This window comes from Melospiza georgiana, chromosome 6 (assembly GCF_028018845.1).
Source record: "Melospiza georgiana isolate bMelGeo1 chromosome 6, bMelGeo1.pri, whole genome shotgun sequence".
NCBI classification, from domain to species: Eukaryota; Metazoa; Chordata; class Aves; order Passeriformes; family Passerellidae; genus Melospiza; species Melospiza georgiana.
In genome coordinates, this window is record NC_080435.1 from 24,306,617 (window position 1) to 24,367,564 (window position 60,948).

Below are 60,948 nucleotides of genomic sequence, written 5' to 3' on the forward strand. Positions count from 1 at the left end.
CTATAATCAACTTTCCTGGCTAAATGGAAAAAAACCAAAAAACTTTCTCCAAACCATCTCCAAGCTGCAGGAAGAAAAGATATCTAATGTTTCACCTCTCACTTTTTTCCTGAGCACTTCAGCAGAGATGCGACTGCAAAGAGAGCAGGCCTCAGTGTGCTTTGAATTTTAAAAATCAAGGCAGTTCCCAACTTTCCTGTTCTTTTCCCCCATCAACAAATGAGGAGGAGATTAATCAAAATTTTGGGGTTAGATGATAACACTTGATATACTGAAAACAATAAACCTCACACACCTCAAATTAATTTCGGAGTGCTGAACCTTGTGTGGGAAATAACTCATGTGTGAAAAGAGACACAAAATGCATACAGCTTCAAAAAGGATTGGGAGATCTCAGAATCCAGAGGTGTTGCTATGCTCCATGGAACACAGAAAACCCGAAGAGGCTTTATAACCTTTGCATATAATGTTGCTAAATATTCAAACAGGCATTCTTCCTGAGAAACCACCACAAGCGAAGCTCATGCAGATGTCTGCTCTTGAGTACACATAAATGTATGTGTAAAACACCCTATGCTTCTCAACAGGAAGGAAACAGTTCCTGAGTCAGGGCTCATACAGAGGCTCTGACTCATCCCTTTGCACAGTTTAGAGTCATGTTTCTCCCTTTCTGTCTTAGTCTTTTACCTCAGCTTCCTTCCAACATCCCTTACCTCCTGTGAAGGCTCAGGCAGCTCCTTTCCTCCACCAATCCTCTTAGATTCCCCCAGAACATACCTTGCCTCAACAGGAAAACAAAACACTGGAATTAATGTTATTTTGTTATATCTTTACTTCTCTCTATGCCCCTCTCCTTATGCTGCCTTTTAGGTTGAAGGTTTTTTTATGACAGGGATTAGTTACTATTCTGTGTACTCACATACCATAGGCTGGATCTTAACCAGCCTCAAGGCACTACCATAAGAAATTGAGAATAGAAGGAGACTGCCTTTGCCCTAGGTAAATGCTTTCCAGAGTGATATCAATCATATTTTTCCCTCTTTGCAACAGGAATCCCAGAAAGCGCTGCCAAACATTATAGAACCTAAATCACCAGTTCTTTTGAAACATATGTATTTTAAACAATTTCTATAGCATGAAATGGAATTACATTTATTCTATGCATCTCTGAAATATTAAACCAAGGTGGAAATTTTATTTTTGAGTGTTGTTCATGTATCTTTTCAGGGTACTTAGGAGAAAATTTTACGTGTTCACAATTACCCTTTTCGTTGAGCTACCTGAATACAATTAGAAGAACATTCAAATTGCAAAAATTTTCCTATGAAAGACCATAATTGGATATAGAAATATTTCAAAATACTCAGGAAAACACCCACAAAAACAATTGGTTCTGAACATGTTTAGCATCTAAATACTTTTTTACTGATAATTTTACAGCAACCATGTACTTCATTTTCTCAGTGGCAAAGCTCTAGGAAAATCCAAGAGGTATGTTGCCAATCTGTGTTTATCACAGAATCCTACAATAGTTTGGGTTGGAAGGCACCTTAAAAATCATCTCATTCCAAGCTCCCTGCTGTGAGCAGGGACACCTTTCACTGTCCCAGGTTGCTCAGAGCCCCAGCCAACTTGGCCTTGAGCAATTCCAGGGATGGGGCAGCAGCGCTTCTCCGGACAGTCTGTGCCAGGGCCTCACCACCCTACAATAAATAATTTCTTTTTAATATCTAATCTAAATCTACTCTCAGTTTGAATCCATTCCCCCTTGTCCTGTCACTCCATGCTCTTAGGAAAAGCCTCTCTCCATTTTTCTTGCAGGCTCTGTTCAGGTACTGGAAGCCACAGTTAGGTTACCCCAAAGCCTCCTCTTTTCCAGACTGGCCAAACCCAATTCTCTCAGCTTTTCCTCACAGGAGAGGTGCTGCTTTACCTTGGTGGTCTCCTCTGGACTCACTCCAACAGCTCCATCTCTTTCCTGTGCTGAGACCCAAAAACTGGATGCAGCACTGCAGGTGGGGAGGTGCAGAATCCCTCCCTCCATCCCCACAGTGCCTCAGTGCAGCCCAGCACACAGGTGGCTTTCTGGGCTGCTATTACACATTCCTAGCTCCTGTCCAGCCTCTCACCCACCAGCACTCCCAGATCCTTCTCTCAGGGATGTTCTGGATCTGTTCATCCCCAGCCTGGGCTAACCTGGCCCAGAGAGGTGCAGCACTGCACTTAGTCTTGTTAAACCTCATGAGATTGCCATGGGCCCACTGCTTGAGTTTATCCAGTTTCCTCTGGATAGCACCCATCCCTCAGGTGTGTCATCACCCTGAGCTTGGTGTCACCTGAAAATTTGCTTTAGGGTCAATAAAAGCCACATGGACAGTCCCTGTTGTTTACAGAACACATGCCAGACCTTACCAAAGGCCACTGAAACCAGAAGAAATCTTTCAGACCTTTAAGTGGAGTTAGAATGAAGAAATAATTCACTCTTCTCCAGAACAGCACAAAGGCAAATTAACCACAAATGCTGCAGAGTAGGAGCTGAATTTCTACCATTCCTAACGAAGTGGGAACTCACAATCTCAGTCTTTCCATTAGGGAGAAAGCATGGGGTTATTGCAAGAACTAACCCATTCTGACATGCCAAAAGGATATATTTTCTTTCCCATTAAGCTCAGGTTTCCACCTTTGGCTATGTTCTCAGAATACAAAGTTCTGTTTTAACCCAACTCAGCAGGGCATGCAACAAGGAGAGTGGGAGAACTTTCCTGAATGTGTACTGAGCAGTTAGCCCAGGCTTCTGTCTCTGATGGAGACATCAGTTTCAGATCGAGATGGGCATTACAGCCACCTTATCTAATCATCATCCCTCACACAGACAGGAAACCTCAGGCAGATCTAAAAAGCTCAAAACTACACATTCCAGAAAGGCATCCACTTGGCAGCTCTGCAGTAAAACAGTAATGCTTCAAAATGCCACACTTCCTTGAGAATCTGACAACTTTGCTGTGAGCATTACTCAGCTCTGGAGAGGATGCACCTCCAAGCTCAGCAAAGTTTGCAGCCCCAAACATGCATTCAGATAGCACAGAGTGACAAACTCTGGTTTGTGGCAAGAACAGCCTAGTTTGAGTACTTTAGCTGTGAATTCAAGCTAAATTAGGTAGGTGATCAATCCTTCAGCCCTCTGCTGGTGAATTGAGGGAAATAGTGAAAATGATTGAAACACTATTTTATGAACAATATATCATTATTTCTTTTTATATGGGGCCACATGAAATTCCAGAGGTCTGTGGTAAGTTGGAAAAGAGGGTAAACCCCTAATTTGTAACAAAGTGTCCCAAAAATGCATTGAAGGTTCTGATGATTTCAGGTGCCCTCCTTCACAATGGCAGTACCTTCTCTCCTCCTTGTTTGCTGAAGAATTTGTGTAGGGTCTTCCCTAATTGCACATTCTGAAGCTTTCTAGCTAAAACAAACTCTTTAAAATGGGCAAGTCATTGAGCCCAAAATTCAACCTTTTAAACATGTGAGGTTTGGATGCCCTTTTGCCAAATCCACGGCAGATCCAAAGATACCTTCTGAAATTCCTGCCAGTGTTACTAATAGGAATGGCTTTTGGTTGCAGTCACTGAGGCTGTAAGGGCTCTACAGTCAGTGCTGACCTTACAGATCCTTGTGTTAATTTGTTAACACGATAGTTTATGCCTCTTGGAGGTTTGCACTAAGATACATTGGAGATTTGCCCTAAGATACATCGTTTGAAACAAGTACATGTGGAATTATCAGCCTGCAACTGCCCTTCTCCACCCACTGGAAACCATCAAGTATCTTTGACGTGGGGAAGCTGAACTGGAAGGAAATGGTGGCTATTCTCTTGAAGTAACCTCTAGAGAAGATGAGGAAGCCATTGCAAACTTGCGGGAAAAAACAAGTTTTTCCATTGTCAGCATGCAAAATAGGCACAGGACAACATGTAATATTTTTCTGCAGTCAGGTTGGCAAATCCTTGAATGGGAAGAAAATGAAAGCTAGAGGCAATGTGTTCCAAAGAACTATTAATTAACTAAGGGTCATAAAGCTGAGATTTAGAGAGCTGACTCCTCAAAGAGACAGAAGCAGCACTGAGCCTGGAACAGAACATGAAACTTCAGTATTAGAACAGGTAAAATGGATTTCTCTAATAAAATAAGTTTTTCCAGTATCAGCCTCTTTTCTCAAGCAGTGTCTTTGTCCTAAAGAAAATAAGACAATTCTGCTACATGTACTGCGCATGAAAAAATGAGAACATTCCTATTAGTCACCAACATTTTCCTCCACCATAATCCCAAAGTGGCTTCTAATCAATTCCCTACAGATAAAAAGCTCAGATGGTTATCTCTACCATCACATTATCACTGATGACTGCATTCCTAGGTTAGACATTAGAGACAAAGTGGGGTATCCTAAGAGTTTGTACATTTTCCTTCAGTACCACAATTCCTGTCATTTCCTGTCTACCACCTTAAAGTTTCTGAAAAAGGTACAGAAAGCATGGAAGCAGATAATGGAACACTGCATAAGGGGACATTTCAACCATGTATAGGCAAATAAAGACAATACCAGAGCTGTGTGGGTGCAACAACTAACAAGGGTATAACTAATAAGAGAAAAATTCAGGAATGAAGTCAATTCACTGTCGCTAAATCACTGCAGATAGAACCAAGATGACCTAATGAAACAATCTCATGACATCTGGTTCAAATACAAGGAACCTTCCTATGACAGAACAGGTTTCTTTTCTCACATTGATTCTTGCCTCATTTTCCAAGCTTTTCAAGACAAGGGGCATCTGATGTCTTAGTCACTAGAAGTTGAGACATCAGTTGGGAACCTCTTGCAGTAATTGGAACAATCAAAATAGCAATACAATTTTAGAGATACCTTTCTTCAGAGAGCTCCCAACAGTACTCACTGCAGGATAAAAATAAGCTTTATTAAGCTCTGCAGGATCCAAAAGCCTTTATTCCTTGAAGAGGCCACATGCCACCAGCAAACAGAGTCAACTGATCACCAGAGCACCTATTATGTTCCCAGGGATCCAGAAAATGCTGCCTTTTATTCAGGCAAGATCATAACTTTTGGAGATACAGAAGCAAGCACTGAATCCTGAGCTCAGTGAGAGCTTCAAAACAGGGCAGCTCTTGTTCAGATCTTGTTCGTGTTTCTGTGGATTTTGGGCCTTGGGATTGAACCAACAGGAATCAGTGTAGTTCAGAAAACCTCAGCATTACTAAGCATACAAGATCTTCAGGCCAGCCTGTAAGGATTGGCACCTGACATCCAGTGCTCAGTAGGAGCAGTGAACCACAGAGGTCCCTCCCCTATTTCAGGGATAAACAATTCCCAAAGCCAACCTGTTCCTGATGCCTGAAGGAAGTCCATGGGGACAGTTTTAACTTTCTTATTCCCAGGAGAAGTAGCAAAAGAAAGATATTGAATTCTTTCCAGTCACTGAGTTTCCACATTTGCAGTGGCATTGCCCATAAAGTAGGAGATTGATGGCATTTCCACAGTGGTGATAGCAGAATGGGCAGTTGGAATATAAGAGATTTACTTACAATAGCAGCAACTCACAATCATTTTTTAAAAGTTAGCAAACAAAGATGTAAGTCCATAAAGGAAACAGGCATGTTTGTATGTATGCCTGCTGCAGACTGTGTTCTCCTTAAGGCCATGACACAACCCTTTGTGAGAGCTACATAGTGAGGTGTTAAAGGAAAACACAAAACAAAGAAAACCAAATGCTCTATCTCTTCACCAAAATGAACACACCCAAAACACGCTTAGCTGCTAGATCCAAATATAGAACGGATTTTTGAAGCCTTTCAAGCACTATCTACATTATCCAAAAGGGCAAATACACACACTGAAGAATAATTAGGGAGAGGTTAGCTTCTTCCTAAAAGGATAACAAATACTGTCCTGTTTGTAATATTTTTATGACAGAAAACCAGAAATTACTAATAAAACCAAAAATTACTAATAAAAACTATCACTTTTTCTGGTAACATTCACAGACCCACTTGATTCTTTCCAGTAGAAAAATTACTTAAGAACTTTTACATGCTTTTATTCACACCAGCTCCAAGATGTATCTCTTGGGGACAAGCCTGGTCTGCTGGGAATATAGGATCTAATCTGGGAGGTGGTAGTTGCAGTCATCACATCAAAGCTCCTCACTCACTATCACAGAGCAAACCTCACCTGCAGACACATAGCTTCTATGTTTATATGCATATGCATGTTTATACATAAATATCTATTTTTACATATATACACAGACACATGAAAACACACTTTTGGAAAGAAATCTTGTGTCTGAAACACAAAAAGCTATCTCACCATAAAGACCATTCTGAGATCTCATCTGCAGTTATCTCTATCACAAACATGCAGAACTGCAGTTCTTTCTGGCTTTATTTTGGTGGGATGCCATGGCAAGTGGTAAGTGCTCTGCTGCCACCCAATGACGTTTTTTGGGATTGTTCCTTTCTCAAGACCCTTTTCTCCTACGCTACAACCAGCTTTAAAAAAAAATCAGGTTAAATTAAAGCAGCACTTAGAGCAGGAGCACTTTGCATACCTGTGGTGCCTTGGCCTCTGGGGAACACAGGACATCACCACCTCACCTGTATGCAAATGGCCCCAGTCCTTTTCATCATTCCGCCAACAGCGGCAAAACTTTACCTGAATTCCCAGCCACAAAACCATCATTGTGCTGTGGCAGTTAATTTTTACTGGTTTACAATGTGCTTTCCTGTGCACAAGAGATAATTCCAGCTAAGCACAGCAGACCTTTCACACAGCTGTTATTAGGCTTTATAGGCCATCAAAGTGTTGATTTCGCAGCGCTGTGTCAATGCCAGACACGCTGACTCCCTGCACTGCTTTCATTGCTCAGTTCCTTTCTTCACCCTCTTGACAAAGCACAATTTGTTTTAGTCCTTACTACTACATCTAAATTTAGTTTGCAATGCTGTATAAACACAAGTGGTAGCCTGTCAGGTTTAAGTGAAAAAGGGGAAATGCTGTAACGTGGGTCTTTAGGTTCACCCCACCTATAATTAAGTCCTCAAAAGTTGGAATGCTTCAGCTTTCCTTGGAGTAAAAATAGACATTTGTACAGTGCCAGTTAAAGTAAATCTAAGAAACTAGACAAGTCATTTTTGTCAATATGTATTTGCACACAAGAAAAAGCTGCTCAGTTCTGAAGAACCTGTCCAGAATTCTAGGGTAACAACATGTGCATCTGCTCAAATTAGTGTAATTAACATTTGTCAGCCCAGAGTATACAATGACTTACTTTAAAATGTAGTTTACATTTTCAGTTATCAGCTTGAGCTGACATAAAAGACCCCAACTGCTCAGGGATGAATGCTCAGTTGAGAATTTGTCACAGAGGAACCACCATTACAGGTTTAAAGGAAGGAATAAACCCAGCACTGCTTGGTTTATTTTCACCTATTTCATTACTAGTCTTGTTTTGGCACACAACATGTAGTAGGATGTTCCTCTCACCAGAATGTACAGGTTGTAGAATAATACACTAAAAATCAAAAGGAAGGAAGAACTAGCTTCTTTTCCAATAAGCATCTACACGAATATTTGATCACTGCATTAAAAGACAGAAGTTGTTTCCAAAACACTGTCCACTGTTGCTCTCTGGGATTCTCAAAGATCAGAGATTCTTTTGAGACTCATTAACAGTTAATGGTACTTAACTATGAGACAAAAAAACCCTGGATTTGGCACTTTATAAGAAGTGCCACTTTCTTACCCTTACATTTTCAGACTCTTAGCACAGCGCAGAAGTGTTAAAGCTACAAACATCTTGGTACAAACAGATGCGTATTACTGATAATTCACTGTCTCAAAACATACCTTTTTATGTTTTGCCATTAAAAAACAAAACTTGATTGTATTCCAACCCCCTGATTCAGGCCCCAGCACTTAACTATGCTGAGAATGTTCCATTAAGTACATCCAGAAGTGCTGATCACACAGCCCAGCCTGCACCGTCGTCAGTGTAAAATGGGGGCTTGAACGCCCTCTGCTGGCTAAAACCACAGCTAAAGAGTTAAAATAACCTCTCACGTCCAAAAAAAAATAAAAGTACATTTAAAAACTTTTTAAAAATAAATAAATATAATCTTTATCTCTTCTTCAGAGATTTTCCTCTTTTTAGTTGTTGGCATCTCAAAGCAATCTTGCAGTACCTGAAAGGAAAACTCCTGACCTCCACTGTTTGTTGCTCCCATGAAACACTGGTCTGTGACTGGGAAGCTCTGCAGATGAGTCCTGCACAATTTCCTTCTTAAGCACTGCCAACAGATCACCAAGTGGACAGCAACTGTGATGAAACACCAACCAATCTGTACAAAAAAGTTGGAGAACTGTTGGAAAAAATACACCATCATAGTAGCAAATTAAGATGTATTTTGGAAGGACCAAAATTATAACTTTAGGTTAAATTTACTGAAAAGTCTACTAGAGGTAACAGTGGCAAATGGGGTTCAGTCCCCAGTCCTAGGAGAATTTTTTGTGCTCCAAGTCATTTTGGCTCAGTTTTTTTCCTTGAAAAGTGTTCCTATTGTTTATCTATCTCAATTTTCAGAGAGATGATTTCTACCCCAAGGAACCTACAGAGCAGATTCTGTGCCTTCTGTGACAGATAATCCATTTTTTTTTTAATTCTTCCAAAATTATTTTGAGAGCATTGTGTCTGACCTACCACCACCTTGCATGGGAGTATTCATCCCTACATCACAATTAAGCAGCCAAGAAGATATTGCACAGTCAGAAGGACTGTAACAGCAACCCTATAAAATGACCTGAAGCAAAAATGCCAAAGCAGCCTTTGCTGGTCAGAGGGCTCCATTAACCCCACTGGTAAGCCCAGCTCAAATAGCAATATTTAACACATATTCTAATATTTAACACATATTCTACTTAAGCCTGAACACCACCACAAGTGGGATTCAGACATGCATTGATGGGTCACAAATCTTTCAATCCAAACCTTCATCTCGTGGTATTTGCTGGGTCCCCAGGACAAAGGAGGAATTGAGACTGTGACTCCATGTTGTTAGAAGGCTATTATATTATATTATGCTATACTAAAACTATACTAAAGAATAGAGAAAGGATACAGATAGAAGGTTACAACGAATGATAATGAAAACTCGTGACTGCTTCCAGAGTCCTGACACAGCTGGCTGTGATTGGTCATTAAGTTAAAACAATTCACGTGAAACCAATCAAACAACCACCTGTTGGATAAACAATCTCCAACCACATTCCAAAGCAGCAAAACACAGGAGAAGCAATCAGATAATTGTTTTCATTCTTCTCTGAGGCTTCTCAGCTTCCCAGGAGAAGAAATCCTGGCAAAGAGATTTTTCAGAAGATACGACAGTTATCCGTATGAGATTGGGATTTAACTCAGCTTTTCCTCATTTAATGAACTAGATGTGGTGCTCCTCCAAACACCTGGTCATGAGTGTCTGGTGAAAAGCCAGGTAGCACCTCTCTGTGCAGATTAGAAACAACACACATGAAAATTCAGTGCAGAACTGCAGGTGAGGTGCCTCAGACCTACATTTCACAAGCGCACCTACACAATGCACATGTGCTGTGGCCTGAGTAGCAGCTGGTAAAGTCCAGGGTAAAGAAGCAAAAAGGGCCTTTGCATGGTACCCACAGCTGTTTTATTCTGCTGTCTGGTAAGATACTCAGGTCCAAGGCACACACATATGGAGGGGCCAGGGGCTGAACCTCGTCCTGGGGCAGTACCAAGATGAGATCCAATCAGGGAATAGGGAGGGATGGCTCAAGGACATAGGAACAGGAAGATGAACCAATGGGGTCAAACAGCTTTGAGGGGAGCTTCTTGTGTCTCTCTAACTTAAGGGATGCTCCCCAGGCTCCCCACACATGTGAGCCTTAGAATATTTAAGCCTGAACCCAAACCTTCCTCATACCTCACTTTTCCACATCTACACAATTAGGAAGTAGAGGATCCTGCTTTACACATCTCCAGAGGACTGCATCAGGGTCACTCAGGAGATGAGAAGAGAACCAAAGGCTTTGGAAAACATCAGAGGCAAAAGTTAATAGTCACTGTGGAGGGTCTCAACTAAGCAGATGTTTCAAACATGTGCCTAATTTTAAAGTGCTGAGTTTGATGGCAGTAGATATTACAGTGGGCAACAACCCAAGACAGAGCTAAGGAAAAAAGGCTAGTGGACAAAACAGGAAGAAAAGCAGAGCATGAAAAACATTATTTCACATGCTCTCTTAGTCTGTGTAATTTACCCTAGGGAGGTCTCAGCAAGCAAGCTAACTTCAGACCTCAATTACAGCACGTGGGCAACTTTATTGCCCAACAAAAAGTCCATTAGACATTTATAATCTCATTTTATTAAATTTTCCTACTCATGATATTTACTATAGGGTGTGTATGTGTGTGAGGTTAATACAAAAATCTATATTGTATTTGTATATTAACAAGATTAAAAGCTCACCTGTGTGGCAGGTGTTGCTGTGGGCACATACTTGGATTATGGATTAACCAATTGCTATAAAAAACTGGAGTCTATCAAACCTAAAGCAAGGAAGGCAGATGCTTTTCCTGCTGATCATCTAGCTCTGACTGAATTACATCAGGAAAGAACAGCTTTGTTTCCTTCATGAAATCTGATTACAGAAAGAGAGGGGTGACATCTCACACAAGGCAGTGAAGCTTAAAGGACAGTCTGTTCCTCTATGGTCCCTTCTGCTGGCTACTTTGATCTAAGTTTTATTGTCTGGGCTTAACAACTTCACCTTTGATTTCACAGGGAACTTCTTTGGAGGCATTTTCCTACTGCAATTGTCCAAGTCTTTTCAGAGAAACCACCAATTATCCAGGATGCTGGGAATTGAACACTTGTAGTTTTGGTGAAATACAAGATTACTCTCACTGGTATTAAATATGTATGGGAAGACACATTAAAGACTCAAGTTTTGCTTTCTAAGAGCGGTACTTATTAAAAAAAAAAAAAAAAAAAAAGCACTGTCAGCAGGTCAGCACATCATGTGAGGAACCAATTCACTCCTAAAGGCAAGGAGACCTAACACAATAACACAGTAGGGGCCAGACTGGCTTCCCAGCTCACTCTAGAAGGATGCTCCTTGTACAAGGCCATTGTTACACCACCGCCCAGTTCAATACTACAGTGTTACAGTTTTACACCAGACACAAACCAGCAGTTCTTTCCTGGGAACTAACAAATCCAGTCTGCTTTTACCAAGAAACCTACACAATAACCCGAATTTTAAGCATAAAAGTCCCTTCTGGTCTTACCTAATGTGACAGGCTGCGTAACACAGTCCTTACAATTAAATTGTAATTTCTGCATCCAGCCCAGCAACCTGTGGTTGTATTAGAGGTAGTATTTCACCTTACACACACACCTGCTACACAGAAGAACATGGTCTAAAAAATGCACTCAGCTTTCTATTTTGATGTGAATCTCCACCCTCTTAAATGCTGATGATCCTTTGCCAATGAGATTGTGCAGGGCAACTGGCCTCTTGGGCAGTTTTCCAAATTCAGTATGATGATGTAAGCACTCACCAGATCTGAAAAAGACTGTTTACTCACCTCCAAGAACAAAATACAAGAAGTACAAAGGAAGATGAGGCTAAAAGCATTTCTGAAGTGTGTTTCAGGTCCAACAGAAGGCTGGAGCCGTTGCTTAGGATGGTCATCCTGTAGTTTCCCTCTAGTTTGTACAGCTGAATAATGACTTAATAACTAGAATCTATCAGTTTACTTACACTTACCAAACTTCCAGCACATGTGCTAGCCTCAGCTCATCCCCACTAAATATTTATAAATAAGATGGCAAACCAGTTATAGTCCTCCCTCCTCCTTGGGTAAGATAGGAAACAAGTAGATATAGAAATCTAGGGGTTCCAGGATTTTTTTTAAACTTTTAAACAAAATAAAGTTATATACAAGAATAGGCAGCAACAAAATTATAAATCAACTGATGTGGAAAAGTCAACATCATCTCCTAAACATGCAACTGAAGCTCACAGCTGGTGCGAAAAAAAAGAAGGCAGCATTGTGTGTTAGCAAAGGCAATGAGCAGGGACTGCAGGTTTTATTCTTAACTCTCCCACGGATTTCAAGCTCGGCTGCGGGCAGATCACCAAATATCTCAGCTGATCATCTACAAAATAAGGACAGCAATATTTTCCTAGCCCAACAGGATGTTTTCAGAAGAGTGCTTGGGAGGCACTCACTGCAGTGATGGGGTCCATGAAAGCCTCTGCACAGAACAAAGACAACACCTGCTCCACTGGTTAATGGGAAAAAGATGGCTGAGACTGTTAGAAGGAATTTCTAGCATTAAAGGGCAAGCTACAATTGCCTCTGGCTTACAGTTAAGAAACTCAGCATCAGTGCGCCATTCTTTTATACAACTACTGTGGAAAAATTTAAGTATAGGACTAGACAAGAAAATGCAAATAAACTACATCAATGGCTGAAATTCCAGATCAGAGGCAACATTTAGGTTTTCTCTTATAGTGGGTAACATACATTGTTCATTACAAAAATATCCTTTTGCAAACAAGTTCATGGATGATGGAGGTAAATGGACATCACAGTTTTTCCCCAAGGATTGCAACAACTTTAGTTAACTAAGACACTTTTGAAAAGCATTTCTTATGCCTTGTGATTCCATTTTATACATATTCCTCTCATATTCTCTGTGGGACATAATGATAGGTGGCTCTTCCAGTGGCTTGCTGGACTTATCCCCATGTACTTAGTATTTGAAAAATGCCAGCTCAGCCTTGAGGTTTGGGGTTTTTTTCTGACCATCTTCTTGTACTTTATGCTGGGAAAATTGTAGCTCTACAAATATAGAAGAGGCTTTGAGTTCATAATGAAATATGAACTTTAAGGAAGTCTGATGATCTGGTGTTTATTCCTGAATTAGCAATAGATTTCCTGTGACCTTAACTTCATCACTTAGATACTTCATGATCTATTTCATCTTTTAAAAAAGATAGCATATGTCTGCAGAAAAGAAATCCAGAAAGGCTTCGGATCCTTCGGATCCAGAAAGGCTTCGGATTCCCTTGGATCCAGGGAAACATCAGACCTATTTCAATTAACAAAATTAATTTTTAATCATCATTACCTTTGGTAAGGCAAGGTTCTGTAATATTAGGGTTAGTTACTACATCTTTGCTTTTTGTAAGGTTTTCTAGTTGTTCCTAGGATTTATGCTGCATCAGTCCCCTGGTATTATGCAGTCCTGGTATTAACTTTTGAATTCATTCACCAAACCAAGTTTGAAAGGAGAGCTGAAGTGTGAGAGGTATGAAAGTCATTTTGTGACATCGGTAGCAGGCAGAGCAGAGTGCCTGAACTAAGTGTCCTCATCAAGGGAAAAATCAAGTTATCCAACCTACTTGGTTTGTCAGTGAGCCAACACAAACTGGGAGAAGGGCAACACATGCCTTCTTCTTGTCCAAAAAGCTAAAGGCTTTAGAAATGAGATTAAAGGGAACCCAGCAGAGTGAACTGCATGGAGAACTACAGGGAGCTAATGCAAGGTCAAGTATCAGCAACACAGCACACACAGCTCAAGCTCATCTTCCTGGGTATAATGGGAAGCTGAAGGAGTATAATGTTGTTTTTGCTATCCCTACTTGTATAACACTTGCACACTGTAAATATTTGTAAGCCATCAGACCCAGCAGCACATGCTGTAACTACAAAAGCTAGGTTTGTTACAGCCACGGGAATTCTTCCCGGGGAAGCACAGAGAGGTGGGCGGAACAGGATCTCGGGAGCAGCTGAGCAACCACCACGCTGGGGCAGCTTCACAAACATCCAGACAAAGCAGGTGACTCTCAAATCCCTCCTGAAACAGCTCTCCAGCAAAGAGGAGCCTGCTCCCTCCCAGATACAGTGCTCAGAGCTAGAGAGCAGCCCCAAGTCCAAACTACAGCTTCTCCTACAAGTAGCACACAGCAATTACACAGCATCAACACTTCGCTCCTCTCAGCCATTCACATATTTGAGTATTGGTTTTAAAAGTATTTGTCCGTCTCTTGTTGATCTGAACAAATTGCTTACTCTAAAGTTCTTCTAAACTCACAAATTTCATGTCTTAAGACCCCTGTTCTTGTCCTGTAATGAACACCTTCCCCCAACTATTTATTTTAAAATGTCCAAAACAGACAGAGAGAGATACAAAGGGAAGTACTATTACAAGTTACAGCAAAGCAATTATCTTTTGATCTCTTTCAGATGCTGTTAGCTCATTCAATTCTCAGTACACTACCAGCCCCATAATATTTGTCACCTAATATTACTTTTTCCCTGCCATATATTGGTGAATTTTAACAGTGCATATTTATCTCAAATTGTACTTTACTAATTTTGGTGATTTGCCCCAGTTTATCAAGGTCATTTTGAAACAGCATCAAATAGAGTGTATTGCTTAGAGACAGACTACAAAGCCAATTTTACTCCTCCACCCTTGAACCCCAAATTATTCCTACCTGGAATTCAGAAAACAAGTGGTTCTGCATATTTGTAACAACTTCAGATTAAGTCAAAACCAGCTGATTCCTGGAAAGCTCACAAGAGTTATATACATTTTTAATTAGACAAAAAATCTAGTGGAAGAAAAAAATCATTAACAACTACATGGACAATATAGGCAAACAGCTATTTTTATTTTGTTTTCCATAAAAACCCCAAGACAGAGCGCTGGAATGATTGGATCTGATGAAAGCACCATGTTAAACTACAGAAGCTGGGGTAACACCCTATATTATTCCTGTTATACAGGCAGGTGAAAAGATAAACTATCTAGCAAGATAAGAAACAGCTCTGAAATGCAAGGTAAAGGTAACTAATCTATACCCTGCACCATTTTCCTACAGACTCTTTTTTTCTTTTATATGTCCATTTAAACTTTTTTTCTGCACTTTAAGAAGTGCTGGAGGGACGCAAACCAATATTCCCCAAAATGTGTCACGTTCATAGCTGAGTGTGCCTGTGAGGTTCATCACTGTATTTCTGTATTTTTACCAAAAGAATCAAAAACACTTCAGTTGAATCCTTCCTCTCCCTCCACTCCTAAATCTTTAAGCAATAAAAATTAATGGCAAACCAGGAAGGAAAAAAAATACATGAGGAATCTCAAATTAGCCTTAATTAGGTGATTAAGGTCTTCCTTCAGAAGCAAGAAAAATCTGATCCTGATTTAATAACACAAGGTGATCTTCTCTATGCTCTGGCTTTCACATGCTCCACCTAAGCATCTACAACAACCACTGCCAGAGGCACCTGTTCCAGAACTGATTTTGTTCTACCCTTAGTAAAACCCCACCTTCCAAACCACTATATGCTACCAGAGAATACCATGGACTCTGCTAAATTATGTGTACAATCTGCCCCAGCTGAAATGCTCTGAGAATGCTTTTCCACCAGTCTCTTGCGGAAAAGAGAGATGAAGGAATACCTGGTTTGTAGAGATGGAAATGCAAATGAAAATCCACCTTCTCAAAACCATCAATGCTCAGTTCCAATGAGGTTTCACCTTAAAACTGGGTGTGCCTGGTTTCACCTTAAAACTTGGCACAGAGGATGCTATGTGCCTCCAGAACTGGAAAATAACAAAGCAGTGATCTTTAGCTCTGCATTTTGAAACCAAGCACTTATATCTCACTTGCACGCAACCTCCTCCATGGGCTCAGCCTTTAACTGGCAAAAACAATGGGAACAGAAATGCCTGGCACTGCAGAAATCAGTAACAAGGGAAAGGCAAAAACAAACCACAGGAATCATTTCAACACCCCAATTATTTTCATGGTTCAAGAAGAAAAAAAATTTTTTAATAACTCAAACCTCAAATTTTACCTAATGACGTACATTCATTTCCATGATTTATACAATTATTGCATAAGATTTGTGGTTATTTACATCTTCCAGTTCAAGTGACATTAGGTAGCACAATTTTGTATTAAATTATAGTTACACTTTCAGTTGATTACACAAGTGTGAAACAAGAACAAGACAGACTATTCCCTTTAGAACACCTTCTCCACATTTATCCAGATGTAAAGATGGCATAATGGAAACAGTTGTGATGTTTATGGTAATCCCACAGCAATTTGTCTTGCTTTGGTAGATTGTAGTGTAATGTTGTTAAGTAATGGCAAAAAAGAAAAAAAAAAAATCAACCACAAAACCCCAAAGAACCTTAAGAGGCCAGAAAAAATAATCAAACTGGTAAGCTGATAAGAACCGGACACTTCATTTTGGCAAGGCAAAGCTATTTCAAGTATTCAGAAAAGTAGAAAACAAAACTTTTTTTTTTTTTTCAGTAGAAAAGTAAAATATGCGTGCTTAACCACTGTGTAATAAGTCCCAATACATTGGTGGCAGTAATTATATATCCCACTAGAAGGAACAGAAACCATCCTGACATGAAGCCATACTGAACAGAACAAACTCAAAACTCAGAAAACTGTGTGCTGATGCCTTGATCAGCTTGCCATGATGAGTGCTTTAAGTGCATGACTGAAAATAAGCATGATGATGCCACTGAAACCAGTGCAAGTGAGTTACTGGGGGGCTTAGTCTGGAACAGAGACAAGAGACTGCATGCAGACAAGGGCATGGCTTAAGAGGCAGGATTACAGAAGCAAGAAAAACTGCAGGAGTAGCTCAGAACTCAGCTCACATTTGTCCTACACATATAAAATCTACAACATATTTTGCTCTGCAGCACAAAGAAAATACAAGCAGAAAGGTAAAGAAACAGAAAAGGATCATTAAGTAATTTCTGAGCAGTAAGACAACAAGGCAAAAATATGGTTTTGACCTCAAAAAAAACATCAGCACCATCATCCTGGATATTTTGCTCTCTTTCATGCAAAGAGAAATGGCAAATGATGAAAAAAGATGAGGAAAGGTACAGAGGATGACTGCTTGGTACTTCTGATAAAACCTTTTTTAACTAGAAAAAGAATCAAGGGACTTATATATAGAAGCCAATTACCTCCCCCCAAGTCAATACAGAGATAACCACAATAATGTCTATTTTGGTGACAAGTGTCTCGAGGAGAAGGCAGTGCCCCAAAGGGCAATTCCATTTGTACATATAAAACCAGTATTTGTGGTTGATTCTATTCTTCATAGCAGTTTACTAGTAACGTGGCAAGAGATTCAAGCAAAAACCCCTTTACAGAGGAACACTAGGGGATAACAAAAAGCATGTGGACACAGCTTACGGCGAATCTTCCACTTTGGATTTGTTGAGAAACTTAATGGTGCACAGCATGTGGTTATTAAGCCATTAAGGAATGTGATCCTGAAATACTGGTTGAGCACCTTCAATTCCCACAGGCTCAAATTAAAATTTCAACAGTTAAGCACTTTGATTATCCCATTCAACCTTTTTTTTTTCCTCTTCCCCCTTTGAGTGGGCGACTCCAGTGATCATGGTACAACATTCCAGCCAAAGCTGATTCCCCTTAGGTTTTTCATGAAATACAACACAGTGTGGAACAGGACTTGGAAGAAAGTGAAAGGAAGAGGTTCAGTAAAGAGTAACATGAGAATACTGACTCTGAAAGAGAGCTTAGTTTTACCACACTGAAAACCACGAACGCAACTGCTCCAGTCCAGGCTCTAACAGCTCTCAGTGACCTAAATGGCACAACCAGCATGAACCCCCCATGGAAAGCAAAGAAAAACAGAGGATGTGCAAAGCAGGCAGTCCCTGTTACCAAGCTGGAATTGATTGTGCTCTGACGCGATTAACTCCCAAAAATTTGGTAAGATATGCTGGTGTCACATTACAATAAAAATAGTGTCTCAGCTCTCACTAGAAGAAGATTAAGGATTTTGTTCTGGTCCTGCCTAATCTGTTCATGAATTGCAGAGTGCAGCCCTTGCCACACTCGGCAGCAAAAAAAGGCAGTAAATTTTCCATTTTCTTGTGCTAAAAAAAGTAGCAGGCTTAGTGGTTATAAAGTTCATGTTTTAAAGTGCACTGTCATTTTAAAGAGACTTTCCCTATTAAAAAAGTAAATAAAACCTTCTGATATCAATACCCTATAAAAATAACAGCTGCAATACTCCTTCTGAAATTGCAACTCAAAATCAAGTTAGCAGGATTCAAATCTCTTTCAAAAAAAGATATGAATCCAAAATAAAAACCTTTCTGCAGAGAATTCCCAAGCAGAATCTCACATAGTGTCCTACAAGCCCCTCTCCTAACAGCATTTCACAGAAAATCCATTCAGTTTCTTCCAGCTGACAACCTCAAGAAAACAGAGGTCTAAATAAATCAGTCCTTCCCACCAGTCACCTACATAAGTGCAGGTGTGGGTGCTGGTGCAGCTTTTCCATCAACTCCTCCTCTGTAGGTTCTTCCAAAACATCTCTACAAAGAAAAAGCATGAGTTGTTAGGGGCAGCAAAGGGAGCTTCCCAGCAATTGTTTTTGCAATGCTTATACTGAGATGTAACATGTACTTGTTTCAGGAATGAAACAAGGAATTAAAATTACAATAAGCTGATTCTCCCTAAAGATACATCTAGTTGCAAGTGATCCATCCTCTACAGATGTGTCATGGAAACCAGCAGCTGTTTTCCCACAAGAAGCAGGGAAGCAATTTCCTGCACACAGTACAATACAACTGAAGGTCAGTGGATTTGTTTTCCTGAAAAAAACTCCCAAATGAGAACATGCTCCCAACGCTACTATTGAGTATCCAACATGCACCACAAGTTCCACTAATGCACGATCATCAAGTATTAACTCACCACCCACAATTTCATAATAAGCCAAGAACATGCATCCCTTGTTTTTTCCTCCCTCTGCAGTTGCTCCCCTCACCCCCAGCACCTCTTCTCCCATCCTACAATGAGCACAAAGCATATAAAGGTTACGCTACCAAGTCAGTTTAAAGCAGGCCTAACTACAGCACTTGCTGGATTTCTCCAAACAAACAGATTAAACAGTTTGCTTCAGAGGGAGGAAACAGAAGACATCTTGCAGCCAGCACACATTTCTTAAAACAGACAAAGAAAAAAAAGCGACATTGATTATCAAATCCAGCCCAACTCACCTGAACATGAGTTCAACTGTCCTCTGGTATTCAATATCTGAAAGAGACTCTCGCTGGCAGCGACGGTCCCACTTGTGAATAAAGTTCTGAAATGTAAAACAGCAAAAGATAGAAAAGCTTTTTCTGATGGCACCAGAAAAGAGGTTATATCTGGTCACTATGTTTGCAGATAAGATTTGGGAGGCAGGTGAGGTTTGATTTTATATGGTGAACACTGATTTATTTAGGCATCAGCTTATTTACTTGGTGCAGGTCATTACTGTGACCAACTCAGGCCTTTGTTCAGCAATGAAATAACTTTCTCATCACAAACTGAAAGAAGAGCAGAGCAGAAGACAGCCTTGCTGCCTTCAGCTCCTAGCAAGGACTGCCTCCCCAAGACAACTGTGTGAACTACCCTGATATGAATTCACCTGATATGAATTTCTTCCTCTTTAAAAACCCAACAACATATAAATATACTGCTCGTCCAGGTTTTGCCATGTTCCCTTACCCATTTTGAATAACTCTGACAGATGAATACCTAGGGAGTATACACACAGCTCAGGCAAAAAAAAACCCAACAAAAAAAACCCCAAACAAACAAAAAACAAAACACCCCAAAAAACAACAATCAAAAAAACAAACAAACAAAAACAACCAAAAAAAAACACAAACACCAACAACACAAAAATAGTGACATCCTGCTCTCCTGCAATGGAATGCTGCATCTTGGCTCTGACAACAACATTGGGCCACAGCCCTGCAGAAACAAGTAGGCAGAAGATGTCCTAGAAAGTTTGCCCTTCTTCTTATTGTAGTAAATTTTTATCCTCAGTACACTCAGCAATTTCAAGAACATCTCCAACAAACTTTCATAGGGTTTGAGATCGGGTGAAGTGCCCTCTACAGGCTCTCAGGTCCTTCCACTACCTATAAGAGAAGTCTACAATGGTGACCTTGGAGGAAACTGTTATGATTAGCATTCCCTTCTCCATCAGAAATTTGGATTTGCAGGAAAGTATGCCATGAGGAACTAGCAGAACTACACATTCTTCATGGCATTGCTAAGGCAACTGCACTCCCACAGTTTCTCTGAAAAATTCTAGAATATGATCTCTTGAAAATAACTGATCAGTTCCACTTCTCTAGAGTAGCACTGAGCAATGGTAGTAATTCAAACTGGGGTGGGAAGAAACACAGGAGAACCAATTAAAATAAAAATTTTAAATTTAAATTGCTCACTTCATTTGCTGATAAATTAAAATGCAAAAAAGCCATCAGCTTGAATAATTAATGCTGAATTTAAATGGCAACATATAAGAGACGAGTAACTTTATAATACTTTAAATACTTCTCATTTTTCTAATAAGGACAGTGTTACAATGAAATTGTACATACCCAATAAGACAACCAGTTTTGTGACAAAATTGCAAATAAAACATACAATTCCCCAGGAAAAAGAAAACAATTCCTCAGCTCCTCAGGCACAGGGCAGCAAGAAAAGTAAAGTAAGCACACACACAAACCCAACACAAAGTTGTCTGGCTTCTTTTCATTTCCTACACAAATTAGAAGCCATTTTCAGGTTCTCACACCAAATAAACACACTTCCTTACCTCCAGAAGTAAAGCCACAAAGAGATTAACCCAGATGACAGAGGAGATCAACCACCAGGCCACAAAATAGATCTTGGCCCACCTGCAGATCAGATGAACAGACAATATATAAAGGAGGCAGTAAATAAGCTCAGCATGAGCAGAGCACCATGAAATCGTATTTTTTTCCTTGAACTATAATACTACTACTTTTTTAATGGAAAAGGGGGTCTGAATCAAAAAATTAAAAATAAAAAATGTTTGCTTTTCATTAAGTTAGCTAAACAGACTCACTCTCCTAAGTTAACCAGCCAAGGGTCACTGGAACAGCTCAACCCAGGCACTATCCCGTTCATTCAAATATTCCCCATGAAGTCAGTAAATACAAATGAAAGTTATGTCCAAGGTTTCAAGTCTAGAAAAAATTGTTCACCCACATAGACAACACAGAAGCATTAGACTTATTTCCTATATATCAAAACTGGTTCAAAAAAGGTAAGCAGCACCCCTCTGAGCAGATGGTAGGAGCTGTGCTATGTGTACACTTCTTGTACAGGCACATTATAAGCTGGATTTATATGGGACTTCAGTATTACTACAGCTACTTACGGACTTGAATATCTTGAAAATGCATCCAAAAAGACTTGCCAGTTGTTCACCACCATCACATCCCAGAGGGTCACCACTGCTGCCTAAAGAACAGGAGCAGAACAGTGTTTAAGGGGCTGTATCACAGATCTAAGCCTCAGAAAATGAGGAGGAAAGACAAGCAGAGAGTAGAAGAACAAGGGATTTCATCCATGATTACACTCACAGCAAAGTCATCAAAGTTGTTGGGCCAATATTCCAGCTGTTCATAGGTCCCACACTGCAGAGTGCCATTATCATGTGTGGTGTTGGCAGCACTGCAAGAGATTACAGGCTGATGTGAACACAGCTCCCTGTGAACTCTGCTTTAGAATTCTTCTGTGCCCCTTGGAGAAAGTTAGATTATCTCATACAGGCAGAAAACAAGGGAAACAGTTCAAAAAATGTATTTCAGATAAAGTAGGGTTAAACTACAGATAAGCGTTTCAATGCAGCAAAAAGAAACAGAAGGAGTAACAGATAGTGAAGCTGTGTGATTTAACATTAAAAGTAGGGTGGCTGTGAGAATGAGAGCAAAAAAACCTGAACAATACCAACCACAAACAGCTCAGAGGTAAAAAGATGCAGATGCTTTGGAAAAACAGATTCATTCTGAGCAGTGATGTTTAGAATCTTACCTGGTATTTCCCAAGGGAACAACAGCACCTTTAAACAGCATTATTCCAGTTATAGCAAATGCATAGAAAACCACCTGGAAGGAACACAACCAACTATTAGCTTTGAATATTTCTGTCACAAAGTAAGAAAGCAAAATGCAATTAACACAGAATTTATATTAGTACCACAGTTGAGGTAATTGCATCAAGAACAGTGCCTGTAGCTTTTAAACTGAAAATACTTCTCAACTACTTGTTCTTACTTTTTAATATTCTACCTAATTTTGAGTTATGAAAATGCATAGAATAATTTTATCATCTATTTTACTTCTCTGTGTCTCAGAATGCTGATATTTAACTACAAACATTGCAGAATAGCAACTTAAAATCAAAGCTCAGTATCAGTATTTACAAAGAACAACCTAAATATCTGAGTTTTCTGCTAGAGTCAATGAAAATAAACTTCTAGTGAGTTTAGCTGAAAGACAAAATGATGTCATTATTTTATATTCCATCAGCACTTCCCTAAAAAATGCTAATTAGTCTAAAAATAAGGTTTTGAATAAGACAAAGGATTTGGGAACTCATGTCTTCTAATTGTTAGAAATGCAAGTTTCTTTTTAAAGAGACACCTTTCAGTCTATAGCAGTTGCCTAGGTGATATTGCAATTTTTATCCTAAAAAGATTGTTCTAGAAATAACCTACAGTTTTGCTTTGCTTCTCTGAGAAGGAACCATTTATTCCAGGAAAGCTTGAAGCAAGCTGAGTCTTCAAACAAAAATCTGGTGTGGGGCTTTTTTGTTTGGTTTGTTTTGGGTTTTTTTTGGTATTTTGTTACAAAACAAACCCAAGAATGGGAAGTCTGGAATAAACAGAAGAGAGATGACCTGGCCTACAAACTTTGAACGCCACTGGAATAAGCTGAAGCTGACATTTCATAGCCTGCCATTAGATGGGGTAACAGACCTGGCACTAAAATTAATTTATTTTATTCTTTGAAAAAATAAGTATTTAAATCACTCACTGCCTGAGAAATTAGCTAATCAGTTACATTATTTTATCTGCATGTGTGTTCCATGCTAACATTAGGAAAGATATTTTGCATCAGCTGGCAATGGAGTCAGATTTGACTACAGCAGAAGCTCAGTGAGAACTTCCATGTAGCCTCAAGTAAAAGCAAATTAATTGATGGAAGAGGCAAACACTATGGCAGACTTGTCTCAGAAGTGTGAGTTGTACAGCACAACAAGGTTTTTACCACCTTAGATTTGCCCCTACCAATATCTTTAATTCAAAGTGCAACATAAACCAATTTAAGCTCTATCCTCTACATATAAAAGGAGAAATTATTAGTGACAAAAATAGATATTCTGGTATTGTCATCTTATTGCAGGGGTTCCATACTGTTGTCTCCTTAGCACAAAAGTTTCATACCTTCTTCGTGTTTCTCATGGGCATCTCTCAGAGCACTGACTCCTCCTTCTTCACAAAGCAGACAAGAGACTCCAGTTCCCCTCTCACCCAGCCACCCCACTCTTTTATAGCATCTTCTTCTCACTGGTTACAGCCATGGCCTGGTAAAGTCAGGCCTGCTCCTAATCTTTGATAATTGGCCCCAGCTGCAACTGCTTAGGGGTGAGATTACTTTCTACACTATATTTATTTTCTTATATTCTATCCCCCTACATTCTGGTTAAATTGCATGCTAGGTATATAGACTAGAACAACAAATCATTATCTTTAACCATTCAAATTAAGGTACCCTAGAAAAACCCAAGAACAATAGCAGAACCAAACCTAGCCAGGCACTTCTTTGCCCTACCAGGAAGACACGGTTGCAAAACCAGAAACTCAAGAGTTGGGAAAATTTATGTAATGGACATCACACATTGTGATCCACCCTTTAATCATATTTGTTGAGTCTATGTTCTACACAGACACACCTAAAACAGGATGGCAGAGGCTCTTAAAAAATCATGTCCAAACATGCCATCTCAAGACCCTCTCAGCCAAAAACAATTTTAAAGTTGTTTTGCTATTTAATTTAACATATGCAAACCATGTAAGGAAAACTGATCTACTTTTAGCATGGATTAATTTTTACTTTGAATCCACACTACCCAAGCTAAGGCAAACACTCAAAGGAAGCTTTAATTAATCTTTTAAAGATACTCCTCCTAAAGGAGGCACTGCCACTGTGTGCTGGCTATCACAAACTAGTTTATTGTGGCTTTCCAAGACATGCCCTGGAGAAGAACTGGCTGGTTACTGCTCATGGTGATTGTACAAGAACCTTGTTAACTATGTTGGTGTCATATCCTTATTAAACTATAACAAAGGAAATTACAATATTGCATCATGACTTACCACAAGGATTCCTGCAAAGGCTCTTAAGTTTTTCACCAGATCCAGCAGTGTAGTAACAACCAAAGCCATGAACTAAAACAGAGCAGAATTTTGAACCTATGACATTCATCACACTTCCAATCCATATAAAATTTTTACTACAAGGACAAAAAATCATGTCAAAAGAACTTGAGCTGGTTTTCTTTGGTGAGGAAACAGGCAAGAGTCAGTGATTTTGTGAAGGACTGTGCAAAAGTCAGGACAGCTAGAGCTGAGCTATTCCACTTACGTGTTAGAACCTGAAAGACTCTAACAAAATTTATAGCTTGACCACCAAGGAGACCCAGGTTGTAGAGGGAAGAGCAATCACCTTCATGTTGGGGATAATCCGCAGGAACCTGAAGACAATTAACATGTTCACCAGACGCACCATATCCCACAGGGACAATAAGCCCATGAACTCAGGCCTCCTAGGAAGGGCAGAAAAAGGAACAAATCAGAGGAACAGCCCATGACAGAACAACACAGTTAAATCTACTGGGCTACAGGTAAATACATTGATTTACTTAGCAGGAATCTCAGCTACACTAAACTAATAACTGATAAAGGAAGGTACCCCATTTAGCCTGGGCTCTTAAATATGTACAGAGAGCTCTCTGAAGAGCATGTTTGTGCCTTGTGCTGGGGAGGAGGCACTAAAGAGGGTCCTTTCAGAAAACAAAGTGTATCAAAAAGACTGCTAGAGTGAGATACTTCAGGAACTTGCACAAAGAAGGGCATTAATCCTTCAGGGCATGCCTGGCCGAAGAAGGGCTTTGAAAGCAGCACTAGGTCAAAGGACTGTCTTGTCAACCTTCTTCCTTATGTGTTAACATTCCATAGGAGATGGGCATACACTTTAAAACCCTGAATTTTGGCTTTTACATGAGCATGCTGAATGCTTCTTGGCTGGAAAGGAGGGCAGGTGGTGGGGATCTAAAGCTGCCAATGGCTTGGTAACACATACTAAGTCATGATTTGTACCTCCAATATATTCAACCCAAATAATGAATGAAATAATTTAAGATAACACTGCATAGAAGGCATAGTCTAGATAGCAGCAATATCACTGTCCTGCCCTGAAGGTGGCAATGGCTTGGTCTGTGGATGTGACAGCAGCACACATCAGGATTCAGAGGGAATCATCTGGATTGTAACCTGCTTGCAGTGACTGACACAAAGACCTAACAAGAATTTCTGGTGCTCCAAGACGACAGAGCAAGCAATTGCTTACATTTAAGAATCAAAGGGCAGAATCAAACACAAATATAATGATAACATCAATAATTAACATAATTAGTTAATAGTCTGTAGCAATTATTCTTCTGGCAACTATCACTTCTAGGTGATAGGAATACAAGTAGTATTCAAATATAAACCCTTCTAAAACCATAAGGTCTGACTTGTCTAACCCTGTTCAGAGAATCTAGTGAAATTAAGAGAACTTCTTGATTGTTGGAATGTTGGGGGACACAAGACAGATGATAGACTTTGTACCTGGTTAACATAAGAGATTTGATAATAGGATACCTTGGCAAAAGCAAATGGAACTTTGAAAATTAGACCTGGATTGCAAGAAGATTAAATCAAAGTGGTTTACCAGAAAAAGAAAATCCCATTAAACTCTGCAAACAAGAGATGCTGTTATATGCAGAAATTTGTGTATGTGATTTTAACCTAATCACTGCAGTACACATTACTAGTCTCCCTGAAATAGTATATAAGTGTTTGTATCCCAGAATAAAATCAGATTCTGATCACCAAATCAGTCTCTCTGTCTCTCTCCATCCCTGACACTTGATGGCAACATAACAAATATTCTGAAAAATCAGGGATACAACAAAAATCCTGAAAAATCAGGGAGTGTCAGTGTCTTAAGTGTGAGCTTGCATGAAGACACAAAGTAACAGAATGTGTTATGAATCACTTGTGAAGATTCAGGAAACCTTCCAGAATTCCTTTGCCTTCCTCTCTTCTTGTGGAGACGGTTTTCAAATGTTAAGATGAAGCAATGATATTTATGTTTTTTACAACAAAAAAGAAATCAGGATAGTTATCCAAAAGCTGTTTGAACTTAAGAAAATAAAAAAACAACTGTTTGCTATTACAATATCAACAAATAGTGTTTAGTCCATGGGATTTTCTTACTACACTTTCTTACTGCATTTTACCTTCAGTCTACACACAGGGTTGAAGAGCTCTCATCAGCTGTTTGGGAGTTCATCTAACTGGATTAATGGACAAGCTGATACTGAAACATATTTGGTACCACATACACAACCTTATTCCCACTCCTGCACCCCTGGTAAGCACAGACCTGCCAAGATATTATTTTAAATCACATTACAATTAAAACAAATGCATCCTTCTCAGAAAAGCGATACACAACTCTAAAGCACTAGGAAAAAAGAAAGATTTTTTCACTTATCAATATTGCATGGCATCTAGTGACTACAAGGGTGCAAAATTCTACCAAATTTGGTAAATTGAAGACTGGGCTGATGATCATAGATAGCATCATGACATGTATATATGACGTGTGTGCTTCCCTGACCAACCACAGCCACTGAGCAAAGGGCAGCAGGTCACAGATGTTACTCACCAGCCAGGGTGAGGAAATCCATACACAGCAAAAGTTGCAATCTCCAAAATCTTCAGTTAGGAAAGAAAAACCAAAACAAAACAAAAGTCAAAACTTTATTTTATAAATCTGAGTTGCAGAAATTATGTAAGCTTCTTGACAAGAAACATTTTCAAGACCTTTAAGCAACTAACTGGAATCACTTTAAAGCTCTGAATTGTTGTATTTGCCTAGTTATTCTCCAAACAAACCAAATGTACATAGAGCATCCAACAGTGACTCACAAAAGGATATACAGTGAATACCATTAACCATTAACTTGACTTCATCTGCCACAGGGGTGTCAGGCTTTGACCAAATAATTGTTACAATAGTCTGACAATTGTTTTTAAATTTAAAGAGAAAAGTGGTTTTAAACTATGGAACAGAATGCCTCATGCAATTATTCCAGGAGCTGAATTTTTCCAAATAAAATTTAAAAGTCTTCTTATCAGGAAAAGCACCTTTTCCATGGATTTAAATAAGCCTATCTTCAGAACACAGACATTAAGAGAACCATGTATTACCATGCAAACTTTCCAGCCACAGAAATCCTCAACACTGGCTTATGTTGTTCAGCTCAGCAGATCAGTGCTAAAAAAAAAAGCAATCCCACCAACTCTTGTAGTTCCCTAAACGTCCCGAGCCAACAAATCCAAGAATGTGTAAGCAAACACAACACTCACCAGCAAAATTACAGTCAGAAGTCCATCAAATCTATTGCTTGGGTAAGACAAGTATCTTTTCAAGCCCATTGCTAAGATTTTTAGCAGCATTTCCAGCAGATAGTACAGGATGAAGAAGCAGTTGATAGCCTTCACCCCCCAAAAGAAAAACAACCATTACAATTCCTGACATCTCAGGGAACAGCAATAACTGCATGGAATATTGTTGCATCTTACCCCCAGGAAGAAGTCATCTCTTTCAGATGGCTGCTTATCTGCATCCATCACCAAAACCACCTTAAACAAAAAATATTTTATTAATCTGCTGCTTTACTGCTACATTAAACAGATTTTTAAGCACAAGAACAGTCTTTCATGTTTTGCATAAACCTTTTCAAGCAGCTTAAATTACATTTTTAACTGCAAGTATTCCCTCTTAACACTTTGCATGACTAAAGCATGCCAAAAACCCAACTGCTAGAAAAAGCAGTTATTTAATGAAAATTAAAGAACAAAAGCAGAAATTAAATTTTTAGCAGAGAAAAACCAAAAAACAATGACAAAAAGAAAAAGAAAGAAAACCACTGCCCCACAAGAAAAAAAACCCTTTACTTACACAAATAGAAATAATGTTTGCCAGGGCTACCACATTCCCCAAGTAGCCAAAGTAGGGATGGCCAAAGGCAAACTGCACTTTCTGCATAAAATGGGATTGGTACTCTGGACTGGGAGGGTGCTGAAAAGAACATAAAGGATTTGCTGAGTCACAAAGCATAAGCATTTTAAAAATAATACAATAATTTTAAAAACACACCCCCTCTCAGATTTAAAAACCCCAGACAGTTTCAAAGCAAATCTTCAGGGCCACAGACTAATTTTGACATTTCATCAGGAAAATGCTACTAACAGCAAGAGACCATTTTGATTATGGCACAGCACAAGGTAATGGCAAGGGAAGATAATCCAACCTCTCTCCAATGCCCCAAGCAGATAAACTAAACACCAAGCTACTATTTGTATACATCCCTTCCCCATTTCCCAACATTTTATTCAGAAGTCTTAGATACATGCAAACATAGAAGAGAACATTTCTTAACCCTGAAATAATTTAGTGTTTTGTTTTTTTCTTCCTCTCTCTCTCTCCAAGTGGAGAAAACTGCTTACTGCCCATCTTCATCTGAACACTGAGAGAATCCACATTTTGTTCTTCATTCAGGGACTGGGGGAAAAGACTGAACCATTTTGCCTGAACAACTCACTTTCAAATGCTGACAGAATAAACAAAGATGTATTTTGTACATTTAGCACCACCTAACAATCCCAAACTAACGCTATAAAAGCCCACAGAGCAATTTTGTCTGTGGCTATAAAAGCTGCTCACAAAAAGCTTAAAAATCAATGTGACCACACCTTATGTTCACATGTTGCAAACTTTGTTTATACACTTTATACTAGAGTACTCTCACTTATTTTTGCACAAGGTCAGACTACTTCTGATGCTTTATAAATGATGATCGCATCCATACTTGCTTAATGGCATCTTTGTCTAGTTCTTCAAAGAGTTTCTGGAACTGGGCAGCTGACAGCTGGTCACAGGAGCACATTTTGAGTGACTTCACATGAAAGAGAAACATTCAGATCAACATCTGCAATAGGAACATCTGCAAAGTTTGCCAAAACCCCTCAGACTACCTTGGAAATCTAGGAATAAAGATGTAATTCAAGCTGTTTGAGTAAGGTTCAGTATTGCTCTGCTTTAACACAACACTCCAAGTGACTGGAGGACATGTCTGGCCTTTTCTGTTTTCCCTCTCTGGGATCACATGCTCTTTTGACTCACTAAAATTTTAGTACCATGTAGTAGTGCCACTATTCTGTTATGATCCAAGGAATGCTGCAACAGAGAGGAGATCTTTGGATTTGCTAGTCAGGATTGATAGTCACCAACGTAAAGGCTACGAAAATATTTTTAAATTTATTTAAATAATATTTTAAAATATTTAAAAATAAAGTTCTTACTCTCATGATGGCTTGCTTGCAGCGAGAATCCATCTCAGCTTTCTGCAGCACCTGTAGTAAGGACCCAACACTGACACAGGACCTATTTAAAAGAAAACAGAATGGGCCCTGCTACAGATAAGTTCATACATGGCAAAATTACCTGTTCTAAATGTATTTCTACCTCTTTGTTTTGAAAAGCAAACGAAACTAGAAGTAGTAAAAAAGGAAACAGACCCCATAGAAGTCACGAACAGCGTGGTATGAACGTCCAGTTGCAGAAAAAATAAATAAATTAGATGAGCAACAAACTGCCATTTTCGAGACTACACCCTCAAGTAAATATATTAAAACAAAACAAAATTACCAAAAAATCTACTTTTTTTTTTCTTTTTTTCTCTAGATAATCTACTATTCCAAGGTCCTTCACTTACTGTTGTGCGCTAGCAGGAGTCTCTTTCAGGGAAGACAGCACCTCAAACGCAGCCCGGATTCCCAGCCGCCTCCTGAAGAGTGAGGACTGAACTGATTTCTGAGCAGTAAAAACATCACAGAGGAAACAATTTACTCACACTTCAGGCACTACTGTGTCCTATGGCCAAATAATACACTGATCCTCGGGCACACATCCCAGATTTGTGATTAGAGATCAGAACAGGAGACTGCCCTAGGCCACACTCCTTGCAAGAACTCCGTGTACAAGGAGGAAGGAAGCAAGTAAGCAAACAAGTCCCTGGAATTCAAGTAAGCATGCAGGTTATGGTTTATTTTCTATTCTGAAGTGCATAGGCATACTCCTCTTCCAGAGGCACTGGCAACAGCAAAGCTCAAGCATTCACAGAAATTCACACTAGCATGCAGAGAGAAGAGTTAGAGAGCTTGTGCCACTCCAGCTTCTTGCCTAAAAGCACAAATCCAGAGCTATGTTTTTTCAAGGGTTTTTTTAATTACAGGAATCACTTTCAAACTTAGTTACTTTATTAATAGTCAGATTATGTCATGCTGTCATGTAAGAAAGAAGAAAATTGAGAAAAATGGGATGAAACAGAAGAGGAGGAAAGGATTACCAAAAATCCTTTCTGCACATATTCTGTTTACTCACTCCTCTGCCACAAGAGGGTGGGGGCCATTCATTCTGACTAATATTGCCTTGGGCTTATTATCCAACAAACTTCACCTTCTCTCTGAAACTCTACTAGAAAAGCTACTGGGCCAGTCTGGGTAAGGCCTGGTCTAGTGGGAGGTGCCCCTGCCCATGAATGATCTCTAAGGTACCTTCCAATCCCTTAATATTCTATGATCTGCAACAGCAGTTATATAAACACCACAGCAGATTTCCTTCACACAGTTTAAGTTACCCAGCCACTTGTCCTTGGTCAGTCATACAACAGTTCCTTTCCCCCCCTCCGCCCCCCACAAACAGTCAAAATTGCAGATCCACAGCATATTTGGAAATATGCAAGCAGGTTTTGCCACCAGAGGGGATCAAGCTGTAACAGCACATAAAGGGAAAAATATCTGCATCAAAGAGCATTTAGTACCTTAAAACTGTATCTGCAACCAGAATGGGAAGGCTCCTTTAATACCTTAATTCTTCAAAGGTCCAAAGTTATGGCAGAACATAGAAATTAGGAATGCTTTACTCACCAGAAGGTACCCTCGAAACTGGTTGTATATTATTGCTGTAAGCAAGTTCATCAAAAACAAGTTGCCTGTTGGAGAAAAAGAGGCAGTAAAATTTACTGAAAAATATCTGTTTCTCAAAGAAGTTTCAGCATATGCAGTAAATCAAAAGTAAAACTTAAAGAAGGTTATTTTTCTTGCGTTTGATTTCCCAAAGGTTTTTAATGTTTGAATACACTGTAATGTATATTCATGTTACCAAGAAACTCCAAACCATAAGCACCTTCCATGAAAATGATCTCACAGACACTTTGCAATAACTGGAAGAATCACAAAAGTGAGAAATTCATGATTAAACTTTCCTAGAAAAATAAAACAGTGTAGATGGTATGCACAAGTTGAAAGTGCATTAAAGACAAGAGGTAACTTACCTAACACAGTGAAGAGGATGAAGAAGATGGAATATGCTCGATTCTTAGAATACGCAGGTATCATCACTGAATCAAATTTAACAAAAATAGGAAATAATATTTTAATGCTTGAGATGCACAATAGAGACCTCTAAGAACTTTTGGTAATTGGTAAAAGCTCTCATAGGCTGGATTTTAGAGTGGCATATATAATTGCAGCACAGAAAGGCAAAAATCAAGTTACTAAAGGCATGAAAAACCTTTACACAACCTTCCTGTGGCTGTACTAAGAACCAGCAGCTGAAAGAATGGTTACAGTATTCTGAACAGAGCAATCTTACTCTGTCGTTCTTCAAAAGGAGAGACAAGTGTTATTTCTGAAAGACTGCTCACCATCAGGATTATTTGCAGTAGTCAGCAGGACCAGCAGTGACGTCAGGGAATCCGGCAAATTCCGGAAATACACCACCCACTCCTTATCCTGCTGGTTATCCTGGGCAAAGATGTGTTCATTGTTAAGAAAAATACCAAGGAACCACTGTCTTAGCAAGGAAGGGGGAAAAAAGTTTACATTTTTTTAAACAATTAATATCAGTCAACAATCAATTTCTTAAACACCTGATCAAATCTACCCTGTGGAAAAAGCAAAAGCCAGAAAGTTAATAATTACACATTCTCTTAATAAAAATTAAGAGAATGTGTAAGAATACAGAGCAATCACATCACTTACTAATACTAATAAAAAAGCACAAGTAAGAGCAGGAAGGCCCACATGAAATTATGTATAGCTAGCATCTCAGACCCAGGAAGAACAATCACGCCACAAACGGACAGTATGGGACTCAGAACCTTCATCAAAAACACACTGGGAGGCTGATCTCAGATCCGTGGATCCTCCACATGTATTTTTTTTTCTGAAGGTCAAAAGAGACAGATAAAAAAAAAAAAAAAGCGGAGTGCGAACAACACAAACATGAGTCAGGCACCACAGGACAAACAGCTCTGAATCTGCTGCAAAGACTGGAATACGTAACTCTAAAGGACATACACAAGAAAATGCAGAGTCATGAATTTCATTAATAAACCTACTTTTAGAATTTGCCTGCAGAATTTTGCCATGTTAGATAAAATTTGTTTGTATGGATGTCAGAGCAGCACACCAAAATAGGAAAGTCCACTCTCTAATTTGTTATTTTTTACCTCAATGTATACACAAGTGATTGGTTTAGGTATAAAGTTATAAATATACATCTGCTGGGGAAGCTTATAGCTGAAATTAGATGTGACAAACAGAGGTAATACAAAGGTCCAGAAGGCAACTAACAGTGGGAAAACAGACCTCTGCTTCTAATTCCAAAGATTCTGTAACATGGGAATTCAGGGAATTTGCTGATTGTGAGGAAGACTAGAAGCTGGTTTAAGAGCAAATTACAGCAGAAATGAAGGTGCAAAATTGAGATTAAGGATGGGACAAAATTAATGGGAGAAGTAGGCAAGAAATTGTTGTGTTTACAGTAACATATTTATGGAAGGCCTTAAAAAATAAGAATAAAAAAAAACCCTATATAATCTGAGTGTGATACACTAAGATACAGGAAGTCTAGAACAGAAGGAACATATCAAGATTACCGGAACACAAAAATAATTTTAACCACAAAATTTCAATTTTGCTTTTCAGAAGCAGGAAGAGAGAAACAAGAGGAAAACCCAAACGGATCAGAAACCCAAACTAGTACAGGCAAAAACCTACCAGGGCATGGCCTGGTAGAAATACCAGTACTGAAGAGTGAGAAAACACAGAAGAAACTAAGGTTAGCAAAAAGCTAGATAGGGAAGAGAAAAAAATAAATGAGTGATAATATAAATGAAAGAGTGACAAGAGCTTTGGAGACAGAACAGCACAGAGGGTTTCAACAAAAGCAGAGAAAGTAACTCAAGGGATCAAACTGGGTAAATGTATAAGGAAATCTCCTGCATACACAATACCATGCACATGTTAAAGCTCTCCAAGTGGACTTCAAACTCATCTCAGTTCATCTGACAACGTGACCATTCTCAGGGAAAACGAGTTTCACTTGTTTGACTATAAAACTAGACAAGAAGCTGCTGTGCAAGTACAGGAAAAAGGCACCCGGATCTACCAGAGCAGGCAGAGAATTAATTACCTTTGTTCGAGCAAAAAGCAACATGGCAAACATGGTGAAGAGAGACAGGTGAACAGCCAGTAGTAGAAGAACACTGTTGGAAAGCAAATATATCAAAGTATTAACAGTATCTTTGTCTTATTCTTAATATCCTCTTCTAAAAATGCAAAATTATGCCATATAAAGAAAACCAGGCATGTTTTTAAGAAGTTATATGGAGATAACAGGAGGGGATGTGAGTTTTGATACAAAATAAAAATCACACTTATGTGCCTCAGTTCTTCCCTTACAAAAGGGTTTAGAAAAGCAGAATCAAAACCTCCCACTTGACTAGCATTAAAAAACCTATGTCAAACACACAGTCAGGTCAAAATCTAGAGATCCTGTAGAGACTAACGGGAATCAAAAAGTTACCACAACCTTCATCCTCTGCAACCTGATCTCACTGAGCACTTAGCTACCCAATCCAGAAGGAAGCTGCTCAGATGCCCCAAACCGGAACTCCAGGGCTAACAACCCTCTACTCCCAGCCATCCTGTGAAAGGATGTTTTCTGTGCTATAACCCACCTGGCCATTTCAGGCAATGTGCTGTTGATACTTTTTAATGTTTTCTTCATCATAGAGGAATTCTGGAGGAGAAAGAAGGGGCGAAGGATTCTCCTTATTCTCACACTCTGCAAAAAACAAAGGATCAGACACTGAGTTCCTGCAAGACTGGCAGCTCAAATATTTTGAATGCAAGTTCGTCAGTAAGCACTGGACACACACATTGACTAAGCAAACAGCAGAACAGAAAAAAGAACTGAACTCTGCTCTTCTGAGCTCACAAAAGAAGAAAAAAGATTCCACACCTCATTAAAGTGAGGAGAGATTGCTTTAAAAACACACATTGACATTTCAATAGTTTCATCAGGCCACTAATTGGAAACAATCTAACTTCACTGCTCAGTAGACATAACAATCTGGCAAGAGATGGCATTTTTGTATTTTTTGCCAAGGTCCATCTCAAGAAAGGGATTAATAGAGAGCAACTTTCCATAAAAACAAATATATATTCTAAAAAGAAGTCCTTAACTTCAATTTTCAGACTGTTTTATAACTAAAGGGCCTGGTAATTACTTAGCAATTTCTGTCTCTGACAAGACTCAAGCTGTCAGGGCTTTTTTCCCCCACAACACTGCAGCAAATTATCTTTTTGATTCTTGCAGTCAAGACATTTGCAAGCCTTCAAGTTATTCCTGTCACTTATTTGCTACGTCAAGCGTTTCAGCATCTTGCACTTTATGATCAGTCTTCTGTGGGCCACACTTAGCAGCAAAAAAAACCCACAGAAATTACTTTATTTCTATTCTCTTGTTCATCCACCCCAGCAGTTCAACTGCTCCTTCTGCCACCGCTTTGTGTTGGGAGACTCCTGTTCAAACTCCCTGTCCACTATCTCACCTCAAGATTCCACATTTTAAGATCATGTCTCTCTCATTCATTTCCCAGCATTTTTACCACATTAGTGTTCTCTTAACAAGGATTGCAAGTGCACAACAACTCATTTAATGTAAATCTGTGGCAGGCAAAACCAACTGGGAGAGTGCAGTATTGCATCAAGGAGGGCACTTCTAGAACCATTTCCAAATTTGATGTTGCTCTCAAAACACAACTGTTTTGAACACAGCACAGCTTCAGGTTAGAAAGCTGATGGTAAACTACCTAATTACCTTTTTAATTACCTTTTTCTTACACTTCACTACAGAGGCTTTGCCATTCACTCAAGTTAAGCACATAATTCTCCAATTGCATTTCAAAATCGGTGCCAGGCAATGAGTCTTCCCTGCACCCTTCAACTGCTGATAGACTAAAGCAATGAGTGCTATTTAATTTTATCAACAGACACAAAACTTACATTAAGAATAAAATAGAATTCTTTACTAAGCTAAATTACACCAAACTTTTTCTATGCTTCAGTGAATTATCCAGCTATGAAAGATCAAAGTAAAGCTGTTCTTACCTCTTTGCAGAAAAAACTCAGTGACACAATCCAATCAGCAAGGGAAACAATTAATGTCAGTATATAAGCCATTAGCCATTTATTTTTCCAAAATTCTTTCCATCCAATTAAGTAACTCTGGACAAGGGAAATAGAAGGAACAACCATAACTTACTTCAATAATAAAATCCAATACCCTAATAAGTTAGCACCAATTTTTTTCCAAGTGTCTGCAATTTTACATTAGTGCTCTTAAAAAGCTCTCCAAGATCCAAACAAAAATACATTGTTGAGGTATTTTTCTCCTACAAGAACTAAATAAAGGTCAGCAAAAGTTGCACAAAGGTCATGAGAAAGAAATTCTCTGAATGCAAGAAAATTCCCCACTTAATAAACATAAAAAAGGGATTTTCCAGAAATAACTATCCTAAGAAAGGTGAGTTTCTGACAACTTATATTTTGTGTAAATGAACCGACATATATTTATTATATTCCCTGATTTTGTAGCCTAATACAAGCAGCTAAGCCAAAACACTTGCACTCTGAGCAAAATTTATTTCATTTAATTAAATTAGGAAAATCAGGTTAAAAAGAAAGGGAATAAATGTCTTAATTAAGTAAATATTCACTTGCTAATTTCTCCTGAAATGATGGTCTAATAAAGCAAGGCAATTTTATCCTGCAAACTCAACATTTAAAAAACAATTCTACCACACACCTACTGCTTCATTCAGTACCAGATGAAGGAGATGCTCACCTTGACAGACACATCAACCACGAACACCAGGAAGCAGAGCAGCTCCATGCTCTCCGTGAGGCCGCAGGGAGGATTCCAGGCAGGAAGGCGGTAGCGCACATCGGATGTGATGGTGAGTGAGGAAGGCTCTTCAATGAAAGCCAAAGCCAAGATTACAGTAATGGTTAAGCTCAAAATCCTGTTTGGACAGAGATTAAATCAAAAATAAAACCAACAAAACCATAAAAAAAGTATCAAAAAACACCACCCCAAAACAAACCACATAATCCAGCCACAAAATGAGTCAAAAAAATAACAAAATACTTAAGAGTAAAGCAATTTTCTTTGAAGAAAACCAAGCTTTATGATACCATATTTCAATCAAATGGGTTAGACGACAAGGCAGCACTTGACTAGCATGTTGTTGCCTGCACTGGAGATGTAACAGCTGACCACCAAATAACATGAGGTGGTGTCCTTTTGAAACTGACAGCAGCAAACAATCTTGCTGGTAATCCAACATGTTTAGAAACATACACTTCGAAAACTCTTAAGGCACAGTGCTTTAAATCGTGCTAATTACTCCACTCATGCAACAATGCTGTGGCTGTTTCCAAAGAGCTATCTCTGTCATCAAACTTCCATAAAATTTTCTGTTTTCCACTTCTATCATGCTCACATGTGGTCATAAGAACTTACTTGCTTCCCAGAGTAAGTTCTTATAAAGATAAAAACACAATTAACTAATTATCTAACAAATTAGAAAGAGGAAGAGTAGTTTTTCAGGAAGACTAACTCCTAAACAAAAAAGCAAAGAGAATAACCAAGTTCTTACCACTGGCAAGTCCTGGAATAGTACCATCGATAAAGCCACAGGGATTTGGAGTCCACACGGTGATTTATAGATCGGTACTGAAGGCAGGAAGCAAAAAGGATCATTCAAACATTACATTCAGTCTGGCTCAAAAACAAACATCAAGTGACCAAAGCAAACCAAATTAGTACATGTTATTAATTATTAAAGTATCAGGTCACCCATGATCACAAAGGTGCTCTACATGTGCGAAAAGGGGAAGATTGTAAAGAATTTCTGCTATCTAAAGACCACAGAGCTGCTCAAATAAACTGTGTGCCGGTAATCTCAAGCAAGCACTGTCATCATTCCAAATAACAGCATTTGTATTACAAATTCAGTGACTGTCACAGACATCTTTTGTGAAAAATCCTCTCTTGGGATTTTTCTCCCTTCTGAGAAGCTGTGGCCTCAGCAACAAGATGTAAACAATGGTTATCTGCTGCTGTGGAACACAACACGTGGATCCGTGATTGGTCTCCTGTGGATGTTTGGATTTACTGACCACTCACGGCAGAGCTGGGTCTTGCTCTTTGCCGGGAGACAGATCTTTGTTATTCATTCTTTTCTATTCTTAGCTTAGCTAGCCTTCTGAGAACTTTTCCTTCTATTTCTTTTTAGTATAGTCATAATGTAATATATATCATAAAATAATAAATCAAGCCTTCTGAACATGGAATCAACATTCTCGCCTCTCTCTTCACCTGCAACCCTTGTGACCACCGTCACAACTGACTATTCTATGTACTCGCCAAAATGGTCCACCCACTTAATTCCCCTCTCCAACATTCATTCCACTCATGGCTATTCTTTTGTCTTTCTCCTCCAACAGGCCATTAAATGCAAACAAATTAATTCTGAACAGAAGAGACCTCAACCAATGTCTTTGAATAAAATATGCTTCCAGATCAGGAAGTGCCTGTGATTCTTAAGGAATCCACAAAATTCGTCCCTCCTCTGTGACAGATCCTGGGCTGTTCTTACTCTGCCCCTGTTGAGCAGATGCTTCCAGAAAGGTGGCCATACCTTAAATACATCTGAGCCCCAGAAATCTCCCAACCAAGCAGCAAGAGAGCTCAAGAAATGCCCTTCAGCATTCCCACTGCCTAGAAGAAAACAGGATCTAGGAACCTGCAGTAGTGGTCAGTAAAGGAGCAACAAAGCAGGAATCAAGACTTCAAAAGGCATCAAGTTCAGCTTCACACTTGAAGCCAGTCTTAAACTCTTGAGCTTTTACCAGCTCTTAAGATGTGCAAGTAGTCAGATGGAGAGGCAAATTACAGGGTCTGCTAAAATCGTTTCTCTTAGCAGTAGGTTAGTCACTAGCAAAACATCCACAATCAAACCAACCCAAACAAATAAACAAACAAAAAATAACACCATGAAAATCACTCCACAAACCAGCATGTCTTCTGAAACCCTAAAAGAGATTACTTCATTGTGGGGAAAAATATATTTCTCCTAGGCAGAAGTTCACTGAGACTTGCATACCACAGGAATTTGGAATTCTGATTTTGCTTTGTGAATTGAGATGGTGGTTTACAAACATTGCCTGAACACAGAAGAACTGGCAAGAGTGTGTGACAAACACCCAGCACAGGAAGCATAAAAGCTAACAAAAAAATTGTTACTTACTTGTATTGCATCTTCAATAAATACTATGGCTTGGTTTATATAAAGGTCATTATCAGCTCCAGCACCTATGAAGTAAAAAAGAAATAAGAATCACTTGCTGTATTTTGGATAAAACTGCTTATCAGTTAAGAGAAGGTGCACAATCACAGTTCTCATGACCAAGGGCACTGTACACACACAAAAAAAAAGAGAGTTCCTGCCACATCTGCTCTGTCAGCAGCACTGTGCATTACATTAAATATGTAATAATAATATCAAACACATCATGCACCTTTCTGTGTTTTGTTAAAAGGTTCTCTTTTAGGTTTAAGTAGCCAGATTACACTGGTGGTTAAGTACCACAAAACTACACAGAGACAAGTCCTAACAGACAAAATAATGGAAATTCAAATTGTTCTTTGACAGAGTATACAGTCAAGCAAAGACAGGAAAATCAGGCACTATTACTATGGCAATTTTTATTTTTGTTTAATAAAGATACTGTGGTATTTGTTCTTCCAAAACCAGCAGGAATCTCCAGTCATATGAGAACTAAATTAAGTGCTTTTTAAATTTGTTCTGAGAGTTACTATTACCATACGAAACAGATCAGAGCTCAAGACACAGCAAGGGGTGAAAGAACACAATTTGAAATAAAATACCACTAAATTAGTTACTATGACACTTTTAAAAACCCATAATTAAGAAGTCTATGTGAAAATAGACACATAAAAAATAAAGGGCAGCCATTTGTGTTTACTTGAAGTAAGACCTTTCGGGAACTTAGCTGGCCATTAAGCAAAAAAGAGAAATAAAGGTTGTTAAGGTCAAAATAAGGAAGGGAAAAAAAAGAGATATATAAAAAGAGATAAGAAATTGAGGGGGATTCCAGATATGAAAAACATATGCTAGTGTAATTTTCCCACAGAGGGGAAGAGTCCCAAGGAGCACTTCGCACCATCTCCACCCAGGAGACAGCAATGACAACGCGGGATACACGAAGGAGTCGATCCCAGCAGAAACACAATTCCCTCCCACACACACCAAGCAATGCCAGAAACACCATTCATGAGAGCCACAGACAGTTTTATGTTCCACATGATTCAGCAGCATCAATTTCCTACAAAGACTGCAAAGGGTTTTCAAATGTCATCCTTTATCTGAGCATCAGCAACAACAGTTTTGTACTGATCCTGATATGAACCATGGCACGAGAAAGATTTGAGCATAAACAGGAGACAAGCAGTAAAGACATTATTTTTTTTTATGACATCTCACACTAGTGAGATAAAACCAAAAGTTGCTTAAAGGAACCATTAGCTAAAAGGATTGCAAGGACAGAAAAAGCTTTAGGTACTTGAAGCACACCGCAAGCCACTAGTGTTGATGCCAAGGATTTTGGAAGGGCAGAATCTAAGTGGCTGCTTACAGTATAAAAATAAAACAGGGAAATTAGCCAAAAATGTTTACTATAGCAATTTCTCCACACATTCTACCATGGATATCCAACTTATTCTGCAACTCTTAGTCACAGCAAGTGACACTTAGTCACAAGTGATGATTAAAGCGTTAGTGGCTCGCTTTGGGCACACAGAATCCATCCCAGACCCTGAACTCGGCGCTAGCGTCTCGGTTTGGGCACGCAGAATCCATCCCAGATCGCGCTGCACTTCTGGAACTGCACAAAAGAGCAATCAAGTGTGAAGGTTCCCTTAGGTGATGCAACATCCTGAAAAAAGGGAACCTGAGGTCTCCAAATGATTCCATCCTGGGAGAATTGAGATGTCACACATAGGACAGCCACTGGGTTCGAGAAAACCTTGTCAGCAACTTAGAGGAAAACCCTAAAATCACATAAGCAACTAAAGAAGCCTGGGGCTGCAGCAGCAGCGCACGTCTCGCACCTGAACCCAGCGCTGACGGCTCCCTCAGAGCCGTCCCCGCCGGAGCTGCCGGGAGCAGCCCGGGCAGGGCGGCCGAGCCCCGCAGTACCGTGGGAGGCTTCCTGGGCTTCCTGGCGCTCCCAGGAGCGCCCCAGCTCTGCGGGAAAGACAAGAGCTCCGCCTGCTCCAGCGCCCCGGGCACTCACCGTCCTCGGCGGCCGAGCGGGCACCGCCGCGCTCCCGCCACAGCCCGCGGCCCGCCCGCCAGCGCCGCGGAGGCAGCAGCGGCTCCGCCTCAGCACCGACCTCCATCCGCACCACCGACCGCGCCGCCGCCACCGCACCAGAGCCGGCTTGCGATGGGGCAGGACGGGGCGGGAGGGGAGGGAAGCGGGGCTCGGCCCGCCCCGGGCGGCTCCGCCCGCCGCATGTGACCGGCTGCGAGGGAGAGCGGGAGCCGCGGCCCGCAGGGCTCCTCCCGCCGGGCCCGGCGCTGCCCCGGCGTTCGCCCCCTGCGCGCCATTTCCCGCCCGTCCCTGGGGTACTGGAGCAGGCGGGGTGTGGGGGGGGAAAGTGTCGCGTTTTCACATCCCGCACGTCAATTATGGGCTTAAAAAAATTCATCCCCGATAAGGTGTTGCACATTTTTGCCTCAGGCTGGTTGCAGGCTCCTGGCTGGGTGCCTCAGGGCAGCTGAGGGGCCGCTTCCCGCATAAATCACAGTCCTAAAAAACCGTCCACATCCCTGGTTGCAGAAAGTACTTAATTTGTATTTAATCACCTTGGCATTCCGTGAGCAGCCGTGAATGTCACTCATGTTGCTTTCACTGTTAAAGATGCTTCACTTTTGCTACTCGCCCGCTTTTCTCACGCTCCCATTCACACGCCCTTCCCCTGGTCAATTTCATAAAGCTGCAATTTCAAAAGAAGCGTCAGGCCAATTTGCCAGCGCTTTTCTGCCGCATACTGGGATCTGTGGCAGCATAATGGTGAACACGAGAGCATATCAATCCCTCATTTTAGTATTCTAGCCTGGCAAGTAAAAGTAGACCCATCCTTTGCTCTTTAATTGAAAGGTACATTTAGTTTATCGAACGGAGTGCTCTTTACTTCAGTGAATATTTCACACATTTACTAGTCAAGACTGTTTTAAGGTGACTCTTAGTTGTAAGAACTAGTTGAATTGCAAATAAAGTCATGGACCAGGGAGCAATGTTCACTGTGGACAATGGTGTGTGATAGGCCAGCTCTCTTTCTGGTGGTAGCTGGTGGTATGTAGGGAAATCAACAAACTCATAGTCAAATTCAGCCAAATGACAAAAAATTGATTGGTCTCTAAGGGCCACCTTTATTTAACTCTGAGAGGAACATGTATAATTTGATATATGTTTGATAAAGAGCAATGGGGTAGCCTTTGCTTTCATCTGCACCACTGTTTAGTCAAAAAATAAGTTTAACACTGACTTCCAAATAAGTCAGGGTAAGACCCAGCTGAAAATAAAAACAAAAAGTCTTTGATGTTATCTTTATATTGTTGTGCAATGGATTGACCTGGGCTGCTCCATCACTCCCTCCGTTGGACATGGAGAGAAAATATGAATTAAGGGCAGGGAAACAGAATTTTCATAACAAAAGTATTTTAATTTATTACCAATCATAGTGAAACAAGATAATGAGAAATAAAGCTAACCCTAAAGACAACCCAGCTCTCCCTCCTTCCTGGGCTTAAACTTATTCCTGATTTTCTACCCCTCTCCCTCACTGGTGTAGCGAGGTAGAGTATGGGGTTACGGTCAGTTCTCATTGCTTCTGCCACTGCTTCCTCCTCAGGGCAATGAGTCCTTCCCCTCCTTCAGCCTGGGGGTTTCCCTCCCACAGAGAACAGTCCTCCACAAACTTTTCCAATGCGAGTCCTTCCCACAAGCTGCAGTTCTTCAGGAACAGCCTGTTGTGGGTTTGCTGCAGTGCCACAAGTCCTGCCAGGACCCTGCTCCAGCATGGGCATCCCACAGGTTGGGCATCCCCCTGCTCTGGTGTGGGCTCCTCCATTGCCTGCAGGTGGGTCTGTGCATCCCTGTGCCCTCCCTGGGCTGCAGGTGGGTCTGTGCATCCCTGTGCCCTCCCTGGGCTGCAGGTGGGTCTGTGCATCCCTGTGCCCTCCCTCCCTGGGCTGCAGGTGGGTCTGTGCATCCCTGTGCCCTCCCTCCCTGGGCTGCAGGTGGGTCTGTGCATCCCTGTGCCCTCCCTGCATGGGCTGCAGGTGGGTCTGTGCATCCCTGTGCCCTCCCTGCATGGGCTGCAGGTGGGTCTGTGCATCCCTGTGCCCTCCCTGCATGGGCTGCAGGTGGGTCTGTGCATCCCTGTGCCCTCCCTGCATGGGCTGCAGGTGGGTCTGTGCATCCCTGTGCCCTCCCTGCATGGCTGCAGGTGGGTCTGTGCATCCCTGTGCCCTCCCTGCATGGGCTGCAGGTGGGTCTGTGCATCCCTGTGCCCTCCCTCCCTGGGCTGCAGGTGGGTCTGTACATCCCTGTGCCCTCCCTGCATGGGCTGCAGGTGGGTCTGTGCATCCCTGTGCCCTCCCTGCATGGGCTGCAGGTGGGTCTGTGCATCCCTGTGCCCTCCCTGCATGGCTGCAGGTGGGTCTGTGCATCCCTGTGCCCTCCCTGCATGGGCTGCAGGTGGGTCTGTGCATCCCTGTGCCCTCCCTGCATGGGCTGCAGGTGGGTCTGTGCATCCCTGTGCCCTCCCTGCATGGGCTGCAGGTGGGTCTGTACATCCCTGTGCCCTCCCTGCATGGGCTGCAGGTGGGTCTGTGCATCCCTGTGCCCTCCCTGCATGGGCTGCAGGTGGGTCTGTGCATCCCTGTGCCCTCCCTGCATGGCTGCAGGATCACAGCTGCCTCACCAGGGGCTGCAGGGGAATCTCAGCTCCAGCTCCTCCTTCTGCCCTGACCTGGGTGTCTGCAGCGCTGTTCCCCTCACATCTTCTCCCCCTGCTCTTCCCTGGCTGCAATTACTTCTGCACAACACCTTTTTTCCTTCTTAAATTCTGTTATCAGAGGCATTACTCCCATCACTGGTTGGCTTGGCCTTGGTCCATCCTGGAGCCAGCTGGGATTAGCTCTGCCTCTGCTGCAGGAAGCTTCCAGGAGCTTCTCAAAGAAGCCACTTCTGTAACCCCCCCTGCCACTAAAACCTGGCCACACAAACCAAATACAAGTAGTCTCTAGTAAAAAGTGAACATCATCAGCTAGATGTTAGAATTATTTCCCATTCTCAGTAGGCAACAACGCACTGATAACATTGGATCTAAGTGTTGACAACAGTCAAACTAGAGGCAGCAGTGAAAATTTCTGGATAGTAAAAGGCAAATAGGAGTGACCTGGTACAGCATTAGCAGGTAAGAAATAAAATGCAATTTGTACATGTGCTGTAAATGCAATTGCTAAAAAAGAAAAGTGTCTGAAATAGATTGGGTAACAATGCTAACTGTAACAACACAGAAGACTTATGTAAATATTGTGGTTTTGTGCTCTTATTTTTTATTTGAATGAAAGCAAATGTTTCCTCTTCTGTGATTGTCCAGAAAGAGAAACCAGTAACTTCCAAAGGAAACAAAGAAATAAGAAGTCTTCAAATACACAACAAATTTTTGAACTTCTCTTCAGAATTCATCCACTCCCTATAGCTGGAATTGGAAGTGTCCAACTAACTGTGAAGGAAGGCAAATCACAGCTGGGGGTTTTCCATTCTTCCTGCAGCATCTTTAACTCCAAGTGAATCAACTCCTGAGTTGTGGAAAACAAATGTGGAGAATGTGCCCTTTTTAGCAGACATTTTATGCTAGCACAATATAAGACTATTTTAACAGAAGTCTCACTGGGCCTGAGCTCTCCTGTTGCTGCAGTTAAGAATATTGTTTGCCCAGAACTGCAGAAATGCATTTCTTGTTTTCCCTGTGAGAAGTGCACCTTTCAAATCAAAGTTTAAAAAAGAAATGGGAACAGCTAAACATTAAATTAAAAGGCAGAAAAGGGCCTCAGACAAAGGAACAAACCCATCCTTTTTTATTGCTCCACAGCACTGAACAAATTTAAAAGATCAGTTTGAAGACATGAAATTAAAAATGGATGTGGGTAACACTCTAATTGAGCTCAGAGGACGCTGGTTTTATACTTCACTCTGCAATATTCAAAGGAAACAAGAAGTTAAACTCTAAATTCGACCTCACTAACATGAAGATTATCCATCTGCTTCAAGACAGACATGCCTCCAACAACTTACAGAGTTTGACTTTGTGGCCACTCAAAACACTGGACCAGTCTACAAAGCCAGTGCCAGGTAAATAACAAAACATGTAGAATAAGAACTGAGTCAATTAGCATGACAAAATGACAAGTTTATTGCAAAGTAAGGTGAGTTCTTAAATTAAAGGCAATTAACTCAAAAAGTTGAAGGAGATCCTTAATGATCCCTTGGCCAAACTACAGTTTAAGTATATTGGGATTAAAACAGGGAGTCAATTAAAAGAATTGATTACAACAGTCAGCTCAAGAACTGTTAAGCAGGTTATCCCTGCTCATTATCACAATATAATCCAGTTTTGAACATTCTGTTTGGCAAATTAATTACCACGGTTAAACAAGACAGGAAGTCAGTCCACATCTTCAACTACAGAAATTCCTTCCTTTTTTTCTAGCTTGGATACCTGCATGTAAAAAAGAAACCAAAAAATAAGCTGCTTCTTCCATCAACATCTCCTACTGGTTGTAAAAGAGATACACACAGATCAGGTTTTTATGAAGCGAATAAATCTTTTGGTTTGACCAAATGCAGCTAATCTTGTGGTGTAACACTGGAAAAAGCAGAGGATGGCCTGCAGATATCTCATCCTTGCAGGCAGATTTGCCAGCTTTCTTCTGGCAAATCTGAAGGAGCTGCATCACAGTTCCTTCAAATTGTGGCAGCTATTAAAATCCCAGTGAATATTTTGGCACCTGGAAGTGCATCATTTTTGCTCTGACCACAAATCCTTTAGCTCAGACACAGCTCCAAGGCAGAAGCTACAGAGTTCCTAGGGTTGTTCTAAACCCCCTCAGCCAGGTAGAGCAGAATGACACGAAGATTCCAAGAGCAAATCTCGTAATTCCCAGCAAATGATCTTAAATTATGATCTTAAATTCCTTTTACCCCTGTTCCTTCTACAGCAAATGCAAAGGGCATTTTGCACTAAAAATGAGTGGATAACTAAACTGGCTTGACTACATCCAAAGCAGAAAAGTACTTTCTACAAATCCAACAGATTTCTCTATCATTAGCACTCCAACTTGTTTCCATTCACAAATGAGCTTGAGCTGTAACATGACTCTCCTACAGGAAAACCTGGCAGTACCTAACTAAAGGTGGGTTTTATGTCAAGTTTATGCCATATTTTCACTGTCCTGTTACTATGCTAGAAAAATTTTAAGTGCAGATTGAGTCCCAGAAGCAGAATCATCAGTGGCACACTGTCCCAGAGAGTGATTCTCTTCAGAATTACAATTGTGCTGAACGCCTTCAGTAAGAAGAAACTCTTCCTATATTCCTTTTCTTGAATAGGGCAGATTTGACTCAAACCACTGCAAGTTATCATTTTCCAATCTTGCAAAGAGCTGCAGGAGCTATCAGTTCAGGTTACTCTAATCTACACAATAAAATCCTCCCTAAACTTGACTCCTGGTTCCCAGGAATAAGTTGCAATGACCACTACCCTTACAGAGCACAACTGCTATTACATACAAATCTAGTTAGAGAATGTAAGAATATCTGCACCATTAAAAGATCTTAATTACTATAAGCATAAAATAATTACATTTTGGTCCAGACCCTACAAAAACATTTTCCCAGACTCCCACTGAGACCAAAATAACTTTTGTCCTGGACTTCAGTGGGAAAAAGTCCAATGTGATGTAAAAATCCCCCACTATACTACTTTACAATTAAGTACTGCACATGGTAGCATTTATCCCAGGTTTCAAGGTAGTAAAATACTATTACAACATGTCTGGCATTTCACAGATGAAGGAATTAGTATTTTATTACATGTATAAACATATTCTTAAAAGCAACTGGGGCATAAAATCTCTGCCAGAAAAACTTCAAGGTGCTAAAATTCTTCACCCCAGCATTTGTGCCACAAAAGAGACATTAAAAATAAGTTTGAAGGGGTGGCTAAAAACTATAAAAAGTAAAGCATGGTTTCAATAATTGCCTGGGCCCCTCCACATCTCAGTGCTCAAACTGAGCATGGTACCATTACTACTGCTGTGTTTGAGCAAACATGAATTTGTGAGTCAGCTAACTTGAGATTCAAAAAAGGAATTGTTGCAGAAGCAGCTGGGAGAAGCACTCACAGTGAATTGCTGCCTCTTACACTTGCTCTCCTCACACTGACGTGGGTCAAGTCTTAATTCTGCAATTAAGCAGATCCCTTCAGATAGGTCCTGAACTGAAATCAAAACCCAAAACTTGTTTATCCCATTAGCACAGGACCTCACGAGTCTGGGTACATCTATTACTTTCAGTCCTCAGTACACGTATTCTTTTATTTTTTTCTTGTTCTTGTTTTCATAGCAGTATGACAAAAAAGAACCTAAACAGCCTACACTGAAATCAGGGGATTTCACCTCACAGTTATGTGAAAAGAACAATCACAGTTATTTCTGTAATAACTGCTACCCTATGTGCTAGTTGCCTTTTCCTGAGATTCACTGGAACTGGGCTTGACCCACTTTGAATAATTTAAATGCAAAATCATTCCAGAAGCAGAAGGCATTTACCTGCTTGTCAGAAGGCATTTACCTGTTTGTCTATACACCTGAACTGCCAGGACCACGAGATGTTGTAGAGGAAAGGCCTCAGGTCGAAGCGGTTGTCCTCTGGACTGTAGCTTTCAGCGTGGTAGGAAGGAGTGAGGGTGGTCATTTTGTGCCTGTTGACTGAATACATCCTGAAGAAATGCTTAACCTTGGATGCCACCTGGTGTACAAAGAATGTAGCTTTTAACCAGATGAAGTTTCTTAGTATTTTAATTTAAAAACTGAGAGGAGCACAGTGTTTTGGAGACTGTTTTCTACTTTTACACGGTCTAGATATTCTTCCAAAACAAGAGACGTTTTTTGTCTCAGAACGCATAACCAAAGGCTTCAAGAGTAGTTGGTCATCTGTATTTTAGAGAACAATTTTCCCCAAGGTATAATTCTGAAGTAATTGTTTTCAAATTACTCAATTAACAAATGTTTTAGCAATTTGCAGCATGAGACAACAAGCTCCATTTAAGAGATGCAGGCCACCTTTTCCAGCATACTCTGCTGCACCTGCAGAATAATCTCTAAACACAAAATAATGAAACTATTACTTTCAGTTAAAAGGAACCTGACCTTTCTCCAAACATGCTCTATTTTGGCAAAAGCATTAAACTACTTGATTTTTTTTCTCTTTGGTTTTGTTATTACCTCTCTTGGAGTAAAAATTTCCTTCCATATATCAATCAGCTTACAGAACATACTGTATGGTCCAGCCTTTCCAATTTTCCTTAATTTCCCATAGATTGAGAGCTCTGCATATGTCATCCCCATATCTGCCTGAAAATGCACACAGAAAGTCAAAGAAAATCTTAACTATGCAAATTTTAATGAATACTTTCATGGAGCAATTAAAATAATCCACTTAAATAAAAGAAACACCAAAATGATATTGTCAATATCAAAAAGACATAGTAATACTATGAGCAGAAATAAAAAAAAACACTGGTATTTCTCTGAATTGGGAGATTGGAGGCCACAGAGGCCATTTTATCAGTCCTCTCCTTTTCAAAGTGATAGCAAAGAAAAGGATGTGGGGAAAAGAGTGCTTTGCCACCAGTCATTTTCATAGCAGTAAGGCCCTCACTTTCTAGTAATATTAAAAAAAAAACATAAAATAAATTGCATTTTACAACACCCATTCTTTTAAGTGCCAAGAAACCTAAAATAATTCAAAAAAGTTAATTTGCTGTTTTGGAAATTATTGTCAACACAGATAGGGTTCTAAGTGTCCAAAAATCTAAAATAATTCAAAAATATTAATTTGCTGTTTTGGAAACTATTGTCAACACAGATAGGGCAGGTGTGGGGAACTAATGCCTTGTTGGCAGCTTTAAGACTGGTTATAACCCACCTGTCAGTAAGCATGGTTACATACAGGAGTAAACAAGAGCTATGGGACAAACCCCAGATTTTGGGGTAAGGCTTAAAGCATTTTAATGGCACTGCTCACTATTACCTTGTTACCATAATATTTTCTGAAAAATCCCTTTGCCAGGATTTTTCTCTTGAGAAGCTAAGAAGCCTCAGAAAAGAAATGTCAACAATAATTATCTGATTGCTTGGAATGTGGTCTTGAAGTTGCTTACCAACAGGTGCATCTTTGATTGGTTCCATGTGAATTGTTTTTAATTAATGACCAATCCCAGCCAGCTGTGTCAGACTCACCAAGTCTGTCATGGGTTTTTATTATCATTCTTTTCCAGCCCTCTGTTTGTATCCTTTCTCTATATTTAATATAGTTTTAGTATATAATTTTTTGAATATAATATCATAATATAATAAATCAGCCTTCTGAGAACATGGGGCCAAATTCTCATCTCTCACCTCATCCTGCGGACCCACCAACACCACATTACCTCATCAGTTTGAGCCACTTGTCCATCCACCAGGGGCTCCAACTCTGCAGTGGGTGGAGCTGACATTATACTGAAAGGGAGAGGGAAAAGGAAAAATATGGATTCCATGCAGTCTTATCAGTGTTGGTTTGTTAAAACAGCACTTCATCCCAAAAAATGAAGCACCTGGCTCAGACAGTTCCTCCAGTGGAATGAACAAACACAGTCACTGAATCATTGCTCACCTTCTGAGGGCTGTGAGCTGGAAGTTTTCAATGCAGTACTGAATGAAGCTCTTCAAATCAGTCTTGCTGATGCCACCAATGGGGTTGATATCAGCACTGGAGCAGTCGTACTTGGTCAAGTAACCACGGAGACTGAGCAAAACAGGAAATTTTATACAGCAACAGTTAATAATAATGTAACTGCAGCATAATATATAACCCTTGACACTATAGAGAATTTATATGAAGCATAAAGAAAGGGAGAAACAAACTGCAGATTAGTAACATATTTACACCTAAAGGGCAACATGTTTAACTGCAGCAGGGCTATCCTAAAGCCATGAAATTTTCAGATGATACTTTAAACAATCATAAAGCACTGCAAAACTATCCATGTTGAGGCAATATGTTCAAAACAATTAAAATACTGTGATGACTAATTAAAACAATCTCAGATCTCAAAACACCCACACAACCAGCACACAGTACTCCCACAGCTTTAGAGGTTACCACTCCCACAATCTTACAGGGATTGCTTTAATCTTCAGATACCAGCTCTACTAACAGTACTCCAGATTTTAAGGTCTGCTTTTTCAGCTAAAAGTTCACATCTTCATTCCTAATACAGTAATTGAAAATTCAACAAATTGGGAAGTTAGCCTAGTGAATGCACAGGTAAGCTCTACTGAAAACAGCATTTTATGGGAAATGCTATAGCAATACTTTGGCTAAACCTCTGAAAAATACACAATTTCCCATTCAAGCTGATTTATCTATTTTCATTAATTTCACTGTTACCAGTGCATTCTTAGGTTGTTACCTCTTCTGAGCATAATCTACAGAGGTATTTGGTAGAGTGGCAGGAAATGACAGTGACCTGTTACACGTGGGTTTGGATTCCCAATTTTCACCAACCTTTCATCCACATTGGCTGTTCCCAGCACCAGCAGTCCCCCTGGCATCCCACGAGCCCACAGTGTCAGCTGAGCAAACAGGTAGGCAAGGACCATTCTTATTCTAGCCTGCAGAGAAAAATGAAAAGGAAAGCAAAATTTACATAGCAGAGTGATTTCTCCCCAGACACTTTTATTAATCAATTGTCTAAACAAGCTCAAGAAGAATAAAATTTGGGCAGGGTAAGCATTTTTTGTCACTATAGGACATGAAAGAACACAAGTGCACACTGCTGCTCTCAAGGTGAAGAAAAAAGGAAGATTATTTTCTGACTTTAACATTTATAGTGTTCTAAAAGTGACAGTGGATTGGAGGGTGACAGTGTCACCTCTCCAATGACACTGGACAAACCAACAGTCTATCACATTTCTCTTATAAAAGAATGCAAAACAATGAGTTATTTACAGAAAACGTGTGAGAAAGTTAGTTACAAGAATGTAAATATCAGAAAGATTAGAAAATCTTAAAGAATTAGGGTGACCAAGCATGACTGCAAGAAGGATAGTCTTGTGGAGAAATTGCTGAACACAGTCAGGAAATCCAGGTTCAGTACCTGCTACTGCCACAGACTGAGGAAATTTCTCCTGGCCAGCACTAACAAGGATCCATGATGGATGAAGCATGCAGATAAACCATATCCTTTTATAGAGTAAATAAATCTCTCTAGACTAATAGACAACATTTCTAAAAAGTTTACATTGCTTTTGTCCCCATTCTGAAACTCAGCTTTTTCTAAGGATGGCAGCAATGCCAAACCAACCTAGGATCCAGCTCCAGCAGAACTGTTGGTAATGTTAAGCAAATATCCACACTCCTCTGTGACCTAAACCTCTCCTGTTGCCAAAAAGCTGACAAAGAATTCAATGTTTGCTTCCAGAGCAAACAGCTGGATTTCTCCAGTAACAGAGAAAGATCAAGTCCTCAAATTAACAAAAACTACCCAACAGGATAACTAACACTCGGGAACTAAAGCAGAGTTGTTGGTTAGTTTAGAAAATAAAAAAAATCAACCCAAAACCCACAGAACCAAAAGAGTGTGATGTGATTCAGCCTAGAGGACACACACCTGCACATTCTGGAGTGCCAGGCTCTCTCTGCTGCTCCCTCCATAGACAGAAAACTTGGGAGTTCGACCTGTCACCACACTGAAGATCTTCACAACAACTGTCACAGCTGCATCGATGTTCAGGCTGATGTGGTAGCTGAGAAGAATTCAAGCACAAGTGACTCAGCCAGCACAATCTGACTAGATAAAATAGAAAAAAAACCCACCAAAAATCCACCCATCAAATGAGGTTTTAAGGTGCTAAAATCTCAGATCTGGTAGGAAGAAACTTGGGAAAGAACAACACTTCTCAGAGTCTGTTTCCAAACTTGCATGTCCTTTGCCAAATGCTTCTAAGTTGGCATCATTTTAACACTTTAGTAATAACAGCTGTAGCATTCCTACTTAACCCACCTCCTATTCCTCTCTTATTTTTTCCCCTTTTTGAGTTTGAACATTTTAGATGTAAGTCTTTGCCAGAACGTGATGGTTTCTTCCCACCACTTCTGAGCTTGTACCTGCCTATTTGCTCAGCCAGCAGCTTGGCCCTGTTGCAGGTATCCTGGGAGGAGTTCTCACTAGCCATGTAGCACGTGGTGAGGACACGCTTGCAGAACTCCCGAGGATCCTCAGGGATGTAGGTCCCATCATTCACAATCCTGCGTGTATCAGCCAGCACATCTGCATCTGAGGACAGAGCAGAAGAAACAGAAGCGGAGTGGAAATTATTGTGCTCCCGCCTTTGCAAAATGCGCAAATATCCTGTACGCCCCTTGTAATCCAATCAAGCTTCACAGTGCCCATGACAAATAAGACTACTACATCTATCTTCCCAGAAAAACTTCATCTATCAAATAAAAGAATTGCTGATTTTTCTTCTGATTTTGAGCACAGAAGTGTTAAATCCTTTAGATCTACTGAAGAATTTTCATAGAAAACACGATCCAGTATACACAAAGACTTAGCTAAAAACATGAAGTCTGCTTAAAGCCAGAACTTAAAGAACTTAAACCATTCCTAACCATGCTTTGTAGTGATGCTTTTAACAGAAGGGGAAAATTCTGAGAATAAACTGAAGACTACATCAGCCAACATTTGAACAATAGTTTAGACAGAAACTAGTCTGAGTTCCACATCCAGTTCTTAAACCCAAACCAGAAACTATTATGCCAATTCAGAGAATCTGAATTTGGACACACATTTTTACTGGAATTTCTGAAGAGATACAAAGGACGCCATTAGAACGACAAAAAAAGGGTCTGCAATTAATAAGCTCTTGCAGCTACAGCACCCAGCTAATATTAACTTATCCATAACCATTAATAAACACAGCTGGCCAGACACATAGATTTACTTACTGCCATTCTTGACTGCCAGGCAAACCTGGTGGCACATGGAATAAACTATGCAAGCTGTAGCAGAGCTGTCAATTCCACCACTCAGAGGTAGGAGAAATCCTGCCTTCAAAACAGAGCAAGGAAGAGGTTCCACATAACAAAATAAGGAAAAAAATATGTACTGTACCACTCAGAAACACAGTCCTGTAGAAGAATGACAGGCATTTTCAAGACTTCATATTGTTCAAGGCTTATGTATTATTGAGGAAAAACAGAACAAACCACCCAGAGGAAATCCTCTAAACTCTCATCAACTGGGTAATCAAATAAGCAGTCAGTGTAAAACCCTTTGCCTAGAAAAAATTCCAGTTGTCTTTACCCTCTAGTAAGACAGAAATGCTAATAAAAAGGATAATATTTTTCATATATACTTTACTATTACACTGAATGACAACTTCATGTCACTTTGCTGCACTCAGGAAAGCACAATTCCTAAGGGAAAGGTGCACAGAGCATACTGAAATCACACTTGGAATACAATTTTTAAGTCTGACTGAGCTACCAGTGAAAAACTCAAACTTTGCACCTTGGACTAACATCAGTTTGGGTTACCAGCAGCACAGGAAAACAATTTGGATTGTGCCTGTGGCACAAAAGAAGTTGTGTATTGCAAGGGAAAAACAAACCCAGTTGTTCTTACCTGTTTGCTGCGCCTTAAATAGTCCCAGAGCCAACATGCAGGTCCAAGGCTGAAATTACAGAATATGATTATTCTAAGAAGGTTAGGGAATAACACCTAAGCAAGTCAACATATTTACTGTGGTCTTCCAATGTGAGATTTCCTTTACTTATGTCTGAACAACATCTTATCTCTTTCTTTGAGTTTTGTTTTTTTTTTTTAAACCAAAATAATTTTCAAGCAACAGATTCAGCATTTGATTACCTGATCTCCTCCTCAGGACTGTGGTGTCTCCACTGGATTGGCATACAAGTAGGAACAGCTAAATCATCAGGACACGACAGAGCAAAGTTCACTTTTACTCTGGGATAAGGATTCACTTTACTTGCCTAAGCAATAGTACAGAAGAATTCAGAAGACACCAATTTTAACATAGTTTAAAAAAAAACAGCTCTCTAAGATACTGTGAAAATCAAGACATGCAAATACTTCTTACATCCAATACCCATTCAAACTTGGCACAGTTTGCAAACACAGAGTTCTTACCGCCAAGTTACGAGATGAAATCTCTGCTCTGTAACTTCGAACATCCTCCAGGTCCAGAGTGGCAACCAGCACCTCCTGTGGAAAGGCTTTTAACATTAGATCACTCTACACAAACAGATAAACAATGTTGGGCAAAAGAAGTGTCATCAAGAAATGCCACAGCATCAGCTGTGGCAAAGGAAAAGGCAAGAAACATTACTGGGGAAAGAAACGGAGCTTGCACATAATGTGAGGAAAGCTAGATGACAAATCTACTTTCTGAAATCAAAGTGAAACCTTGTGCCCACAAGACTGGGTCATAATTAGAACATTGCAGCCTTTGCCCTTTCTTCCTTTAAATAAGGCAATCTCAATTAACAGAGTTTCTCCTCCTCATGGTGATTGCATACAAAAATGTTTTCATGAAGTTCGTCCACTGTGAGAGTTCTTCCTTCATCACAAAAGCAGGAGAGCTACTGTAGGTAATCAGATGTAGTTGAATAGCATAATTAAAATACACCCTTCTTAGTCTAGAGATATGGACCTAGATCTGGAATGTTTGGAAGTGTTGAGCATAAATGTTCCAGCAGCTATGGGGTGAATACATTACCACATCATCCAGAGAGAACTGGGATCCTTGTGCAACTGTTTCTCCATTCATGGAAATCATTGCACAGCCATCATAATACAGACGCTCACCATCACAGCCTTTCTGGTTTGCTAAAATATATATTCCACCATTCTGCCAGAGAAACAAACATGCAGGGAAGAGAAAAAAAAGCTGTTCAGAATGTAGCACCTGACAGGATGTTTAAAATCAAAATGTTGTTTCTCTGCTCCTGCTCTCCTTACAAATTTCCTCTCCCTTTACATTGTGAATGATTTATGGCTGGGATTCTCTCTTGACAGGAGTCTCTTAGTAGCAAGAGTCATTCCCTCAAGCCAAACAGAGAGAGCTGCACTTCTAAATTAAAATTCTAAGTTCAAACTGAGGTTGGGAAAAGCAGGAAGGCAATGACAGAAGCTGTGTTTGAATATCAGAGGAGAGAGCAGATACTGTTAAATATAAGCAAAGCACACTAAACTACAATGACAAAGCAGCTTTTTCACAGTGTAATGTACACTCATTGCTTTATTTTTGTGCCTATCACTGTTAGATAGGATTACAGACCAAATAATAAGTGTCTTCTCATCATTTTTCAAACACACAGAACTTTCCAATAGAAAAGCACACACCTTGGCTGTGGCAGAATTCACCAAATCCACCCGGGCATGAGCCTTCCGCAGCACGTGGTGACTCCCAGAAGAGTTGGTGAAAATTTCCACTCCATCAAGTCCCATCTCAATGTGAGGGCTGTCAAAGCAAAAGGCACAAAAATAAATCACTACTGTGCTGTGAAAACTGCAAATGTCATTAAAAAATCACTGACAAACAGAAACATTTATGTCACTGTCAGTTTTCTGCATGTCTTAGCTCAAACAAGGATAGGGCTTTCAAAAATATCTGTTTTCTTGCATTGCCCAGCTCCTCTGTCAAAGACCAGCAGTGGCTGCAGAGGTCAGGAGGGCTTTTGCTCACTCTGTTCTAAACAAAATGCCTTCTACTCTATAGAAGGCCAGATCTCAAAGAAAGAGAGAATAATCTTGGTCTGAAAGGGTAACATGGATATACACTGCTTGTCCCATTTTCCTTGTCTTTTAGTAAATCCAAAAACAGAACTACAAGAAGATTTTTACTGCTTTTTTTCTTTTTCCAATGTCATAAGAAAGAAATACTAAAAAACAAAAATCACATCTTCAACACACCACATCTGCAGTTACAAGGAAATCAATGTAACTGGGAGATTTGGAAAAGTATCAGGAATGTGAGCACAAGAGTTACCTGTCATTTATTTCCTTAGGTCACTCTTTTCATTCTGCTTGTTTTTGGTATTTCTTCCCTACCTTCTTGTTTCAAGTTGATTTAGTTTAACAACCAACATTTCTTTGCCATCCTGCACCTAGCCTAATGAGGTCTTTCCCATGATGTATGTATTGCTCCTAATTATATTTTATCTTACTGGCACTTTCTGAAAGATAAATTACACAGAAGGATAATAAGCAGATCTCTACAAACATTTGATTCAGGCAGCTCCAGGGTATGTTTTAGATTACTTTTTATTTCCTCTTCTCCTTTACCTGTTTGGTGCCCAGAGTTCTTCACATATTTCTGTTCCTAGGCAGGTATCTTTGGTTGCTAGCACTGCATCCCCAAAAGGAACAGTTTCCTGAGGAAAAACAAGAACATTCTTACACACATGCAGTAGAATAAGCTGTTCAATTCAAAAACTTGAACTACAAATCTTAAGAAAACATAAATTTGAGTGCTTACTTATGTGAAATTAGTGACACAATATCAATCACATTATACCTTCTTTCATTTTATACCAAGTCGGATTAAAAAAAAAATTTAAAAATTCTGAAATGCAAATTTCTGGACTGATTGAGATTTCATGTTTTTATTTCAGTAGTATACAGATGCAGTGCTTTGCTTAAGGACAGGTATTAAACAATCTACAAAAGAGAGACTGTCTGTTGCTAGAAATCACACTCATGCTTTAGTGGGAACTAGCATAAATTTTAGATCCTTCTGAGCAAATAAGGTTTAAATGATTTTTAATTTAATTTTTTAACCTAAAAACACATACTCAATTCTAGTCTCAAGCACAGATAAACAGTACCAAAATTGTGCAAAATATGGCAATCAAGGTTCTGTATGTACAAATAACTGAGGCAGATTTAAAATTTACTCGCTTTGCTGCCACACACTAACATAAATAATGTTAAATTATGCTGTCATTTAATGCAACTTAGAACCAGCACTGAAATATATGAATCTAAATCACAACTGGCAGCAGAATTTTGGAGACTACAAATTGTTAATTGCTGAATCTGGAAGATGCAAAATTAAAAAAAAAAACAACAGCTTACCTGTCCAGTCACTTCCTGAATTATCCTGGGCAGAAAATATTCCTCCACATGTCTAAATCAAGTTAAGAGATTGTGAATACATCATTACATAAATCACAGCATAAAACCTGGTTCTCATCTCACTTTCTAACATTGGTTAAAGAAACTCTATTGAAGTTGCACAGGGCTGTGTGTGTTTAAAAAATGAAAAAAAAAACAAAACTTCATATTTTCTGTGGAATTAATCAGAAATGCTAACATTTTAAGATAGCAACATCTGTGCTTCAGAAAGGCAATGTAAGGAATGCCCCATACTGGCTAGAAAGCAGAGCTAACAAAGAACACACCAAACAAGGCAAATGCCAGGTGCAAGTTTCTCTTTTTGCAGGGTTACTACACAAGCAGTGCAGAACCAGCTGGGGCTCAGAGGAGGATCAGAAGTGCTTTGCTGAGACCCTGGAGCTGGAAACATTCCCTGACTACAAGAGGAGTGCACAGCATCAGAGATGAGTGCCAGGTGTCTTCTGCAGCATCATAAGGTAGGCAGCTTTCATTCACTGCAGAAGCTCTGACAGAGCTCATCCATTTCAGTGTTTGCCAGCTCAGGACTGGGATGCAGCACTCAGGAGACAAACAGAGGCCCTCCACTCCTGAGAGTCCTGAGCTGGCTGTTCTTAGAAGCACACACCAGGAAAATGACACTCTACACTGGCTGCAGGATCAAGCAGCCCCACTTTTTTTCCCTCCAGCTCAGCAACTCAGAGTTTGACTGCTCAATAAGCTTCCTAACCAAGCTGCAACCATGTGGCTTGGCTGACTCTGTCCTGCTGCTCTCCCTGTAGCAGCCAGTGAGTATTTGCTGTAGATATTTCAACCCTGCTGCTGTGGCTGCAAACAGCAAGCTGTGTTTTTTAACACAATTCCTAGAGTTGCCAGAATACCTTGCTTTGCTCCATGGGGTGAACCATCTAAGTTCCCTGTAGTTTCCTGAATTTGCCAGTGATATTTTTGGTCTGATCAGAAGAATCTTCCTTAAATAAAACAAAACAGAAAAACTGGGTTAACACAGGATGTACAGCCAAACAAGCCTATATATGAACACTGATTTTCTTCTTTTATAATGTAATATTTTTTAAGTTTCTTGCAGACTCAAGGGGTTTCTCTGAACTTTTCCAGAAAGCAGTGGGAATTCAGCTTCCACAAATCAGAAAAGAAAAAACAGATCATGAGAAACCTTAGTTGTCTCTCAGAATTTAGCAAATACGAAGATAAATCCATCCCTCTAAGTAGCACTGAAGAATCTTGCATGAAGGCCAAACTGGTGCGTGAAAAGATAATGTGTTACTTCACAAAACATATCAAGAACTACTCACTTATTTAAAAAGATCACTCGACAATTATAGCGAACATTTCTGTGCATAACAGGCCTGTGAAAATAAGAACCAAAATCAGCAATGACTACGCTCATTAAATGAAATTATAAAAAGCTACAGAATCTACTTTACTGCAAAAACTATTCAGAAGACCTCACTGGAGGGAATCAAGCAAAACAATATGTGACATTTTAGCTTCTAATTTTTTAGTTAAAGTAGTAGCTAGAAAAAATCTGAGTTACTGACTGTGGTGTCAATCTCAGATATATCAACTACTACCTGAGCCTTAGGAACATGAGCAGCACACCAGAAGATTCCCCATGGCTGGGCCAGGTTATTTAATCAAATGTGACCTCCCGTGACACTGCCAACCCAGTTCAAAATCAAACCAGCTTTACACAATTATATCAATACTAACACATTAATTTTACAGATATAATTTATCACCCTTCCTTGTGTGTCAGCACAAGGCTTACAATGGCTTCAGTGAGTTTCACATATACTTATGCTGTCTGTCAGTGAAAACAGCCCCCACATTCCCACAAGACAGTCAATTTATAAAACCCTTTGAGTCACACCTCACACAAAGTCTGACCTGTGACAATAAGTATGAGACATTAAGATTTCCAATATATTACTGTAATTGTCCAATATATAACTGTAATATATAACTGCAATTATCCTATTTCTCTCTTGAAGGGATTAGCCACCAGCAATCTTCGGAAGGATTATCTTTTAGAAAGTGTCTGCATGTTGCAATCCTGGTCAAGGTAATTAAAAGAGGAAAAGCAGTGCAGTTCCTAAGATATGTTTGAGAGTTTGGTGCAGAGCCCTCACTATCCAGAGCATGGCACAAGCAGCATTCCCTAAGGACTTATACCTTTATCACAGGTTTACAACAACAAAATAAACTTACATTCCCACATCACAGATAATATCTTGAGTAGCTGGAGACTCCAAGAGCTTTTCCAGAACTTGAAACGAATGCAAGAGTGTGTCAGACTCATAAAAGTGATCTGAGCAGCCATACCCACTGTGTATAGAAAAAAGGAGAAACCAAAAATTCAGCAAGATGAGCACCAGAGCCAAAGAACCAACGCTACTTCAGACAGGGAGCATTTCACCCACATACGTAATTTATATAGAAAATGAACAAGCAATGCTGTCAACAACATCCCTATTTACAGCATTTAAAACTCTGCAGCGTTCTATATCACCCCATGATATTCCTTCCAGGACAGCAGGCAGAAATCAAAGCACTACAGCTCCCCTGCAGGAAAACTCACTGAAATAGGTTAAAAATTGTCGCTTCCAGTCAGGTTTACAAGACAAGAGACCCAGTCCTGTGCTCACCACTACAGTGATTTTCTTTGCCCCTTTGACGGCCGCACGCTCCAAGCACGGCTCTGGGCACTGCAGCGCCTCGGGGCCAATGCTCTTCCCGACTTTCTTGCACAGTTCACTGGAATCGCACCAAAGCAGAGCCAGCAAAGCGCCCTTACCAGATTTCGAGCTCTGGCCCGAGCCGGTACCGGGCTCCTTTGCTCTTGGCGATGTCGATACCTGGAAAAGTGTTGGGAGTGCAGTGCGTGAAACAGACAAGGGCTGCGCTGCACCGCCCGCGGTGGGAGGGAGGGAGGGAGGGAAGGAATGAGGGAGGGAGGAGGCTCCTAATGGCCGGAGGCAACCAGCCAGCCATCTGGACACTCACTTCTGAAAATCCTCTCCAGGTTGCCCTCAAAGTCTAGAGCCCACTGGTTCAGGGCGCAGGTGGCCACAGTCACCGCCCGGCCCATGACGGCCCCGCCGCCTTCCGCGCTGCTTCCGGGGCGGTGCCGGGCTGGGGCTGCCGGTTCCTGCTCCGGTCCCTCCTCCTGGGCCTGCTCCGGTCCCTCCTCCCGGCCACTCCTCCCGGTCCTTTCTCACGGTCCCTTCTCACGGTTCCTGCTCCGGCACCCGCAGCAGCCCCTGCACCGTCAGTGCTCCAAGCACGGGCTCCATGCAGAGCCGCTGCCCACCCGCGCTGTGGCGCCTCCGACGCCGTGCGCTGCTGCGCGCCGTTCCGCACTTTCCGCAGTTTTATCTCCCCAGAGCCCTGGATAACGGGAATGCAGCCGTAGCCCGTTTCTTTAGCCTGCAGCTTCTTTTAAGAAGTGTCCCTCAAACCGAGTTCAGAGTTCGGGTGCTGAAGGTAACTGGAACAGGGTGTTGTTCTCATTTCAGCATCATCCCAGCAGCTTTCAGGGTGCCTTCAAAAG

General features: G+C 40.3%; 2 protein-coding genes across 4 annotated transcripts; both read right to left on the minus strand.

Annotated features, from left to right (window-relative positions):
* Positions 1–15,442: 15,442 nt before the first annotated feature.
* On the minus strand, positions 15,443–41,237 carry TPCN2 (two pore segment channel 2). The gene is made up of 25 exons (XM_058026050.1): positions 41,132–41,237; positions 39,064–39,128; positions 37,411–37,487; positions 36,597–36,774; positions 35,861–35,977; positions 34,426–34,532; positions 33,879–33,951; positions 32,107–32,206; positions 31,735–31,800; positions 31,328–31,392; positions 30,115–30,212; positions 29,702–29,783; positions 29,209–29,295; positions 28,299–28,418; positions 27,920–27,979; positions 27,704–27,832; positions 27,000–27,049; positions 24,729–24,828; positions 24,380–24,451; positions 22,033–22,106; positions 21,582–21,672; positions 21,377–21,459; positions 20,789–20,870; positions 19,191–19,276; positions 15,443–18,503 (listed from the first exon to the last, which is right to left on the minus strand). The coding sequence occupies exons 1-25, from the start codon at positions 41,235–41,237 to the stop codon at positions 18,425–18,427; spliced, it is 2,247 nt and encodes a 748-aa protein (XP_057882033.1). The 3' UTR covers positions 15,443–18,424.
* A 3,281-nt stretch (positions 41,238–44,518) lies between these two features.
* Positions 44,519–60,507, minus strand: NADSYN1 (NAD synthetase 1). Of its 3 annotated transcripts, XM_058026829.1 has the most exons (22): positions 60,402–60,507; positions 60,193–60,253; positions 59,607–59,723; positions 58,691–58,744; positions 58,259–58,348; positions 57,339–57,390; positions 56,547–56,635; positions 55,605–55,722; positions 54,979–55,110; positions 54,390–54,464; positions 54,108–54,232; positions 53,865–53,913; positions 53,186–53,288; positions 52,346–52,514; positions 51,849–51,984; positions 50,744–50,850; positions 49,850–49,981; positions 49,626–49,695; positions 48,418–48,546; positions 47,765–47,941; positions 45,557–45,632; positions 44,519–44,712 (listed from the first exon to the last, which is right to left on the minus strand). In XM_058026829.1, the coding sequence occupies exons 1-21, from the start codon at positions 60,484–60,486 to the stop codon at positions 45,579–45,581; spliced, it is 2,124 nt and encodes a 707-aa protein (XP_057882812.1). In that variant the 5' UTR covers positions 60,487–60,507; the 3' UTR covers positions 44,519–44,712; positions 45,557–45,578. The 3 variants fall into 3 exon arrangements, with proteins under 3 accessions (XP_057882812.1, XP_057882811.1, XP_057882813.1); XM_058026828.1 differs by lacking the exon at positions 44,519–44,712 and having other exon boundaries at positions 45,303–45,632; XM_058026830.1 differs by lacking the exons at positions 44,519–44,712; positions 45,557–45,632; positions 47,765–47,941 and having other exon boundaries at positions 48,445–48,542.
* Between the last annotated feature and the right edge of the window lie 441 nt (positions 60,508–60,948).

Excerpts from the sequence above, each read along its gene's own strand:
- NADSYN1 (XM_058026829.1), bottom strand. The coding sequence starts at position 60,486 with ATGGGCCGGGCGGTGACTGTGGCCACCTGCGCCCTGAACCAGTGGGCT. Across the intron at positions 57,391-58,258 it reads ACCCCATGGAGCAAAGCAAG|ACATGTGGAGGAATATTTTC; the intron begins GTATTCTGGCAA and ends AACTTGATTTAG. Across the intron at positions 47,942-48,417 it reads AAATTTTTACTCCAAGAGAG|GTGGCATCCAAGGTTAAGCA; the intron begins GTAATAACAAAA and ends TTTGTACACCAG.
- TPCN2 (XM_058026050.1), bottom strand. The coding sequence starts at position 41,237 with ATGGAGGTCGGTGCTGAGGCGGAGCCGCTGCTGCCTCCGCGGCGCTGG. Across the intron at positions 37,488-39,063 it reads TTATTGAAGATGCAATACAA|TACCGATCTATAAATCACCG; the intron begins GTAAGTAACAAT and ends TCCTGCCTTCAG. Across the intron at positions 19,277-20,788 it reads TTGTGGCTTTACTTCTGGAG|AACTTTATTCACAAGTGGGA; the intron begins GTAAGGAAGTGT and ends TTTACATTTCAG.